Here is a 72,089-nt window from a genome sequence, read left to right as displayed (position 1 = left end):
TGTCGGAGTGAATCACCTATTAAATCAATCTAAATCGTGACCAAATTTGCCCAGACGAACAAAACTTCTCGTGTTGAAAACCAACCGAAGCGGTGGCCTTGTGGTAGAGCATCCGCCTTGCATTGGGGAGGCGGACGAATTGGAGAAAAAACAGCGCCGAACCATACACACCACAAGAAAGAACGAAGACGAGACACAAGCGCTTTGGTGGCTGCGCCGGCGCACGAATTGGAGAAAAAACAGCGCCGAATCATACACACCACAAGAAAGAACGAAGACGAGACACAAGCGCTTTGGTGGCTGCGCCGGCGCACGAATTGGAGAAAAAACAGCGCCGAACCATACACACCACAAGAAAGAACGAAGACGAGACACAAGCGCTTTGGTGGCTGCGCCGGCGCACGAATTGGAGAAAAAACAGCGCCGAACCATACACACCACAAGAAAGAACGAAGACGAGACACAAGCGCTTTGGTGGCTGCGCCAGCGCACGAATTGGAGAAAAAACGTGCCGAACCATACACACCACAAGAAATAACGACGACGAGACACAAGCGCTTTGGTGGCTGCGCCGGCGCACGAATTGGAGAAAAAAACAGCGCTGAACCATACACACCACAAGAAAGAACGAAGACGAGACACAAGCGCTTTGGTGGCTGCGCCGGCGCACGAATTGGAGAAAAAACAGCGCCGAACCATACACACCACAAGAAAGAACGAAGACGAAACACAAGCGCTTTGGTGGCTGCGCCGGCGCACGAAATGGAGAAAAAACAGCGCCGAACCATACACACCACAAGAAAGAACGAAGACGAGACACAAGCGCTTTGGTGGCTGCGCCGGCGCACGAATTGGATAAAAAACAGCGCCGAACCATACACACCACAAGAAATAACGAAGGCTAGACGGAAGCGCTTGTGTCTCGTTTTCGTTCTTACTTGTGGTGTGCATGGTTTGGCGATGTTTTGTCTCCAACTCAAGTATGCATGAAACCAGCCCAAAAAGAGGTAATAATTCCGGCACGCGAATAGTGTTTTTTTTTTTACGAAATCAATGGCAACAAAATAACCAACACATTCGTATACGATCCTCAGCTACTCATAATGGGAGTCATTATGCGTTTATTGCTGAAATATATATGTATCGCTGGGGTCCGTGCGCCAAGAAGACAACTACGTCAGTAAATGCCTCTTCTTGTTTTTCTAAGCCGGCTCGGTTCCTTCATCAGGGGTGACCGGGGGCAGTAGCTAGAGTCTTTAAGTATGGAGTGGAGGAGGAGTTCAAAGGAACGAAAGCTGTGATGCGAAGGGCGTGGGGGAGGGGGAGGAAGGGGGGTTTAGGCTATGAGTCACGCTGTGGCACTGTGCGGAGGCAATCAATGGCCACTTCTTTTTTAGTTGCTGAGCGAAGTCCCTGGGCATATACTTTGGGCAGGTTTCCTTTTGTGCGGGTGATGTTGTTCGGTATGGTTTGGATGTGCCAGGATTCGAAAAGGAGCCTTTTGTGGTAATTTGTTTCAGTTCCGAGGATACATTCGTGATATCTGGTTTCTAATGCTGGAAGGTACAAGAGTGTGGCATGCAGGCGAAGCGAAAGGATAAGAACAGCACATGCCAAATCAGTGAAGCTTATCATGCTGTAGTGAGTTTAGGAAGCGTTGCCTCCGCTATAATAGTGGTTCGATTGAGCATTTATACGTCGTCTATAGTTACTATATATTTATCGGAAGTGGCCACCATAAGCAAATAGGCATCAGTGGTGAGTATTTACACAAACACAGCTGTTTTTATGCAATGTGCTGCGATGTCCAAGCAGGCGATGGTATAAAAGGAGGATATGAGCTGCTATTCTACTGATGCTGTCACCGACGGCTTTCTGTTACTAAACAATTATATGGATTACTATGTACGTTAGAGTAATAAGTAAAACACAGTTCCATGGGGCAAATCTCGCTGCCTTGGCATTTGTTCGAATGGCAAAACTACGTTACCAACTTGAAGTCTGCAGTATTGAAATACCTACCTGCGGTATCGCCACTACGGGGAGCGTTGTGATGTGTGAGTTTAAGATATTACCGCCTCCTCTGAGCTGGACGCTGTATAGAGCTCCTCTCTTAAGGTGTGGGTTTTTAGCAAATTCAGGTTTTGGGCAAGTTTTCCGAGTGATACCGTGAGACGCACCCCTTCGGTCTTAATGGTTTTCTGCTATGCTAATGCCAGCCTATGATGATATCAAAGTCTCAATACAGGTAAATATTACTTTTCTCACCTTCACAAAGCAAGAAGAATTCCGCAGTGTTCAGATGTGAATTACATTAAATTAACCCACTTCCCTAAAGCGCAGGGACTTATACTTCAGTCAATACAAAAAAAAGTGGGCTTCAGCAATGAAAGACACGGCAAAACTATATGGACACTGTGTCAAGGAAGTGCAAACATGACGTTACTAGCCGCACGAAAGCGGTTAGTTTGCCAGCACACTGCCATCATTACCTTTTCCTTGCCAACTCTTCAAATCCACATATTTTCGCTGAAAGACGTTCATCCAGGTCTGCACTGAAACTGTGTTAGTATTTGTGGGTTGGTGTGTTGGTGCATGAGTGACCTCTACAGAAGCCTTGTACAGGTCTTAGAGAAAGCGTGACTGCATGAAAGCATCATGTTACACGCTAAAAAAATTACTAGACGACTATCAAAGGTATTGCAAACTTTAGTGCTACATCGCTTATGTTCTCCTATTCATGACCATTTCTGTGACTAAATCAGTTGTCAGTTAGCGCTGTGTCTGTCTTCTTGTTGTTTCTACGTCCTGATCGGCTCTTGCATTGTTCATAATCACGCAAACGAAGTCCTAAGACGTTGTTGCTATGAATAGCTACAAGTTTCGAACGATGCCCTACGCGCACTATATTCGGGAAACTGCACAGAGTAACGGGAGCACCGCCACCCCTGTGTGCCTACGCGAATAATAAAACGAACAGTGAGTAAAGAAGTAAAGAAAATCTCTGTCACAATGAAAACCTTCCTTTACAGTTGTAGTAGTAAGTTTTTATTCAAAAATAATAACAAAAGGAAGGTAAAAGATTTTTGCTAACCCCGGCATCTGCCATCACTGCGGCGGCGGCACCTGAGCTGGGGTAGCGGAAATAAAGGATAGCAGGCAGTTTGAAGAAGTAAAATAAAAGAGGTGAGGGGACAGTAAGAAAGGGTACGGGGAGTGGTGATATATAGACTGTTTACATAAGATAACAATACAATTGTCCAAGATGCGCGCATATGCAGTCAAGAAAGAATTACAGTTGTCTGCAGGAAGAGGAAAGCCTAAAACTGATGACTGCAGCAAAACGTTTCAAACAAACCTAGTAACTTAATAAAAGGACGGAAATAGTCGTTGACCCGGAAATTCGGGACAGGATACACGAGAGAAGATGGGGGTACCAAGCTAGAAGAAAGCGCACAAAACTAAAAAGCACTTAACGAGAGAGCGAAATTGAGAGCGTCTAGACTGGGAGCACGGCGAAACTGCCTCTGAAATGTGAACCTAATACTTCGAACGATATCACTCAAGATGAAAACAACAGCAATCGACGCAGTCTGTAAAGAACCCGAGAAAAGCATTAGTGCCCTTCCTCTGCCGTCTGACGTCATCGAACATTATTGTCGACAGCTCTATATTCTCCCCCATGATCCGCCCGTCCACTCGAAGCTTTATTAACAAAGACATGGCGTTGTAAAGTCGGGAGGGATGAGGAATGGTGGAGACCAAGAAATATGAGGCTGCGCGGAAGCAGAGCAGCTACTGCTTCAAGAATACCGCTTCCACTCTCGACTTTCGAGCTCTCGGCGAGCGTGCGCTGTTGGTGGATTTTGAGCGCTCACTCCGGGTTCCGTAAAAGCACAATGGGATCCGTGTGGATTAGATATATGACCTGACAGCCGAATACTCGCTCCTGTTTCACCAGAAGCAATGCACAATATGCTGAGCGACTCGTTATTACGTTCTAAGGAAGCCTCCTAACTAATATTTCTGTAATGACACTTCGTCTTTGTGTCTATTAAGCTCAAAAAATCTTCAGTCTTCTAATGTAAAGAATGAAAGGCGGAATATTAGCCTCTATTTTAACTAACGTAAATCTCTAAGCGCACTTGGTTTGAATGCTGCAAACAGTGATCAGAAAACTGTGAACTGAACAGAACATTTCGAGGTGAAAATGCCTACAATACAAGGAAAACTGTGGACACTACAAGCATTAGACACAGGGGCATCGTTGTATCCAGGACGTATTTGAACCCGTTGCACTTTTGTTCACATGATATAGAATGCAACCAGATAATACTCGAGAGCCATATGGAGCGCAGTAATAACGTTACTGGACTAAAATAGCGAAATCCATTTCCGTCCATCTGCCTTTCTGAGAAAGAATTGATGTTCTTAAAGGCAGCTGGGCATACCTTTTGAGAGGTGACTTAACTCAGGGTATTTGTGTTCTAGCAGACATTTTTCCCCCTCTCTCTTGTTCTTTGGGGTTCATGGTGCTTTGGTTTTTGGCGTTTTTCGTTGACTGCCTTCAAAAAACTTTTTAGTCTTTTTAATTTTTGGCCCCTGTTAAAACGTGAGAAATGTTGAACGCCCTCTTTACATGTTTTAGCCGCACACAGCAGTTTTTATTGTTTTTAATGGTTTTATTCTTTCACTATCGTTTCCACGAGTTTTAAACTTTTATAAACCCATTTTTTCGCCATACTTTCGCATCCTGTTTAATCCTTCATCTGTTTTTTCTTAGTTCGCGTGAAGGCCCTCTACACCGTGCAGTTTTTTATCGGTTTTTTCTGTTATATCGCCTCTTCCCTTCCGTCCTTCTCGGCCTCAGATGTCTAAATTCATCATTTGACGTGACTATTCACTGTTTCCATGTGACCGCGCATACCTGATTGTACCCCGTTGCTGCCACCTTATATATGTTGGTGCTCCGAAATAAGCATTCAGTTGATAGTCAGCGCCCGTCCCTGTGCTTCCATGTTTGACTTCTGTCCTGTTCTTAGCGCTGTTCCTACACCATGCAATACCAACTAGCCCGTCAACTCGCTCTCCTAAAATGAAAATTGGTTTGTAAGCAGCCGCATTAAGAGAGCAGAGACGAGATAAAGTTGGAACGTAGCAATATTTTTGAACCTCCTTAACGTCATAGCATAGTTCTAAATACTGCTAAGTTACTTTATTTTGAAATGCCGTTGTGCACATGTGATGAATTGATATGAACCTATCCTTTTTAACAATGCAAACAGAGCGCAGAACCTTTGCTCCTGGACGCCTTTGATGCTGCGCTCGAAAAGGAACTGATTGGAGTGAAGAATTGGTGGAATGGCCGATTGAACCAAAACGCTTGTTCCAAGAACATCCGACCGCGGCGGCTGCGTTTTTATGGAGGAAAAACGCTAAGGCGCCCGTGTGCTGTGCGATGTCAGTGCACGTTAAAGATCCCCAAATGGTCGAAATTATTCCGGAGCCCTCCACTACGGCACCTCTTCTTCCTTTCTTCTTTCACTCCGTCCTTTATCCCTTACCTTACGGCGCGGTTCAGGTGTCCAACGATATATGAGACAGATACTGCGCCATTTCCTTTCCCCTAAAAAAAACAATTATATATAAGAACATCCATTGTCCGCCGGATTAGGCAGAGTTCCAGACCAGATTGGCTCGACATCATCTATTGGGGCTCACAGTGCCTAGCCTCATTGTGCACAGTGCCGAGTATATTGTTTCGACAAAGTGCGCAGTATAAAAGAATATAAAATCTAGTGCATACACAAGCACAGAAAGGTATCAGATTTGCAAATCTTCTTGACAATAACTGTTTCTGTAGATATAGCTTTATCCAAGCTAGTTTATTAGTAATATGATTTGAGATAAGCACGTAAGGAGCATGTTAATTTAAGTGAAGGAATAACAAAATTACAGTCGTGCTTTGAGAAGCAGATGACCAGAATCAGTACAACAGCGAACATTCAAGAACGCGGTATAGTAATTCGTTGTGGCTGCACGGCTCAGTGGCATCCAATAGGCATGCTGCTCTAATGCGGCCACCCACCGTGCCCGAGCACACGTGGGCTGTACCACCTATGCACCAATCCGCGCGTGCCCTAGCTGGATCTCGCAATCTGACCTACGAGAGAAAGATAACTTGCATACAAATACAGATACCTCGCAGGCTGACGTGCAAGGTATCGAGCATACCTACCTTGGAGAAGCCAACCTTATAGAACTTCTCACTGTCTCTCCGGGATGACTAATAGTATTTGTTCGCGCGACGGTGTCTTAAGATGGGAAAGAGCACCAGAAAATGACATTGGAATTATCTCAGGATGATAGAGATAAATTATTGCTTAGCCCCTTTGTTGTGTAATAAATTCAGGTATAAACTGCGTGCCCGAAGGAAAAAAGTTCAAAATAGTGCGCTGTGTTTATGCGTTCAATTCCAGGCTCGTGTCAACTGATCACTTAAAAGAAACGGTTGGTATAAAACCAACTTCCTTTAAAAAGCTGAGCGTACTTGACAGTAGACGTAATTATTCAGGTGCAGTGAACAGTGAAATAAGTCCGCTTATACGACAGAATTTCTTATTCTGTTCCTAGAATCATATTTACAGCCATGAGAATCGCAACTCCTTGAACAGAAAAGATAGTCGTGTCCTTATTTTTAGCTTGGGTTGCCGAGAACATGCTTTCAGCAATCGCCGACATAAAAGAATCAGCGCATTTGGATTCATCAGAGTAAAGCTTCTCACAATAGAATTTTTCTTGAAGAGTCAGAAAGCGCTCTTGAAAGCTGGCAGGGAGCTGTTTCGTTTAGAAATGGCCAGAAGCAATTTATCGCATAAAATATATTTAGTTAACGCACAGGTTCCACTTTTTCTGAGTTCTCCACTTCACTCAGTGCTATTAGCAGAAGGAGGGAGGGGAAAGGGGTTTCCTTTTATTACAATCACGCACAAATTAATGGCTATTGTTTCAAAAGATGTGGATCCTTTCGAAGGCAATTCCACATGGTTCCACATTCATCTTACTACGGAAGTTGAGTGTACAGATCTATCTGAACCGCGAAATATTTTCGCTTTCCAGTTTTTCTGATGTATGTGTCACTGTGAAATATAATTGCAGTTAACCTCCGTCAGAGCGAAGCCGTGCGGCGGCCAATGATTACTGTACCGCTTTCTGGAATCTTCGCTGTTGTACTGCTCCTGCCTTCTCAGAGAACGACTGTAATTTTAATTATACCTTCATTTTAAATGAAATACACCTTTCTTGATTGTCTCAAAGCATTGTACTAATAAACTAGCTTGGAGAAAGCTTCATTCACGGAAACAATCGTTGTCACATAGACTTCATTAACTTAATGGAACTTTGCAAGTCTGATACCGGTCCGTGTTTCTGTGTGCTTGTGATTTTATAATTTGGGATACTACGCTCTTTGACAAAGCAATATACTCGGCGCTCTGCGGACAATCAGCCAAGACACCGTGAGCCCCCACCCAGGAAATGAGGTCGAACCAATCTAGTCTGGAACACGACCTAATCCGCCGGACAATAGACGTTCTCAGAAGGGACGCTTTTGTCCGGTTTAATAAATGACGATAACATATCCTCTTTATATTGCACTGGCGGTACTACAAGTGCCCAGCTGAACTGTATTCTTATCTGAGTCAAATAAAGTGTCCCTCGTCGGGGTGAATGTCCCGAAAGAAATATTCCACTGTCTCCATTCTTGCTCAGACCGCATGGCAATTTGTATCGAGGAAATGAATACAAGCAGGACGGCTGGCGTATGTTGTCTTCTGTTGTTAAGCAGTCGTGCATAACTTTTTTTTTAATGAATGAACCTTTTTCAGTGGTTGGAAAGAAGAAGAGGTCAGTAATAACGTCAGCTTGAATCATCTAAAGCCATTCTTCTCTGCTGGAGTCGTGACATATGAAATCTCGAGGCCATATTCTGCAGAAAAACAACCTTCGACGAGAGGACATACCATTTCTCTCGATCGGCGCACCTCTGACTCGAAGGTAGGAATTTACAGCAGGGCTTGAAATAAGGAAGTGACTCTTAGGCTGTCTCATCCACGTGATGTGCTACAGTGTTTTAACACCCTGCCCTACACAGAGCGTTTTCGTTCCCAGGGCTCACGGAGAAAGCGCCACCATTACATTCGGGCACTTTTAATTAAATTTTTTAAATGAATCGTAATTAACGGCGCCGGATTAAGGTACATCCTACTAATGCATAAGTCGTGGCACCTACGCGATCACCGAGCATTCAGGCCCTGTGAGGGGAAAAGGCCCCCAGCAGGTTCGAGCGTCCTCCGAGGTGGGGCCCCGGAGGATCCAGAAAAGTCGTCCCAGACCGTGCACGTCCGTAGATGTAACAAAAATGGTTCACTTAATATGGGAGAGCAGTCACTGATGAGTATGGAGCTGTGCGGCCGAGGGTCGAGGAGTGGCTCCGGTGTGAGGTTCCGCGGCCCGTCGCCGGAAAGGCGCCGGGGCCAGGTACCTCCGCAGGGTTGTTCTTCCTGCGGCCGGAAGCCGGGCGCGGAGCACCAGCACCGGTGGCGCTGACGACGCACCAGAAAGGCGACGGCCGCCCAGGTCTGGGCACCCGGGCACGGCCAGGAAGGCACCCTTTCACGGCAGGGGGTCCCAGCCACGGGACGGCAGGCACGATCCCACAGCAAGGCCGGCAGGATCTCCGGGCAGGCAGCACCTGCCTGTTCCCGGCACGGCGCCCGCACTCCGAGGCAGCGAGCGACAGGCAGGAGACACGAGACAGCAGGCTCCTGGTTGAGCAGAACTGGGCGAGGACGGCTTCCCCAGGCCTGGTCACCCGGGTTCAGGAAGCCGTTCAGCCGTGACCTCGCCTGCTCCGTTGCTCAAGCTCGTCTCCTAGTGCCGTTCGCGCCTCGCCCCGCGTCTCACTTCCTTTTCTTCACCTTGCTTCTCCCGCCTGAGCGAGCGTCAGGCCGCCGCTAGAGCTGAGGGCGCTGGTGGCGCATCACAGGCCCATGGTCGGCAAAGTTGCTTTATTGTTTGACCGTCGGTGCGCCCCTTAAAAAGCAAGATAAGGGGGTGCTATTAACTATGGTGGCTTCGAGCTGAGCAGCATTACTATCGCAACGACGCTAGCTTGTCGGGATGTACGTTAGGGAACTTTAGTTTATCGGACAGGGTTGCCAGCAGCGCCTCTGTTGTCGTGTGCGAGCTCAAATTTCGTTCAGACCTCTACACTCCACGTAGTCTATACAGTCGCACTGGACCCAACACTGGTAACTATTTGACTTTTGCGTAGAACAACAAGCAATGTCGCCGAAATGGCTTGCATGAAGCCTACGGATGAATAGCAATCCTTAAATTCTGCAGAATGGAGAGAGCTGTGAGTGTCATTGGAAGGTTTTTTTTTTGTGAGAGATAGACGAGCGTACATATAGTACATCTTTTCACTCCTGCGTGGGCACCTGCGTAACGAGAAGATAAAACACCCTTGAACAGCTAAAGACACAAAGTATGTAAAAGGAATAATTTTTCGGGCGGCCATCTAAGCGTGTGGTGAGTGGTACAGCGACTCAGTAGGTACAAAAAGTGAAATAATGTTGAGCCAATACTGTTCCACCAGACAACCTGTGTTTTTCCTGCGTACTACCGGGAAGGATGAAATGAGTACGGAGGAGTGCTGGAGAACACGCAGAGAACGTGTCTGGGTCGTGGCTTCTTTGAGGAACAGCCGACCCTAGGGACAGAACAGTAGAACGCTGCTGTTGGAAAGAAACGACCGCCGCATAGGGAGGAAGGACTCAGCTATGTCCCGGCAATTTTCAGAAATTTCCCCATTTTCCAACCTCCGGGTTGTTTCAAACAAAGGAAAGGCGACTGGCATATATTCCTTCTAACAAATTAGCAAAAATGCAACGCGCATTGAGTTGGATGCTTCTGCGTAGAATTACTGGTTTTAGGTTCTGTTAACAGCTTAGGTAGTAGAAAGATCGTATTAGCGTGTACTTGCACGCTGAATCAGCTGCTGTGTGATGACGTCCCGCTCGTGTATATGTACTGCAAAATTTAAATTCTCGAATATCTAAAAATAAATTTTAGAATCGTGTAGCTCTGTAACAGAGAGATTCGTGACAATCTTTTGAACAGCACGCAAATTATGCGGCGTGATAAAAACTAGCACTGTAAAGTGTGTTCGGTGTGGGGTAATTACTTCGTGAAAACAGGTAAAAAGAATTTGGCTTGAAAGGCCAAACGGGTAACTCAAGCGCGATTTATCACGTAATTACTCTCGGCTGTAGTTGCTCTAAGACAAGTGTGTTAGCAAAGTTCTGTTTGTTTTTGTACCATGGAAACAAAATTTTAATATAGCAAACTGTCAGTTCAAGGAATTTCAGGCTGATACTGCGTGCATAAAACTGAACCCTGCGTCGTGCAAGCACTTTATTTCGAACCTTGAAATTAAAAATGGCTGTGGTTTAGCTCTGGTTAAACGTATAGTTACGCGATAGCAACATCTTGCCGAGTGGAACTCGCTCAGTCGAATTGCAAAGTGTCTTTGGCCGCCCCGTTTTGCTGGGCGTTCCTTCTTCATCTTCGCCCCTAGATGTGGATTCACTCTCTCCCCCCTCTGCACTCCCCCACCCCATCTCGGTTTCGCCGGCGAGCTGCGCCACCGGCAGCTGCTCCGCGCCACGTGACCAACCACGTGACCAGCCACGGCGCCGCCACGCAGCTCAAGGGGTGCCACGCTGAAGGCTCGAAGTGCTAGCGTAATGTAGCTATCGCTACAAAAACACAAACTTACATCTATACTGGTGCAAATGTTTTCTAGTTAGATGCTTTCCGCGTTTCCTGTCGATGGCGAAAAGAACAATTTTAAGGTCACAGCGATAGCTACTGCTTAGTAGGAGATGTGACTTTGTTGCACTCCTTGCACGTAGGTGTCTGGCACTTCGGAATTTGTATGACAGGCCTCTTGCTGGCCTACATGTGTGAGTGACTTTCTTGCAATGCGAGTGCGTGTTGTTATGGTATCCGTGCGTGTATTTTCGAGCTTCCGTTGGAATGAGTGTATGCGCACCGGAAATGAAAGAGCGGTGTATTTAAAAGGGGTACAGACACAAAATTTCGTACGCGAATAAAAGATATGATTTGTTTCATAGGCACAAGGGGATGTCTTCTATTAGGCTTCAGTGCGGGCTTTCAGTGGAACATAATTTAATAAGATTTTGAATGTCAAGGGCCACTTGAGATCGGCACAGAACGAGACCGAATCTGCGGGTAGAAAACCGCTCTTAATTATTTATTAACGTTACGCACTTGAGTTTCGAGCTAATTTTCATGATTACTAAGTCCGTAGGCCTGCGTGAAGGTAAAAAAGCGGACACCATGAAACGGCGTCTGTATACCCAGGATCCGAAACGTAAACTTTCAAGGTGCGATTCGTTTCCCTCCAGTCAGTTGGTTTGGAACGAAAAAATCATTTCCGAAGTAGCTTGAAATTTCAAGAAAAGAAATTATATCTAACATCATATCTCATATATCACCTGCAAAAAGTAGCACATTTAAAATCTGCAGCGTTATTTCTTAATGCGTGCTCTTTCGGTCTGATACGAATTGAGCGAGCTCGGAAAAAAACACTAACCGACAAAACTCTTCGATATAAGCTATTAAGTTGTCTTAAGGTTAAAAACGTCTATCATAGCGGGTGTTCAGTTTTGGTACATTAAACCCCTCCACATCCTGGCACATAAGCATATGGGTACGAGCAGACCTGTGTCAACTGTACGCAACATGCCCGCAGTGCAAGCTGCGCACATGCGCAAGGAGCGTGGTGAAATTCATCGATTGTCTACACACGTCCATCCAATGTCCGGTCGCTCTTGTGCTGCATTAGCATAGTGCTACCCCGTATGCTTTGAGTTCCGCAATACACTAAGATCCGAATACCCTTTTTTGGCGTCTTGGGCTACGTTTTGATAAATAAAATTATATTGCGTTAAGTTTGTTACTCAAATATATAATTTCTCAGCGGCCCGCATCACACAGAAAAGTGAAAAAAATTGTGAAGGATAATGAGCAAGAATAACATCGTGACTGTGATAATATTAAACGAAAATGCAACATTCCAAGATTGAAGCGGTTCTTTTTTTATGTGGACTGTCGTACACGCATTCTTCCTTGAACTACACTCGCGACCTTGAGAAAATCCCCAATTAGCCTTGACAAACATCGAGGCAGCTTTATCCCTCGGTGCCTTGAGGCTAACAATCATGAGTAGCATCGCTCGGCACCGCCGTGATGTCGACCTAACGTGCACGTGAAGACCATCATCAGGCAACTTCAAATAATGATGCCTTAATAAGATTACTCAATCTTTCTATCGAACAGTACATGATAGTCTCGCCTTATTTTACCATCTTCTAATTAAACTGATGCTTTCCTGTTCATTTTTTTTAAATGGCTGGGCACTGCATTCAGTCAGAGAAAGGGCTCTTCGTGCGTATTAGCTACAGCCCTGCACAGAAACCCTAATCGGATCCCACGAGATGCAGGATTGTACCAGGGGGCTTTCTGTTCTATACCAAACTCGTTATCAGAGTTGAGAAAAAAGAACCTTGCTAACTTAATGAGGTGGGGACCACTGTAATGCAATGTCATGCGAAGAAAGCAATAGGTCTTTCAAAAATAAGCAGTGGGTCCAATGGAAAATAGTCCACACGTTAAAAAAAAAGGAACGACAGGCGCGTTGACCGCACGTCCCTGTCTCGAAAAAGTACCAGCGAAAGAAATAAACAGATTATCAAAACAGGGGTATACGTTCAAGTTGAAGTTTGCTGGGGAGGTGTTCCGATTTATCTCAATAAGAAAGCGGGCGTTGAACAACGGGCATGTTGAAGGACTTGAATTGTGTGTTTTCTTTTTATTCCCCTTTTCTAACCTAAAGGGTATCAAGCAGCCTGAAAAAGTAGAGGGAGTTTCGAGGCACGGCTCGAGCAGGCTTGCTCCTTACTTCAAATCAGTTCTGAAAAGGGAACGGCTAGGAACAAGCTCAGCGATACACGTTACCAGAAAACTCTTCGAACCGCTTCAAAAGATTACTGGCATTTTTGTTGTCTGCTTGTAACGAGTACAAACAAAGCACGACGACATTGAAATTACAGCACGTAAAACTATCACTGTGCGTGAATACTAGACATGATCATAAGACGCATTCATCTGTACGCCTCGCAGTCATGTCTTATTAATGTATTTTTATTATTGACGACGCACGACCTATATAACTTTTTCATTCTGTGTGAAGCGCGTGTTTGGGAGTATTCGGGCCTGTCACGTTCAGTAGCGAAAATAACGTATCGTCAGTAACGTAAAACACTTTGACTCGAATAAAAAAAGGTTCTATGAGTGTAGGCTGCATATTTTCTGCTTCAGTATTAATTACTGGTAGGTAAGCCACGAAGTATAAAGAGAGCCAGAAAAAAATTGAAATACTCAGATGGGGTGATGGAATGAACTGCGTAACCAGAACACCCTTTCAAGGTGATGCTTTCAATATGGTGCTGTTATCTTTTGACGCTTCGCATTGCTTTAAAGTTGCACGAATCAATTTCTCTTCACTTTAGTTGGCTATTTTTTGCTCGTTAATAATTTTCTGCTGTACTTCTGCTGTATTTCGACTTGCGTTTCGCTTTGGCGGGCTCTGTGCTAATAAATGCGTATGCGGTTGCATGTGTTTCCTTATGCACATTTCGCCCACTTTGATCAGCCGATGGCACGCCCTCGCTGACTTGATCCACTGATGCGCGCTCACTTAAACGCCACTTTTCATCTCTCCCCACTCCCTCCTCACTTGGGGCCCTCGCTGGGCTTGCCTTTTCGTCTCCGCTGACGCAGATTTTTCCTTGCCTCTCGTCAAGAGGCGATTCTCACGCCGAGGTCACTGCAGGCCCAGGAAACTTCATTCGCCGGCTGCGCAGAGAGACACGCTGGAATTCTCGCGTAATTGCACTAATACTTCTTAATTATGCTGTAAAATGCTTCATTAAGCTCAGACTAAGACCTATATGTATCTATGCGCCGGCGGGCTATGGTTTTAGGAAGCTGAGAAAAAATTGGCGGTGGTTTAGCTCTGGTTAAGCCTCGAGTGACTAGATAGCTACAGCTGGCCGAGTGGAACTTGCTTGGTTCAGTTGCAAAGTCAGTCTTTCGCCGCTCCGTTTCGCTGAAAGTTCCTTCTTCATCTTCGTCCCACTTGACACGGCGCATGCGTACAGCTGTGGCAGCTCGGTTTCGCCGGCGCGCCGCCAGCAGCTGCTCCGCATCACGTGACCAACCACGTGACAGCGTTGCGGCGCAGCCACGGCGTGGCGGCGCAGCCACAGGGTTGTGGCGCCGCCACGCTTAAGGCTCGAAATGCTACCGTAATATGGCTACGCTACAAAACTGCAAGCCAGCGCTCTATAGTTGAGATATGGCGGGTTCCGCCTTTCAGCAGTTACGGCTTGAATTGACCTTGTCCCACCTAGGCCAGCTACCCTCAAAACGGGCTTCACTATTGCAGTATCGAGGTTTACAGGCACTTCAGCGCCAAGTAGGTGTCTCCTGCCACTGTCTCACTTTCGAAGCCCGTCGAAATCGCCGGGAGTGGTCCCATGGTGTCTTTATACATGATACATGCAGGAATTTTCTATGTAGCTCAATGGTTTCTTTCACTGCTATCTCCTTGCCTCATTCCATGCTTATTTCGCCTGCACCCCTCAGTTTAAAACTAAGCAACCTGTTTGTCTGTACAAATTATTTTAAATGGAAGCATGTTTCCTTGGAAAAGAGGTTAGTATTAGTAGAAGCCTACTGGCACAAGTAACAAAGGGAGAAACGTGGATGCCGGTAACACAAACATCCGTTTAGTAAATCGTCTCACCAGAGCGATGCCAATCAAGCGCTGAAAGAGGATGAGAAAGGGATTGACAAAAGACGCATTGAAAAGCGAAGGGGTAGGATGAGATACTTAGTGTTCGAAATTAGTGCAAAAACAATGGCACATGGGGCATAATGTATATGACCGGATCAAATGCTGCTAGAAAGGCACAGGGGTTGTGAGCATATTTGTCTGGACTTTACGAAGGATGTGTGAAGGAGGTGGGCTATAGTAAGGAGATAGCGTTGTAAGGTGGGCGAACGACAGTTTAAACTGGTTATAATTGCTGTGCATGGTTTGTTTGTAACGATCTACATTAACGCAACCACATCACACAATTCATGATACTACGTGCTTCCGTTTGTCCCCACCAGGAGAGAAACGAAGCAAGGTTTTAAATGCGGCCACGTTTCTCCTCTTCCTTCCTGCAATAGTATTAATTAATATTAAATAATATTATCGATTAAGTTATTGTGGAAGAGGTCGCGGTAAAGTTTTTACACCAGTCTTAACGCGGTTAAAGATACATACTGCACACTGATGCTTCTGCGCCTTATGCATATATGTTTAACCAATTATATGCACTTTACATTTGTGTAATACAAAAACATAAATAACCATTTCCTAGGCTCGCGCCGACACGTAAATGGCGCTCTAAACCAAATACTGATTTTCCTGCTGTCTGATACTACAGTCTGCATTTCGTAGCCAGCCAAGAAAGCGGAAGTCGAATTAGGTCGTCTGACATGTGCCCAGAAATATAAAGGAACGTTGAAGAACACATGATTGTTCTACTGTCGGCTTTGGGTGCTGCACTAACAGCTCTGGAGCGTACCTTCTGCTGTAAAAAAAAAAACAGCTGCTACATCACCACGCCTGTGCTCTATTGTGGCGGCCCTCAGAGCGATCAGTGGAACGACCCGCTCTCAGCACCAATGGCCACCACAGTGGTTTTCACCGAAACCTCGCCGGTGACGAGCATCCTTCCGCCTTCACTTCGTATACGTGCGGTCAGTGAAGGGTAGGCAATGACCAGGGACGCTGAAGGCAACAGAAGAATGGAGGCTGCAGGAAAGGGTGTGAAGTCTAGCGTTGCTTACTCGCCCTTGGAAAAGGAAGTAGTGTCGCCAAGCATAGCATATGAAAGAACAAAATTGGACCCACGTCTCCGAAAGACGCAAGCAGCCCTGGTAAAAGAGGGGCGTGGAACTGGAGCGGATGGCGACTGGAGGTGGCCACGGAATGGAATCAGGGGAGATTCTCTGGGTGCATGTGGAAACATGGCCCCATCTCCCCATTCGGAAAAGCGATAGTCCGCTGCGAATAACGCCGATAACACAGCCCGGCCAAGGCTGGATGACTTTGCGCGGTGACAGTTGGCGTGCAGAATGACGCTGCCATGTGCGCCTTAGGTTGCCGATGATCTTCCTTTCCGGCTGCCTTTTCGGATTCCTTTCTCTCTGTATTTTTTCTTCTTATATGGTTTGAGAAGAGTGAAGAGGACACGGTTGCTCGGGCGTACTTTTCCTTCGGGCATTTTCCTTTCGGCTCGAGTTACTCCAGCTCTCTCGGTTGCAGCTTCGAAGACGGAAGCAATCCCTCTGAGGTGTGTGCTCTAGAACCTTTTATAATTGCACGCTCGCCATTTCAACTACTTTAGAAAATAAATAAGAAACCGCAATGCTTTTCCGCATTGAGTACACACTGACGTGTCAGATGAGAAATTAGATCTTTGCGCGTGATACCGAATTAATTTTTAATTATGACGAGGAAAATAATTTTGGTTATGTCCGGGCACATCGACATAAAAGGCAAATCAATGGCCGTGAACAGAAGAAAGTAAACTGCGCAGGAACAGTGAGAATGATCGCGGACCTCAATACCTGCCGCTTTACAGGGAATGAAAAAAAAAAGAGCGTGCACAATGAGTACCCGAATTTTAAAAAGTTTCTGATTGGCAATGCTTAACGTAGTGCACTGTCTACTTTCTGCTTTCCACGTTAAACTCTCTTTGCGCAAAGTCTTGGACTTCAGGCCTTTCTACCGAAAATCTATCAACTGGTTTTTGGTGCATTTAGCAGGCCCCAATGCTACCCCGAAAGCAAGATAGCGGCTGAAACTTTCCTCTGAAGGCTACCGGAAAAGAAATTAACAAAAGAAAAGGAACATTAACCATTAAAAGTACTAAAAGCCATGCACATGTAATTCTTGTTAACTCGCGAATAATGTCTTTAAACAGCGAAAGCGCAGATTTATGTATTTTTCATTCATTAAAGCAATAATGAAGCTTGCTCCATAGAGTTTTACGTCGTAGTGCAAGACGCTGAAAAAGCTCTTTAATTTTCTTTTTCTCCGCCGCATCGCTGATTCGGAGAAACAGCGCTGTTTTCCTCCTCAGCAATTCTTTCTTTTGACATCCGTCAGGTCATTGTGCTCGAAAGGCCTGCTACTATAAATCTCTCGGCAGCGTCTCTCTTCATATGCCAGCTATGCTATAGCAAGAGCAAAACTTTCTTGCCAAATCTTTCTTGCCAAAGGCAGCTTCAGGTCGTTAGCAACGAAGCGCAAACACTATTAGCAAGAGCACTCGGCGTTCGACCCAAAGCCAATCAGGAGCAGGCGCCATTAGCGATGCGTCTCACTTGGCCGAGAAAGAAGAGGTGGACATTCACGGTTGCTGAGCCCTCGGAAGAAAAGAGAAGGCGAGTAGCTGAAGAAAACTAAAATGGAAGAAGAATATATAAGGTACTGGGTAGTTGATGAAAATATCTAGGCGCAGCGGGGACTGGAGCCTGGCGCCAAGGCATTAATGGGTCTGTCTGCCTCAGTTTGTCAATGGGTCACTTGAAAAACGAGATCGCCCATTGGGATTAGCTGTGACAATCACCCAGTGTATCGCCGCGTTGGCTTTGTTTCAACGCCTCCGGCGAAAGTGCATCTGCTGCTCAAGAATCGCCAGCAATTTTTACCGTTTTTCGCAGGTTTTTGTCATTTTCTCTACCTGCGATTTTCTGTAATGCCCTACGATTTTTTGGGCTTTTTTCAGATTCCACGTCCGGTTCTGCCACGAGAAATACCATTGGGACTGTGATCATATCCTGCCGCCGATCACTGGTAAGAGCAGGGTCAGCCTGGTACTTTCGGCCACGGCAAAATGAACTGTGCCTGGAGAATTGGGGCCACGAGAAGTGCGAAAAAGTTCTTCGCACAGTGCTTTAAGCGGTCAATCAGAGGAGATGTACCGGGAGAATCACAGTCAGGATGTTCTCCCGGCTTCTGGTAGTATAGAAACTGCCATAATTAACAGGGCCGATCTGCCCACCGCAGTACTCTCCATAAGTCTGGAGTGGGTTGAGCGGCAAACTACTACAACCGATGTGCAAAAGCAGATAAATTCGGGCCCCTCACCGGCAACAGGGGTCAGCCCTAATAAGCCATTGACTGGAAGGAATGTGGCGTACACAGCAGGAGCAACATTATCATTTCGAGAAGGCAAGGTAGTGAAGCGTAAATAATAATAATAATAATAATTGGTTTTTGGTGGAAAGGAAATGGCGCAGTATCTGTCTCATATATCGTTGGACACCTGAACCGTAAACAACGGACGAATTACGATGTTACATAGATAAGACAAATATAGGGTATGATTAAATTAACACACGGGTAATGCCGGTGTATCACTGAAAAAGGATGCATAAATGTGCAGAATGTTACGCCATTAATTGAATCAATACATAAATACAGCACGAGATACAAAGATCGAGCTTCGCGGACAAAGTGTAAACCATGCCATTTTGCTGAGAAAAGCCCAAATTAAGAATAGATTTACAGTCTAACCCGTTATACTTAGTGGCACGGGCAGGGACATTTTCTTTTTCGTTCTTTTTATCGTCCCACAATAATTTTTGTCCAGGGAAGAGGCGACATGCACACACTGCAGTTAAGTGGAGACGCGTGTCATCAAATATAACTTTTTATTATTATAGATATCATGATGAGATTAGGTGTATGTATGTATTTCTTCTTGTTTCGAAATATATAGTTTGTGTCATTACACCCAGATAAGAATAAATCAAGCTTAATTACGTAGTTTCTTTCGGGTAATTAGAACACTTTCCTTAAATGTTTTTGGTTTCGACTGAAATGGAACTTTAGTGAAGGGCCTGTCACGCAGAGCTATACTAATTACAATGATGGTCATCTGCATCGTTATGTAAAAGTGTTCACTTATGTCAAAGCACCATACCTATGAAATATAATTAGGGGAAATTCTATATATTCGACTACGACATAAATAAATAGCATAGCTCAATATTTCCGTTCCTTCTCTATTCAACAGTTTAATGTTAATTGAAATTGCACCATAAAAATTTAGCAAAAACTTCCTTAAGGCTAGGCATGTTGCAAAAAAAAAAGCAAAATTGAGAAAATCGCATTCGAAGTGTGCTCGCCATGCATTCGGAGGCTGTCGTAGAGGCCTTAGAAAACGGCAGAATGAGTATGTTCCAAGCGCATTTCACAAGGAAAGCGAAACCAATATGTACGCAAGAGCGCCAGCTTTCGAACAGGACCAAGATGGCGGCTATCGGGGGCGCCGTTGAGGTGCGTGACGGGTGCAAAGTTCGTCCACATTTTGCTCCGAACTCCGCGTTTTAGCCGTTCGTAGGCTTGAAATATATCCATTTTATAGTACTTGGAGGTAGAATGATGCCTTGAAACTTCGTAGGTAGGGAGTTTAGAGTATATTGAATACTCATATGCCGTTTTTGAAAAATTAAACTTTTCGAATTTTTTTCGGCCAGGAGCCACTAACCACTGCCAAGAGAGCCAGCTTGAACCTCATTCACGGGCGAGAAGCGGTGACGAAGAAGCGCGGCACAGCCGCTTGGTGTTCGACGCCTTCTCAAAAATGGCCCCGGCGGAAAGCTCGGCTAAAAATCCTACGGTGTCCATCTGCGTACGTATGCACTTACCGCTTTATTTCAGTGTTTCTGTTTGTTTACTTCTCTCTTCCCCAGCATTCTTTTTATTTTCGTGCATTGAAAAAATTCATCGCCAAAACTCTCTCCTCTCCCCAAATCTTAGCCGTCTCCCCTGTGTGGGCATGTGCCCCTGTATGAGAATAACAACAACTACTACACTCTAAACAAAAGGAGAAAAAGGGAGTAAAACTGTCCTCTAGCGCACACCTCTTTATGAAAGGGTGTGCGCTGGAGGACAGTTTACTTCCTTTTTACTCCCATATAGGTGTATTTGTGTTTAGAGTGTAGCCTTTCCGGCAAATCACGGCGACGAGGCTACCAGAGGATAGTAGTCTCGTTTAGACGACGCACATGGCAACTTCACGACCAAGACGGTGATTCTTCGAGAAAGGCGTAATTGGCTGGGTGATGTAATTGATGGGAGTCGTACGCTGGATACCTTGATAACGGCCTTGCTAGTTGGTAGAAAATATTATGCTTGTAGGTATCCAAAGCTAGAAGAAGGAGTCCAGAAGAAGCGACTGTTGGGCGAGTTGGTGCATTACACGAGGATACAAGGCACAAGAGGGGACAGGACGAACGAATAACGAACGCGGACAAGGCCCTTACTATACTTCGTCTCACAAGATGTTTGCAGCACTACGGAAGGTAGAGCTCTCTCGTCCAATCAGGGCTGCAGAAACGCAGAAAATAGTCCCTCGAATATTTGAGGAGTGTATGACTATTAATCAAAACAATAAGCATTGTAACTAAAAACATGATTTGGACAGGTATATTTAAATGGTAGGGAGTGTTTCAATCACTGGTGAAATTACCAGACAAAGCCCGTACGGACACAGCTCTGCGGAGGCCTGCTGCGAGGTAGTGATGCGTCGCCACTTTCCAACATGGCGTCGGACGAGTCTGTTGTGTCTCCTGTGCGCTCTACACCGACAGTGCGCTGTTTCCCCAAGCAGGCGAAGCAGGTGGCTTTAAATGTTCTTGAAGCGCTTCGCGTCGAGTGCGGGGGCAGTTGGAGTACAAATGCGCTCATCAAGAGGACGGCAAAACTCACGCAGGTGAGCGAGCGAACGCTTTACAAGTGGACAACGGAGACGTTGAACGCGGGCCGAGTGTTGTCACCGAAGAAGCGTGCTGGCGGAAGAGGCCGCGAGCGGACGAAGAAGCTGGACGATTTTGACCTGAGCGTGTTGCGAAGGGTGGTACACACCTTTTTCCAGAGAGGGGAAATTCCAACTATCGCGAAGGTGGTTGCGCATTTCGAAGAGGACGAAACGCTACCGACCGTGTCCGCAGCGACAATGCAGAGGATGTTGAAGAAACTTGGCTTCCGATATAAGAAGCGCTCTCGGAATGCGATGTTAATCGAAGCGACGCACATTGTGCAGTGTCGCCGCCGGTACCTGCGCCGGATAGCGGAGCTGCGACGCCAGGGTAGGCCTATTTTCTTCACCGACGAAACGTGGGTTAACGCCGGCCACACGCGAAGTCGAGTGTGGACTGACTGCACCATCCAATCTGCACACCAAGCGCATCGATCCGGACTGTCGACTGGTCTACAAAACCCCAGTGGCAAAGGTGGCAGGCTTATTGTGACGCATTGCGGTAGTGAGCAAGGTTTTGTCGAAGGCGCAGCGGAAGTTTTCCGAGCGAAGAAAAACTCGGGCGATTACCACGAGGAAATGAACGGGGAACACTACGAAAACTGGTTCTCCAGGAGACTTCTCCCACTATACTACCACCCGGCAGCGTTATAGTGATGGACAACGCGCCATATCATTCTGTGAAGCAGGATAAAGTGCCGCGGATGAGTAGCCTCAAAAAGGACATACAGGCTTGGCTGTCCGGAAAAGGTGTCGCGTGGAGCAGCGGCATGGTGAAGGCCGAGCTCATGCAGCTTGTCAGCAATGTGAACACAGGTGGGGAGCAATACCGTGTCGACTGCATTGCTAAAGCTGCTGGCCATCTCGTTGTGCGCCTGCCACCGTACCACTGCCAACTGAACCCGATAGAGCTTGTCTGGAGCGACGTCAAGGGTTTCGTGGCCAGCCAAAACAAGACGTTTAAGCTCCAAGACGTCGAGCCTCTGGTTTGGCAAGGCATCACGCAAGTGACTGTTGAGAAATGGAAGAATTACGTGCAGCATATTCTCAGTGAGGAAGATGGGATGAGAAAACTGGACCACATCATCGACGATGCTGTTGACCAGGGACCGGCCATTGTTGTCAACCTGGAGGACGACACAACCAGCAGGGCTGAATTCAGTTGTTATGAGGACGATGAGATGATCGAACGCGTTTAACGTGCGTTGCCTCTCGCGCAGTACATGGGCTTGTTTTGCATTTCGCCACCATCGACACTCGGCTGCCTCGGCACGCTGGAGTAAATAAATTTATATGCACATGACACGATTACTGAAATTTACTGCGACGCGACAACAGAGGAACTGATGAGAACAGTACCCTGGTTGTCTCACATATATCGGTGGACACCCGAACCGCGCAGTAAAGGAAGAGATAAAGGAGGGAGGGAAAGAAAGACAATATCTCGGTGGACACCCGAACCGCATCGTAAAGGAAGAGATAAAGGAGGGAAAGAAGCGAGAGAAAACTGAAAATTGAAAGTTGGATTTTGAGGAAAGGCGCGGCGCTGCGCGGTGGAACACCTGTGGCTCGGTGCTACTATAAATAGAGGTAGAAAGAAGCCACAGGCGCGTAGGAACACACTAATGTAGTGCGCGCCATCCTGATTGGACGAGAGAGCTGTACCTTTCGTAGTGCTGCAAACATCTTGTGAGACGGAGTATAGGCTTGTCTTCGTAGTGCTGGTCTTTGCTGTGGCATTCGGTGTCGGCGGTAAAAGTATGACTAGCCGACGGCACGCATCAGCCTTCTGGGCGGCTTATGATAGAGTACTCAGAAGCTCAGAGTGGTAGGGCAAAAATGGTGTCGAGGGTACAGGGTGGTTTAACGCAGTATAAGGGTAAGGATGGAGAAAAACCAATAAACGGTAGATGGGCAGCATTTTACGCATAGGCGACATATGGGTGAACGTACTGGTTTCATTTGGGACGATCGGAGGCAACATATATTGCCAGCATATTGCCAAGGGTGCGGTTGAACCGTTATGTGAGGGCATTTCCACGAGGTTGGCATGCTGTAATAGCACAAGGAATAGATCCGCAAGGTGCGAGAAGCTCTTGAACGACTTCTGACAGAAGGGCATCCATGGTTCCGGACACTCAGGTGCTACGGACGTGCGCCGTGACAGAGGACAAAGTAGGGCAAAATAAAAAAAGCGACAACATGCTGCTGCTGTAGGTGACACGACTGTGTCACATATCGGGTCAGATGGTTGACCACGATGATTATCCATTACGATCAGATGATGTCAATGCTTTCTTTAGTGAAGTAGCATGTCGTCAAAGCAGCGTCAACGGAAAGTACTGAATGACGCATATATAAAGCGGCGCATAACAATAATGCAACCAAGAAAGCAGGCTTTGTTATTCCTGCGGAGACATTCTAAATGCATAAGCCTTTCTGCTAAAAACAAAACAAAACAAGAAAGAGGCATAAAAAGGTGATGGGAGAAAGAAAAGGAAAAATGCAGCAAGGAGTTAGAAACTTAGTACGCGGAAAAGTTAGACGCCTTTTCATGCTGGTCTACATGCCAAACGTGACCACTGCACTGATCCAATAGTGTAACGTAACCATGAGAGATCGTGTTCACCATAAACCACCTTTTATGGCCTACGGAAGCTTCGATACTCCTATTAAATAACTGCCTGCTTCATCCTGCTGAGCCAGCTTATGGAAGCATTCATCAAAGCAATGTTGCTCCGTGTGGGTATTTTAAAAATGCTCCTTGTTTACCTTGCCCGGTCATTAGCCATCTGACGCGAGAAACGCGTACTAATAATGCCCCATAAGTCACCAAAATTTAACTGATTTTCTTATCAAGCGCGCACTCTTTAAAAATAACCCCAAATATGTGCGAAGGCTGTTATAAAAACAAAAACCGATCAAACGTGAAAAGCGCCAAGAAGTCAGAATGACGGCGCAGTGCTGAAGAAGCGCGTTCAGACGATGGTCAGGGCTCATTGAACCATAACAAAAGCGGAGTTTTCTCGACGTACTATATCTGTACGAGAGTTAAAATCATTCCTTATGAGCAGGCTGGCAAACAGGGTTTTGTTCGCATCTGGCTATTTCTTTTCCGATGCAATCCGCGCTGAGCGTCTGCTGCGCGAGCTAAAGTATTTCCCTAAAGTTGTATCCTCCTGCACGGTTTTGCAGGAGGATACAACTACAAGGTGCAGTACACGAAAAACACTCCAGCTAGCGCACACGCTAGCCATCGAGAAAGTTCTTTACTATATGTTATATCTGACTCTGATCCCCCGCGATAAAGGAAACTCTCCTTGGCACTACGCCCCATATACAAGGCAAAAACTATAAGTACAAAACACGCACACAGCTTGATCGGCGCCACCAGCAAGGGCACGCCTTTTCTCGCCTGCTTCTCCTTCCGGCATCTCATCTTTGGGAAAAGCGTGGCCATGGTGATGCTGGCACCGGTCAAACTATATACCGTTGAAACCTTGTGTGCCTTGACGAAACTGTTAGAAAACACTTATGCAGACAAGCTACTTCTTGCTACTTTTAACCAAAACACAAAACATGCCGCGTTTGTGCCATGTTGTTTGCGACCTGGTTATGTTTATTCCATGCGCGACGTTCGTGCAGCTTTCGTGTCCGTGAGTATTTCGCTGTCAATTTGAAAGCGTCAAGGAATATGCGGTGGTAGCATGTTGCTCACACACTTTATGTAACTATCTCCTCTTCAAAAGAAGTTGCTTGGAAGACATCGACTTAGGTTTAATCAATAAACCTTATTTTGTCATCTCTCTGCGCTTCATTTAGCATTGGCACTCAGAAGTTAGTGCACATCGAGGCGACCTAACCCTCTCTGTCCTGCGGGATGTACTCTGCCTTCATCGAGGGCTGTTTCAATTCTAGATATGTCCCCTCTTCCGCGAAAAACTTCATCGCATTTCCGCCCATATAGTGTCCCGCAAAGAGGACCGGCATCTCGAACAAGACAAAGGGACCAGCGTGGGGACGCTCCGCCTTCTTCCCTTGCTTGCTTTAAGCGGAAGTGTGGAGCGCCGAGATGATTACACCAGGGTTTGAGCCAAGCCCGGGGACCGACAACGCAGCTCATCGTAGAAGTAGAGGATGAGAAGCTCATATATAGACCTCGTCTCCTTTATATTGTTGTCTTCTTCCTTTTGAGAACAAAGACGCGCGTCATCTGAGTTTTGCGCTGTCAACTGCCTGCGAAAAAGGCAGTGAGGCGTATTGGCGACCCGCCAAAACTTTTCAAGGTGACAGGCGGGAAAAGAGTTTTGGTATATTTTTCTTTCTTTCTTAATAATTTATTTATGAGGTTCCATATACCACAGAATAGACTTGCTTCGAACGTAAATGTAGCCTGAATTTGCAGAGCAGGACTTCTTGTTTGGAATGCTGCCCCGCCTATATTCGCTGACACCAATATTCGCTCGTTTAACGGCCATTTAGCTATTACCACGACGGTTTCCATCATATCATCAGCCGTCGGGCAATGTTCTTGCTGCCTCATTTCAACATTCCTGCAGAATTCATTTCTGTTCCCGTACCTATAGAACTGAACTTCAATATAATAATATCGTTATGCACGGTGTCTGACCCCTGCCTTGTCACCCTTAGTTTGACAAGCTTACGCGTTTGTCGAGTACTTATATTTAATTGGCATCGCAGACTTTCCGGACTGTTCCACTTGTGGCATACCCGTGAATGGAGCGTATATTAGGGGTGTTTCCAGTGCAAGCGCACCAAATACTAGCGTTAGTAGTTTCCTTGAAGCGTTTGGACAGAAGCCACTCTCGGAGGACTTACTGCTAGGCGCTTGGCTGCAGACTTGGATAGCAGTCCAAGCAATGCGGGCGTTTTCATGCTTTTTGAGCGACACGGGACTCGACTCGCGGTTGTGATGCCTCCAGTGTGTGTGTAAATATTATCATCTGTGTTCACGTCACATTGCCACCCATTGCGACCCTCTTTCCCTCTTCTTTTTCTCCAGTGCAGAGTAGCAGAAAAGATAATTATCTTTCCGGCCGGCCTCTTTGTTATCTCTCTTATCTTATCTGTCCTTCGAAGTCGAGGAAATATTCTTAGGGCAACTTAATTTTCTAACAACAGCGCATCAGTGTGCAGAACCTTTTTCTGCGTTTCTTACGTGTGTAATTAACTTTGCAAGGCAATGTGACGGGTAGGTAAATGCAATGTTGTTTATGTTGTTAAGACAAGGAAGATATTTTTCCTACATGTTTTTTTGCTCACTTCCCTTGCTTTTCTTTAGATGACTATATGCACCTAATGTTACTTGCGTATTTTTCTCTTTCAAATGATGCGTTAGACATTAGAATACATGGATCACCACGTAGTATTCACCTACGGCCGCTAAATAATTTATAATTGAATTTCTCCTCTCATGCTATTTTGGCTTTCGTTTGATTAACCGAACAAGGGCTTGACGTGTAGTTTACTTTTAGGTCACGGGCGGCACGAAAAGCCTACAACATAAACTCGGATACGTAGTTTTAATTGACTACAACGCGTAAACCAGCTTGCTTCAAGGACTGCAATGAGAACAAACAACATATTGGTAGTTACGTTGGCACTTTTCTCGAGTCTTACAGGACCTGGTTTGGTCAACTACATGTCACAACAATCGTTCCGTGGGTGAAACTCAAACCGAAACGGGGACGAGAATTTCATTTTAAAAATTATTTATTGGTCGTCGGCGAATATAACGCGGTGATCGATGTATGTTTAGCTTCAATGCTGCTTTAAATTTTATTTATATACAGGAGTACCTCGACTGATGGTAGCCACTCGTGTGCAGGTTTTGTTCAACTTCTGCAGTTTGACAAGCCGCGCCAAACTGCTCCTAAATGTGCGCATTCATATTCCACTGACGCATAAGCATGCGAGTCCAGTGTGTACACGGAAGTTTAAAAGGAATAGGGCGTTGATGATAATTACGATTCTCATTATGCTCGTGGTTAGACGCGCACACGCAACGTCATCTTTTGAGAATTATTTCTGGGGTTCTCTTTTCTCCGCCAGGCGTTCCACTGATGGCTCGAAGATCGCTTTCGCCACGGGCCCGGCAGCACGTTCCTCGTGCGTTCCACTCGTGCCCAGCTGCCTGAGTTCCGTGAGCTACGGTAGCTACAAACCGACCTCCAAAAGGTAAGGACTGCCCATTAACAGCCCTATTGCCCGTTTAGGGCATCCTTTCATGCAGCACTTGAGCGCATCCTAACACCGGATGATGCGCTCCGAAGAATTGTCTCGTCGGACAGCCTCAAACCTCATACTGGTAGGCGGTCACGTGCTTACGCGGGTAGGGTCACTCAGCGGTCCGGGAGTTTTTTTCTCAACAATATGGCGATTGCCAGTGCGTAGCACCTTTCTGACTTCTACTGGCATCTTGTTCGACAATAATGGCAGCAATGATATGCTAGAGCGGCGCTTTCTCATCCCTTGAAGTTAATGCTCAAGAGAGGCGCGTCAATTCGCTTGAGCCGCTGCTACGCGTGAGATTCAGTTCTTTCTATCTGGCGCACTAAACCGAAGACGCCTTTCAACGGCTGGAGCTCTTCCTCGAGTAGACGGGCTAAACGCCTTTTCTGATTGTGGTGGCTCAGCATAAAGATCGTACGCGCTTTGTAACGATAGCTACATTACGGTATCATTTCGAGCCTTCAGCTTGGCGGTTCCGCCACCTTGTGGCTGCGCCGCCACGCTGTCACGTGGTTGGTTACGTGGTGCGGAGCAGCTGCCGGCGGCGCTGCGCCGTGACTGATCACGTGGTTCGTCACATGGTTGGTCACGTGACCAAGTTCCACTCGGCCAGCTGTAGTTATCGCGTCACTCCAGGTTTAACTAGAGCTAAACCACCGCCAATTTTTTTCCACTTACGCCAAGGGGGGACCTTTCTGGCATCTCTCGATAAGCTGTGGAAGATGAGGAGCTCTTATCATATAAGTGAATTCTTGTCGTTATGGTGTGCTGTCGTCCCCAAAAGATGGCTATATACGCCCCACCGTTCTTGTTGTAAAGTGTTCAATTGCGATCAGAAGTAACGGAAACGTGGTGGTTTCATAAAGATGTGTGCAGGTAGCACCGTCTGCAGTTTAACGATTATGCTTTGCGTGAGTGAACGTTTCACTGCTGCATTAGTGCTGCCGTATAGCAGTAGCCTTGCATTTAGACCTCGATACTCTCTGTTCTGTTTGTGACTCGAGCGATATGAGCGCGATATTCAACGCGCTACCTTATTCAACTCCAAGTAACGACAGCCTCTTTTGACATAATCTGCTTCCACATTTGTCACGACTAGATAGCTGAAGTGGTAAAGGTGGCACGCGCATTCTGCAACTAGCTAATTAACGAAGCAAGCTAATGAGACAGCACGTGGCGAGGCATACGACCAGTCGAGCTGAATTCTTGTGGCTAAGAACTGTCGAAGGTCAACGTTTTTCTGTATGCTATAGCAGAGCTATTTTACTCCTCCAAACGGGCTACCATTACATACAACGCATCTGTTATTTCGTAGAAAGGTTCTTGGGCACCCTGCAGCCGCCATCGAGACGCTATAGAAGCTACCTTCTGCCTGACCAAGCATCGGTGGCGCCTAGGCAGCTTCGCGGTGTGTTCAAAATACAACGCACCATCTTTAGTAACCGCTAAACAGATAATAAATACTCAGCGTTGTCACGACCCACCCTTATAAGTTTCACGGGAGATATTACGTGTCTCGTCTAGTCTCGGTAAATAAGCCCACATTCTATTAAACTGCAAAAGGTTTGGTTGCCGACATAGTAGGTGCGTCATCGAGGAATGGTTCAGCACCGTAAACAAGGACGGAAAAAAAGAAAGAGCAGAAGAAAAGAAGTGCCACCTACCCCCCCCCCCCTTATATTTCTCTATTTAATTATAATTTTAAAATAGCTTGACTTATGGCTTACGCGTCTGGACTGCTATACTAAGTCATATTTTAAAGTTTTTGCCAGCTAGCCTCAGCGCACTACAGTTCAAACCTTGCTTGATGTTATTGAACTGTGCATCGGACATGTATCTCTCTTGGATCCTCTTGTCTGTTTACAATGACGTAGAGCCATGAACTTCCTTCGGGGGGCAGCCGCTTCCTGTGAGCAGCTCATAAGAAAGCTGGTGCCTCGCCCGCTTAATGTTCTCGGCATCCAGGGCGGGAACTATGCCCGCGACGACTTGCATCGGCTGGAATCTAACTCCAGGACGGCCAAGGTGCGGAAGAAACAGGCTCCCACGTCGCTTTCGTCCGTAGCTCCGTGCAGTCACGTCCAGCTCCCGGATGTGCACGCAAGATTATTTCCCTGCTCCCTACACAGCACAGATGACGTCACGCCACAGGTATGTCACACGCGCACCGACGTTATCCCGCTGACTGACTGCTGGGACGCGTACAGTATAAAACTCGTCAAACCCGTCATGAATTCATTGTGAGACATCTAAGAAACTTATTCGACCCGGACAAGCACTGTTAGGACGGAATGTTATGCGAGTGTAGGTACCTAATTTTCTGGCATTTTGTGTAATGCTGTGCCTTGCAACGATGATACTATGGAACAGAATATATGGAAAGCAGCGCGTACGAAATAGCCAATGACTGCATTATAAATGTAAGCATGAAAATTAATATTTTTCATAACCTCCACACTTCGTGCCGTCAGGTAATGGATCAAGCACGGCCTGTCGGCTGCTTTGATGCACAATTACTGCTATGTTTGCGAGAGCGTTCAGGATGCAGCGTGCGGTGCATCGGTTCACTTAGTATTTGTGCTGTGTCGAACGGTATGACCAACCTTATCTGGAATATCGGCCTCTGTATGTCTGAACGAATGATAGGGCTATCTGCACCGCTCCTAACTCAAAACCGCACATTTCTTTTCCCACCGCTTTCACGTAACCACATGATCAGGACATCGGCTAGGCGGTGCTTAAACTGAACCTAAATGCCCCTTACCGCGTCGACCCATGTGTATATCTTTCTCATCAGCGACAGAACTTACAAAAAGTTACAAAAGGTGCCACACGTCTCAACTTGTCCTATGGCGAAAAAATGACAGCAGTTGTTGTGAAGCCCTTGAAAAGTTCCGTTCATCAGAGCTCTGAAATAAATGGCTTGTGTCATAAAAATTTACTACAAAAAAAGAAGCGCCAGGCATTCAAGCATCGTATGCAGTTTACGTCGACTAAGCGCATAATACTAGAATTTCACACGTCGCCCTCATCTGCTTTTTTGGACCGTTTCATTTCGGTAGCCGCCGCTACGTGTTCTGGATTCATTGACGACTTACAGGCCAAAACAATAAGAAAAGCAGTGTTTTTAGTATGTAGCTCTCGCGTAAACTATCCAATATTGAGAGGAGAACCTGTACTTTTATCTTGCAACTGGTTTGCATTAGAAGATAAAAATGTTTTAGGCTATTGTAAATTGCGAGGTTTAACTTCCTGAAGCGACACGTGGGATGTGAGGGACGCTGTGTAGAGGAGTACGGATTAGGTTAGTCTGCCTGGGGTTCATTAACGAGCGCTTACAACGCACAGCAAACGGTCTATTTGCTTTTAGCCTCCACCGAAATGCGAGCCCGATGGCTGGCATTCAATTTCGCAACCTTGGGATCTGCCGCCCAAATCCAAAGGCACTGAATGCCGCGACAAGTGTTATATCAGTGAGAACAAAGTTTTCCCGTTAATACTGCCCTCATATGTGATACTTTGCCTCATTTAGACACTAGGAGGAGCAGGTGAGTCCAGATAACGATCTTTGTGGCTTTTACACGGTACCTACGAGCAAGGACCAATGCGATGAGTAATGGACGATTAAAACTTTGGCAGCTGCAATTAACTTAAAAACTGAGCCTTAGCGCTTATGTATGCAGTACTCTCAGTTCAAGTACGCGTTTACTATTGCAGCCTGACCAAGCAGCCGCGGTTGTTCAGCTGGACTGCTTGCTAGGAAGTGGAACATTCCCACCAAAATGGCTTCAGGAGATCAACGACCAGGGACAGCATTCCATTCGTTTCACCCAGCCGGCGGCTTGCGCTGCAAGCGCGGCATCCACTAATAGCCGCAAGGACCCCATGGATCCAAGTGGCTGTGTAGACAGCGGTGAGCTATTGTCGAGTAGCGGAGTGGTAAATATAATTCTCTGTTTTTTTTCCGGTACTCGTGGAGCAGGTCAACATCGTGGGATGGACACCTACTCGTGAAGAAGGGGCAATTTTTTAAAATATTGCACATCATATAAGACATTCGAGTTCTGACAACCAGCTTACCCTTCACTCTAAGACACGTTCTAAGACCGCCAAGATGGGGTTACACCTCCCAGCTTTGTCTCTCTCTCCCACATTGCTGTGCTGCCCAAATAATTTGCTTTCCAGGTGGGCTTGAAACACGGGACATACGAACCAGGGGGCGATGGCTCTCGATATTGTGCCACGTGTACCCATACGGTTCAGGGAGGGGTGGGAGTGCACCCTCGCGCAATTTCGTTCTATGAACGATACAGCAATCCAACTTCCGGTTTTGCCACCCAGCTCGCCTCACAGCTTTTCAAACGGCAATTTCGACTCAAAAGCGTCTCAGAATCTAACCTAAAGAGTAACGCACACCTAGGACATATGGTAAATTATTTACGCGCTGTTAATACAAGGTGCAACAAAAAAGGCGACAAACACTTATTTTGCTCAAGAGTATCGCGAGTGATACTCGCGATAATCAAAGCCATATTAATCAAATAAAATCGACTAATCAAAGCCCATATTCCCACAATTACCGTAACCGAACGGCCGTCTTTCCCCTGGTTCAAAAACACGTTAAAGCGGCTCAACAATAAAAATAAACGACTCTATCGCATCGCCAAACAAAGTAGCACTTCACGCCCATGGGAAAAGTACCGCAGCGCTGATAAAACGTTTCAGTCTCTAGCTGCAAAAATCAAGCGATCCTTCTTTTCTACCTCACTTCCTTATATGCTGCGTACTAACCCCCGTCAATTCTGGAAGCTTATAAATCCATGCCCGAAGAAATCTATAACAATACTTCACCAAAACGACATTCCTATTCCTGATACTGAAGTTGCAACCACTCTAAACTCTGCGTTTTGTTCAGTTTTCTCCAAAGAACCCGCAGGCAATCTACCTTGTTTTCCTAACCTTCAACATCCTGACATGCCAGACATCACTTTTGAACCTCGCGGCATTTGCAAATTAATCGAATCACTGAAGCTAACCTCATCGGCTGGAATTGACGACATCCATGCCAAAGTACTGAAAAAGACCAAAGGAATTACCGGTGTCATCCTGTCGTACATTTTTGAACAGTCGCTTTCGTCCGGAGTGGTGCCGCTGGATTCGAAGAGGAAGGAAGGAAGGCCTCAGGCATTGCTGGCACATACCCACTACGGGGGAGTGGCCAAGACACAGGCGGTTAATTGCTGGATACAGGAAAGTTTTGACAGGAAAAGGAATGGTAATAGGATGTAGCCCGATAGATTAGAAGACGGAAGGACAGAGTTCTTGTTAACTTGGAGATCGAACACGGGACAATGGCTTAATGTGCATAATAGTATACAATGCCTGTAATATTTCAATGTCGTACTGACTGAGAGCGGGAAGAAGAAATTAGAATGGGAGGCGCTGCGTTGCTTGAAGAAAATTTTGCACAGCTGCGCGCACACTCCTAAAAATGATCGTCATCATCATGTCTTGACTACTGGCCAATTTTCATTATTAGCGCGTTTTTTCTAAGTTGATGGATCATATAATGTTTAGCCAAATCATGAATTTTCTTATTTGTAACGACTTTTTTCATTCCAGTCAGTATGGATTCCTTAAGATTTTATCTTGCGATACACAACTTGCACTTTTCATCAACGACATCAGCACCCACCTAGACTTCAACATACCTGTAGATTCACTGTTTTTAGACTTCGAGAAAGCTTTTTAAAAGGTTCCCCATAATCGACTTTTCTTGAACCTTTCACACCTAAATCTTCATGTCCTAGTATATACAGACACGCGCTTCGCAAAGTTCTAAGAACATTAAATGTGAGCGATGTTCCCCCTGCGGACCAACGACTACCCAAGCAGATTACCGCGACGTCTCCGGCTTCCATCCATTGAGCGCCATGCAGTAATCCAGCCGCCGTGGTGGCGGCGCTCGGCTGCTGGCCCGAAAGACGCGGGTTCGATCCCGGCCGCGGCGGCCGAATTTCGATGGAGGCGTAATTCTAGAGGCCCGTGTATTGTGCGATGTCAGTGTACGTTAAAGAACCCCAGGTGGTCGAAATTTCCGGAGACCTTCACTACGGCGTCCTTCATAGCCTAAGTCGCTTTGGGACGTTAAACTCCCATAAACCAAACCAAAACATGCAGTCTTCTTTCCCACAGGTCACCTGGCTACAGTTGAGAGCTCAGATAATTTCAGATTGTCTCCTGTCCTTATTCTATGTCATGAATTATTTTCCCTTTTTGATTGTCCGAAGTAGTCATTGATTTCTTGCCATTGGCAGCAATACAATATACAACCATGCATCATGTAGTGTAAACACTTATTTTGCTGCATTTCTAGCCACTTCAAGCACTTGTTGCAATATGGATGTTTCGTACATGTTCCTTTCGTTGTAAATCGTTAAAAAGTTACTGATTATGCAGCAGACAAAAGGTCCTAACGGCATGATAGAACGGCGTGTAGAGCACGCTTTCAGATTTCGATATCGAAACTGAGGATCCTCTCTCAGTATTATGGGGAAGTCAACTCAGACTTCTTAAGCATTTTCTGCACTCTGAGACATTCAAAAACATGTTTTCTGTCATTAACAAAATAAAAGTTGTAGCTCAAAGCCCGAAAAAAGGATGAAACAGCGCATGATCGGGAGCCGCGTATCACAGTCTCCCAGCCATTGAAACCGAAATTGGGGGTCATCTTTTAGCGCCGCCTAGCGGCCAGTCAGCGCACATAGTGGCGATCTCGGGGCCTATTGAAATCGAGGAGACGCTTTAGGCATGTCCTTCAGGAGGCATGTGTTTGGCTGCCCTCTCCAGCCGGTCCTGAGCGTAGACGCCGGTAGGCGAGACGCTGATGCGACGCCGAAGAAGCGCTGCCTGCCTTGTGGTTGCAGCTTAGAGGTCAGTATGCTGTACGTGCATTATTGTGTCCGCGCTCGACGTTCCGTATCTGAAGTAATGGCGAATAAGGGTTGCAAGTGCGAACGTTTCGGCGTGCGTCGTCTGTTCGCGCAGAGGTTTAGGACGCTTCATTGACTCGCTAAAAAGTTCTCCCGTTGTAACTCGGCCGCTGCATTGATCTGTAATGTATATTAGGGAACATATTTCCGAGAGGTTTCGCGCTAGCAGGCGCTGAATATACGGACTACCAGCAACTGAGTGGCTGCGATGGCAAAGAACTTGCATCATACAAATGCTCGGAGGACTTCAGGTACTTTTTCTACACCAGCCGCGGTGGTCTAGTGGTTAGAGCACTCGGCTACTGAGTCGGAGGACCCGCGGGTTCAATCCGGGACGCAGCGGCCGCGTTTCGATGGCGGCGGAGCGCGAAAGGGGTGCCCGTACGTGTACTGTGCGATAGAACCCGTCTAAACTAATCCGAAGCCCTTGACTTCGGCGTCCCTCATTGCCCATGTATCGCCTCTAGACGTGACACCATACAATTTGCAATATTTTATGATTTTCTAGTCTACAAAGCTTTCGTGTGCAATGCATCGGAGCTGTAAGGGTTTCTTGCTACGCGATAGCACCGGAGCTGTCGTTGCCTGCAAACAAGGTTGGCGGCGTTTTAGTTGCGCTATAATTGGCACATGCGGCAAGTTGAGCTCCTCCCAAAAATTTGTACTTAACAATGTTTCACAACCTCGGCAAAGGTGCACAATCTGTTTTACTGTCTGTTATGTTCTTGTCAGCTCAACTGATTTTGTCGAATATTCAATTGCTATGGCTTATGGAATAATTACTGCACTAGCTCGCATGCATGGCAACTGTCTCAAGCAATTGAATTTCAGTTCATCTGTAATGCAAAAATGCAACTGCATGACAAATTTGTTGCATTTTCAGCCCTACTGTATTCTTTCTGCCAGTACGAATTACACCGATCATGCGCGCCTCGACCTTGTGGCTAAAAACCTCTACTAATGTGTATCAGGGGCATGGATATAGGCAAATGACATAGCAGCTATTCCAGTACTGAGAGAGGTGCACCCATTTACTGAGGCTTTGGTACGTGCGGGACATTGCATGCCATTTACATATAACTTAATCGCAGCTCTGAATGTTAAGAATTCCTGTGCTTGATTTCCCAGTGCTGGTTGCTGCTTTATGTACATGAAAAAGAAGTACTAAAATAAATGCATTGTTTTATGGCATCTTTTGAATGGCTTTATGGCTTCCCATCAAGGCAGAAGTCAGCCTGTAGCCATTTTGCTGCCGTGTACTTAGTGCTCGGAGCTGTTGATGCATATGTACAGAAGTGTGGAAATATAAAACTTGTGTATTGTATGCGAAGTGTTCAAGGTAAGGTAGGTAAGTAATATCTTCTATCTGAAGACGAGAACGGAAGTGAAAACCGAACTGTTAGCGCACCTAATTCACATCTCTCTTAACTACGCTAATCGACCATAATTTTTTTTTTCTTACCCACTGCAGACCTCAAGATGATGCACGAACTGGGTGACGTGGACCACTTCTGTGGTCTAGAAGACCACATTCTACATCCGGGAGTTTTGCCCCTGGCTGCAACGTCTTCTGCGGGAGATTGCGTTATTGGTGCCGTTTTCGCGGCCTGGGTTGCCTTCGACTCTTCCCCGCCGTCCGTCTCTGCTGCCCATAAGATCCTCGCCGATGCTCACGCAGTGGTGACTGGGCACAAAAGTGACTACGTCGTGAACTTGGTCAACTGGTTCCTTTTGGTAGATGCTCTGGCTCTCAACCATGGTCTGGTGCAGACGTTACTGGAAGGTTGGGAAAGGCTTGGTGTCTCCAGCCAGCCGCTGTTGAAGAGACTCATCGGAAGTGCCCCTGCCACTGGAATAGACAACTTGTTCATAGCCCCAGAGGCCTCGCGTGCGTTGGTCTCCAGTTGTCCTCAAGTAAGCACCTAACCTTTCTGGCATGCTTGGGCGCTGTGCCGGACACTGATGTCGCGGACCAGCCAAAATGTGAACGAAAATGAAATCAGGTTTTGTCAGGATTGAGTTTTGGTTGCTGCTGAGATGGTGGGGCTAGCTGCAGTTCCCTGGTAAGTGACGAGAATACAGAGATATGGGATTAAAGTTCATAGTTCTTCAGCACAACGGCACGTTTTTAGCCAAGGAAAAGAAGACAGAAGACAGAAAAGAAGAAGGACGAAAAAGGACGAACACAGCGCTGACTTACAATTGTTTATTCAGTCAGACACACAGCTTAAATACTCTCAGACCAGCGCAGGCGCACACAGTAAAAGAACCAAAAAAGGAAAAATAGGAAAACAATCTCATCATATCTTTATCGCAGAAACTTTGACAGGAACGCCTTTTCTGTATTATACAGAATGACTGAGGTATCGCTGACACACTCTGACCAAGCTTTTTTAATATAGTATGCCTCTATCGTTTCATGGGTTGTTTTTAATTTGCTTCTGCTTAGAATCCTCACTGCCGAAAACATCGGTGTGCAATCTTTGCAAGTTGCGCAGTGCTCAACAAGGTTAACACCTTCCCTATTCCTTAAATCTCTTTCGTGCTCCCTGAGACGGTCGTTGACGCAGCGCCCCGTTTGCCCTATGTAGGACTTGCCACACGTCAAGGGAATTTCGTACACAACGCCTGTGGCGCATTCCGCAAAGCGGTTCCCGTGCCTCTTTTTACACCCAGGTTTCTTGTCATCACCTGTGATGCGTCAGGCCAACTGGCCTAGCTTCCGAGGGGCTGAAAAGACTAACGGCACATTGTGCCGGTTTGCCACCTTTTTGAGGCCATGGGATAGTTTGTGCACGTAGGGCATCACTTCAGGTTTTACTTTAGCCTGCGGGGGTGTTATTGCCTCCTTCCGAGTTCCGGGCTTCAACTTCTTCAATAACGCTTCTGCAACAGCGACAACTAGCGAGTCAGGGAAGCCGGCGGCCTCAAGCCTAGCCAATTGGTTCTCAAAACTATCTTGCATATCATGCACACAGGATTTTAGGAGTGCAGACCCTAAGCAGAGTTTTGCGATTCCTCTCTTCACAATCTTTGAATGGGATGAACTATAAGGCAAAAGTTCTTTTGTGCTCTGGGCAAGTAAGACCAGCACACGTGCTTATTCATAAACCTTAATCTCACATCCAAGAACTGCAGGCTGTTTTCAACCGGGAGCTCATACGTGAAAGTGAGCCCCCTTCCATGCTTTTTGAAGTCATGCAGTACACTCATAAGTGTATCCTCATTGGGAATGGCACAATGCTTGTCTAAAACAATTAAAAAGTCATCCACATAACGAAACACTTTTCGAACACAGTCAATCTTAGATTGCCTAAAATGATAGTTCAAATGGCGATCAATGCATGCTAAAAAAATATCACACAAAACTGGGGCGACGCATGACCCAATGCATATCCCCTTCTTTTGCAGATAAAACTCCTTGTCAAAGGCGATAAACGTACTACACAAATAAAATTCTAAAAGCGCTAAAAAGTTATCTACAGTCATCCCCGATACATTTTGAAATTGAACTGTTCCGTTATCGTCAATACATTCCTTGACAGCAGCAAACAGTTCTTGATGCGGAACAGAATAGAAAAGGTCGTCAACATCAACCGAAAAGGCATATCTTACATCTTGGTTCTCCTTTAGGAAATTAATTACATCCATAGAACTCCTCGCCAAAAATGAATCATTTATCTTGAGGCCATTCAACACTTTTTGAAGGAATCTGCTGACATTATTTTGCCATGTTCCCCTTTCACTTACAATTGTACGAAGCGGGGCATCAGGTTTATGGGTCTTCATACTAAAAAACACCTGTAACCCGTCACTTTCACTACTTGTGATGGCTTTAGCAAGCAGTAATAGCTCTAAACGCTTGCAAAATTCCGCAAATTTGCCTTTAATCTGGGTGTCACATTTTTTCACTGCTACGAAATTTTTATTCACTGCTTGCAAAGCTTTTTCATTAAACATGGCTCTGGGCATGGCAACAAAACCTGTGATTTTATCCGCCTGTAAAAGACAAAGCTCATTATCTGTTAAAAAATTCACGATACGAGCCAAAGATTGTTTAGCCTTGTCTTGTCTCTTAAGTTTTACGTTCTTTGACAGACAGTCTATGCCATCGAAAAGGCAACGTCCCTGATTTTCCTGAGCTGCCTTCTCGGCTATGCGACGGTTCAGGCCCACAAGCTCATGAGGGGGTACACAAGGTTCCAGACCGAATTTCGGACCTTTGTCAAGCAAGTTCGAGATATTGGCTTGGGCAGAAGCCCCGCCCATCACTACAAGTCCTCCCTTACTGTGCTCTTGTTTCTTAGGCTTCCTCGCGCTAGCAACAATCCATTTCAAGTTCTTGTTCCACCAAACTTCTGTCAGTCTTGCAGCTTCACTTCTGAGGTGATGAAACCGTCTTGAAGCAATCCATTCCAGGTAGCGCGCAAAACATGCAGCGCGCAGCCAGTCGGCGTATAACCTTACTTGACACCACAGTTCAGACCTTAAGAGTTTGCAAACGCGTTTCACATGCCCCCACGACGGCGGAACAGCACCAAACAAGGCACTCACTTCTGCGGGCGTCACTCTCTTCTTTAAGCAGAATGCCAGGAGCCTAGCACGGTACGCCGCTCTTGCAATGCCGGTCTGGAGCACATTCACATCCTGAAGACCAGGAACACAGAGGAAAGGCGAGCCCGATGTACAAGAAATGTACTTCAGTAGAGTTAGTTCTTGGGCTAGTTGGTATTGTTGATTGAAGTTCATAGTTCTTCAGCGCAACGGCACGTTTTTAGCCAAGGAAAAGAAGACAGAAGACAAAAAAGAAGGACGAACAAGGACGAACACAGCGCTGACTTACAACTGTTTATTCAGAGTCACACACAGAGTGTAAATATTTTCAGACCAGTGCAGGCGCACACCGTAAAAGAACCAAAAAAGGAAAAATAGGAAAACAATCTCATCATATTTTTATCGCAGAAACTTTGACAGGAACGCCTTCTCTGTATTATACAGAATGACTGAGGTATCGCTGACACACTCTGACCCAGCTTTTTTAATATAGTATGCCTCTATCGTTTCACGGGTTGTTTTTAATTTGCTTCTGCTTAGAATCCTCACTGCCGAAAACATCGGTGTGCAATCTTTGCAAGTTGCGCAGTGCTCAACAAGGTTAGCACCTTCCCTATTTCTTAAATCGCTGTGTGTGTGACTGAATAAACAGTTTTAAGTCAGCGCTGTGTTCGTCCTTGTTTGTCCTTCTTTTCTGTCTTCTGTCTTCTTTTCCGTGGCTAAAAACGTGCCATTGCGCTGAAGAACTATGAACTTCAATCAACAATACCAACTAGCCCAAGAACTAACTCTACTGAAGTACATTTCTTGTACATCGGGCTCGCCTTTCCTCTGTGTTCCTGGTCTTCAGGATGTGAATGTGCTCCAGACCGGCATTGCAAGAGCGGCGTACCGTGCTAGGCTCCTGGCATTCTGCTTAAAGAGGAGAGTGATGCCCGCAGAAGTGAGTGCCTTGTTTGGTGCTGTTCCGCCGTCGTGGGGGCATGTGAAACGCATTTGCAAACTCTTAAGGTCTGAACTGTGGCGTCAAGTAAGGTTATGCACCGACTGGCTGCGCGCTGCATGTTTTGCGCGCTACCCGGAATGGATTGCTTCAAGATGGTTTCATCACCTCAAAAGTGAAGCTGCAAGACTGACAGAAGTTTGGTGGAACAAGAACTTGAAATGGATTGTTGCTAGCACGAGGAAGCCTAAGAAACAAGAGCGCAGTAAGGGAGGACTTGTAGTGATGGGCGGGGCTTCTGTCCCAGCCAATATCTCGAACTTGCTTGACAAAGGTCCGAAATTCGGTCTGGAACCTTGTGTACCCCCTCATGAGCTTGTGGGCCTGAACCGTCGCATAGCCGAGAAGGCAGCTCAGGAAAATCAGGGACGTTGCCTTTTAGATGGCATAGACTGTCTGTCAAAGAACGTAAAACTTAAGAGACAAGACAAGGCTAAACAATCTTTGGCTCGTATCGTGAATTTTTTTACGGATAATGAGCTTTGTCTTTTACAGGCGGATAAAATCACAGGTTTTGTTGCCATGCCCAGAGCCATGTTTAATGAAAAAGCTTTGCTAGCAGTGAATAAAAATTTCGTAGCAGTGAAAAAACGTGACACCCAGATTAAAGGCAAATTTGTGGAATTTTGTAAGCGTTTAGAGCTATTACCGCTTGCTAAAGCCATCACAAGTAGTGAAAGTGGCGGGTTACAGGTGTTTTTTAGTGTGAAGACCCATAAACCTGATGCCCCGCTTCATACAATTGTAAGTGAAAGGGGAACATGGCAAAATAATGTCAGCAGATTCCTTCAAAATGTGTTGAATGGCCTCAAGATAAATGATCCATTTTTGGCGAGGAGTTCTATGGATGTAATTAATTTCCTAAAGGAGAACCAAGATGTAAGATATGCCTTTTCGGTTGATGTTGACGACCTTTTCTATTCTGTTCCGCATCAAGAACTGTTTGCTGCTGTCAAGGAATGTATTGACGATAACGGAACCGTTCAATTTCAGAATGTGTCGGGGATGACTGTAGATAACTTTTTAGCGCTTTTAGAATTTTGTGTAGTACGTTTATAACCTTTGACAAGGAGTTTTATCTGCAAAAGAAGGGGATATGCATTGGGTCATGCGTCACCCCGGTTTTATGTGATTTTTTAGCATGCATTGATCGCCATTTGAACTATCATTTTAAGCAATCTAAGATTGACTGTGTTTGAAAAGTGTTTCGTTATGTGGATGACTTTTTAATTGTTTTAGACAAGCATTGTGCCATTCCCAATGAGGATACACTTATGAGTGTACTGCATGACTTCAAAAAGCATGGAAGGGGGCTCACTTTTATGTATGAGCTCCCGGTTGAAAGCAGCCTGCAGTTCTTGGATGTGAGATTAAGGTTTATGAATAAGCACGTGTGCTGGTCTTACTTGCCCAGAGCACAAAAAGAACTTTTGCCTTATAGTTCATCGCATTCAAAGATTGTGAAGAGAGGGATCGCAAAACTCTGCTTAGGGTCTGCACTCCTAAAATCTTGTGTGCATGATATGCAAGATAGTTTTGAGAACCAATTGGCTAGGCTTGAGTCCGCCGGCTTCCCTGACTCGGTAGTTGTCGCTGTTGCAGAAGCGTTATTGAAGAAGTTGAAGCCCGGAACTCGGAAGGAGGCAATAACACCCCCGCAGGCTAATGTAAAACCTGAAGTGATGCCCTACGTGCACAAACTATCCCATGGCCTCAAAAAGGTGGCAAACGGGCACAATGTGCCATTAGTCTTTTCAGCCCCTCGGAAGCTACGCCAGTTGGCCCGACGCATCACAGGTGATGACAAGAAACCTGGGTGTAAAAAGAGGCACGGGAACCGCTTGCGGAATGCACCACAGGCGTTGTGTACGAAATTCCCTTGACGTGTGGCAAGTCCTACATAGGGCAAACGGGGCGCTGCATCAACGACCGTCTCAGGGAGCACGAAAGAGATTTAAGGAATAGGGAAGGTGTTAACCTTGTTGAGCACTGCGCAACTTGCAAAGATTGCACACCGATGTTTTCGGCAGTGAGGATTCTAAGCAGAAGCAAATTAAAAAGAACCCATGAAACGATAGAGGCATACTATATTAAAAAAGCTTGGTCAGAGTGTGTCAGCAATACCTCAGTCATTCTGTATAATACAGAAAAGGCGTTCCTGTCAAAGTTTCTGCGATAAAGATATGATAAGATTGTTTTCCTATTTTTCCTTTTTTGGTTCTTTTACGGTGTGCGCCTGCGCTGGTCTGAGAGTATTTAAGCTGTGTGTCTGACTCTGAATAAACAGTTGTAAGTCAGCGCTGTGTTCGTCCTTGTTCGTGCTTCTTTTCTGTCTTCTTTTCCTCGGCTAAAAACGTGCCGTTGTGCTGAAGAACTATGAACTTCAATCAACAATACCAACTAGCCCAAGAACTAACTCTACTGAAGAGATATGGGAGGACGCGAAGAACGAGGGCGTTGCTGCAGGGCGTTTACATAGCAGTTTCCTCGTTACATACTTTTGCAGTGTATTGATTAGCTAGCTTGGTGTACTTCTTAACGTGATATACTAGTTGAAGAACTCCATGTGTGCAGTCTCCATGTCTTGGCAGCCACTATCGGCTGCTGTGTGCGGGCACATTCCAAAACGAAAATGTATTAGCCACTGGACTACTTGTTCACACTTGCGCCATCTCCTAGCTAGCGCTGCTGTCGTGATCGCTGCTGTGGTCCCACAGCACATCGTTGTAACATCATCGTGGAGCAAAATACCGCAATTAGCAAACAGCCGCATCACATCACGTGGAACTGCTGAAAATTTTGCCTCGCTGCAGCTGCCACACCTGTATCACCCGTTCTGAATGTCGAACATGCTGCCCGGCGCACAGTTCGTTTCTTCGGCAGATGGAATGACAGCCATCTTGAATGCAGCCGTGAACGAGCGCGGACACTTACCGGACCCAGAGCACGAATGACGAAGCACTACATTAAATTCTTGTGAAACGCGGCTGGCAGCAGTCAAATGCGTCGCAGTCAAAGAGAAACTACGCGCAAGTGGCGTCAGCTCTTCCGTCGGCTACCCCACTCTCCGGAGCCACTGCGGTTCCGAGTGGTAATGCCGCCTTGATTGGAACAGCGGCCCTTCCATCAACTATCGACACTCCCTTGAGCGTTGAGCGCGCGGTTGCAAGTAAACAAAAAAAAAACTTGGACGATACGTATTATGAGTAGAACGGGAATGCGTTATCGGGCTGGTGCTGGTTTTCTACTTATCGACAGCCACCATCGGCCGCTTCGGGCAGGGTGGGGAGGCCGGTTCTTTGCGTTGACATAGTAGCTGCTCAAGGCCAGCACCAACAGCGATGCGATGGAGCCACGCAGCTCGTTTGTCTTGCCTTTATTTATGGTGCAATGCTTTGGTTTTGATTTTTAGTCAACCACTTCACTTAAGCCACTTCAGATTTTCAAATTTTTAAAAATTGCTCAACTTACAGTCATGTAAATACGGTAGTTTAGTGTAAGCCAGAGCGGTGGTTCAGTGGTCATGGTGCTCTGCTGCTGACTCGGAAGGTACGGGTTTGATCCTGGCCACAACAGTTTCATTTCGATCGAGGTGAAATGCTAGAGGCTAATGTACTGTGCGATGTCAGTGTACGTTATACAACCCCATGTGGTCAGAATTACCAGGAACTCTCCTCTACAGTGTCCCTCATAGCCTTAGTCTCTTTGGGACCTTAGCCCATAAATGAAACCAATCCAAATTCTTGTTGCTGCTGTGTTGCTGCTTGTTTATTTTTAGCGGGACCCTCATTAAATTAATACTAAACCAAATTAGTGTCCTGATTCTGGGACTCTCGCCTGTGTACTGGCATTAATGTGTTCATCCCTCATGTACTCAATAAATTCTTATTTGACATTTGATTTGATTTGCTACTCTTGCATGCATGTCACTTCTCATATATGCTGCCTCCTGCCTTTTCAGACTTTTCAGACCAAAGCTTGAAGAGCTGGAGGAAGAGCTGAGAAGGCTCAAGGAGTTCCACACCAAAAACAAGCTCATTTTGATGAAAGTGGAGCTTCGGGAAGCTCTCTGGGCTCGGTTCTTTGAGTTTGATAAGCGCACCGCTGACCCATCCCACCTCAACAAACCGTGGTGGCCACCTTCTTCTTGCAATGAGGGAGAGAAAGAGGCTTGAGACGGAGCTTCCTTGCGTGAGTTTTGCTTGTGGACCACCTCCTCCTCCTCTTTTATACCTCAGTTTAGGTTTTACCAAATTTATGTTGGCAAACAAAATAAAGGACTGTATGGTTGGTTAAAACTGCACTAGAAAAAGACTTCCACTATCTCAAATTGAAGGGACAAGGCAGGCCCGAACTTCAAGGCATAGTTTGTGAAAGGGGGCCATGTGCGTTCATACTCATTGTTAAGAATATCTGTTGCAACAAGGACAAAACATGCTGGAGTGAACAGTACACTGCTAAATATGGAATGCGTGCTGTGTTTCGTGTAAATTTTAGTCTCTGCCTTAAAAGGTGTGCCTTCATTAATTTGACCACTCATAGACTAATATGCTTCATGCATCTCAAATAGTTTCACTTCAACAGCTCGATTGTAGCATTTCTCATATGGTATGCTATGTTGTCACAATTTGGCCACTCTTTCTCCTTTTTGCTTGATTTGGCATGTAATGGGAAATTGCATGCTTTATTTAGCTGATTGGTTGCAAATATATGCTGTTATCACTGGACGTGAGTGGAGATATGTGGTGTGTTTTTTCAAGCAGCTGCGAGAATGTTTTTATCAATGGAGCCGCTGAGCTGCTCAACAATTACATGGTCAGTTTGGCGGGAGAAGTCGCTTCAATTTTTGCAGAGTTCACATATGCACAAATGACGAAAACTACATTTGTATGAAAAAGCGTTGTGTGGCGTCGCCCAAGCAAGCTCTTCCCTCCTCCTTCCAGCGATTGCACTGACGATAGCGCTGTGTTCCCAAGGCTGTACGCAAAGCCCCTCATGGATTTTGCAGAGTTTTCATGGCATTCGCTTCAAAATATTTTGTTTTTTTCATCAGATTTCAGACATTCTATTGGTGAACACCTACCGGATCGCCAGAATCCTATAGCTGTAGGCTTTATTGTGGCAATAATTTTACCGTTATGTATGGTTTGTTTTTGCATGGCGGCAATGGAAGAATTGATAAGTCTGAAGAATTTGTTCGTTACTAGCGATATATATTTATACCAGTTATCGTTTGTCATGAGCTTGAGTAAATGCACTGTTGTTGCTGATGACACTGTCGCTTTCTCGTTTCTTAGACCACTCGAGCAGAAAACAAGTGCGTAGTAGCGAGCCTCTCTTTTCTTTTCACTTGCACTACTTCCGTACCTTTCAGTGTTGCACCTTATATATGAAACGAAGTACAGTTAAAACTCGATTTAACGAAGTTGAGGGGAGCCGTGAATTATTTCGTTAAATCGAGAACTTCGTTAAATTGAGTGAGGCATTTCTTGGGCACATAATTCAGTACATTCGATTACAGTAAAACCTCGTTAAAACATACCCGCTTAAACAGTACTTTCGTTTTAAAAGTAGTAAAGTCAAGTCCCCGACTGAGCACCCATTGAACATAATGCATTTTGCATCCGCATAAACCTTACCAGCTTATCGCGGTCGTATCGGTTAGCACGTACCATTTCCACTTTTCGTCGCACTCGCGCGTTACGTATTCACGCCGGTAGCACCGACCCAAAGGACGGTTCGGCTAGCGGCGCAACAATCTTCCCTAAATACCGCCGATAAGACGGCAAGCCACAAAGCTAATGACAAATTGGCGCCAAAGTTGGTAATCATACAACTAGCGCAATCTTTGGGGGTCCGTATGGTCATCGTCATGACCCCCCGCGCTACTTTCGAGTGGGTGGCGCCAACACCACGACCGGTGCCGCTAGCGTGTATGAAAAGAGACAACAAAAATTCTTACTCGACAAGAAAGGCCCGAGGGGACTACAAATTTTATTTTCCGCCAAAGAAGTCGGTGATCTTTGCCTTTGTGCGCTTTGTGAGCAACGGCCGCACCGATTTCTTGTAGGTCTGAAGTGCGTCCAGCGCGTCTTCCGTCCCCTCGTGTGCGCCGGCAAAATGTCGCAGCAGATCGAGAGCATACATCACCTGACCTGGTGTCGGCACGGGAGCTTCGGCACCTGCAGGGTCGTCGGCAGCGTCTTCAGCCGCCACTCCCTCCACGCTTCCTACAAGCCGCAACATATCGGCATCAGTCAAAACTTCCGTTGTGACTGCGTTTGCGTGGGCGTTCACGTAGTCTGAGAAACTTATGCCTGTGGGCACTTCATCCACTGAGCGAAGGTGTTCCCAGGCATCTTCATCCTCGTGCACGGCGCTCGCGCAGTCCGGACCAGCTTCGGCAGTTTCAGGGCCTAGTGTCCCGAAACCGGCAGTCCTGAAGCAGTTGACAATTATCGACGGCTAGACTGATGGAGGCCTAACAAGCTGAGCTTGACAAAGACGTGCGTTCAAAGGCACGGGGAAATCCGCACAAGAGCGAACACAGAGCACAACACACAAACACAAAAAAAAACACGCGAACTGCAACAGCGCCATCTATGAAATGTGGCACGAAACTTTTTTACTGCGGGCGCCATCTTGTGAGCTTGACTCAAAATTAAAACTCGTTTTGCGCCGCGCAGTTTGAAAAAAGCGACGGGATGAAGATGCTCCGCGGTGTTACCGCTGACTCGCTATCAATAAATTTTGGGGTGCTGTCTACAAAATAGACCAAAAATTAACACTTTTTCACCTTTATTTCTCGAAAAAAGGTTCGTTAAATCGGGACAGATCACGGAATCGGTTTCGTTATTTCGGGTTAGTCAAAGCATTGAACCCTATGGGCGTCTGAGGGGGAATTAGGATACCTTCGCTAAATCGAGATTTTCGTTAAATCGGGTTTCGTTAAATCGAGTTTTGACTATATAGTCCCCATACGAACCAGCCCACTTCCATCGAAAAATTCATGCCCGAGGTCGGGCATCTCCGAAGTCGCCGCTTGTGGAGGATCGCGCATGCTTGATCAGTTGCTGAGCTTGTTTCTCGGCTGTTGCATTCAGTGCTGTTATTAGTGTCTTGGGTTTCTTGAGTTTTTTTTTCTTTTTGTTCCAGCTTGAAGAAGAGATCAAGACGTATATCAGCAGGCACACTGGTCGGCAGGAACAGTTCCTAAGTGAATCGGCAATAGACTTCCTGGAGCACCTCTGCTCACCGCATGATGCCTACAATCTCGAGAAGGACAGAGAACGGCAGGAGAGGGTGAGAACCTTTTGAAAGAGTAAAGGGTGCCATGTATTCTAGTACAGATTAACACTCGGTGCCCGCCAAACAAAAAATTCATTCGCTTTCGCTTTGCATCGCAGGCAAGGAATTCTAGTTCTGTGTAGCCAATGTTCGCCCTCACATTCACAATGATGTTAGCAGAGGTCTTCGGGGCACTGCCTCAGGTGACCCATGCGCACGTGCCATATGTCGCAACAGGTAGTGTTGCAGTCAATGTTCGACCTGTGATTAGTGTTTTAAAAGCAGCATTTACTCCTATAGGTTGTCTGCACTGCGTTTACTTTGGTTTGGCTCGGTCAGTGTTGCAACTTCGTAGTGGCAGCCAGTCGGATTTGTTAATCTGTCACTCCAGGAAGCTAAAAGAATATCTTTGCAAAAGTGATCGTGACATGCACAGTCCTTGGCCAGTGAAGAAAGCATCTAGTCTTTGACATAACCAGTACAGTAAATTCTTTTTGAGAAAAACATATTATCCAGGAAAAAGTGTGATGCAAATTTCCTGATTCTGAAAAGTAACGATTGAATGGGTTGTGAAGACATTTATTGTCAATTTGATTTCATAAGAATGTCGATTGGCATTTTTTGGCTTAAGGTATTAACAGCTCCTTCTATTAGTGGTCGCAGAATTTGGTCTGAATTTACGTTATCCTTAAAACAAGTAGGCCGCCGCGGTGGTTCAGTGGTTACGTCGCTCAGCTGCTGAGCCAAAAGACGCGGGTTCGATCCCGGCCGCGGCGGTCGAATTTCGATGGAGGCGAAATTCTAGAGGCCCGTGTACTGTGCGATGTCAGTGCACGTTGAAGAATCCCAGGTGGTCGAAATTTCCGGAGTCCATCACTAGGGCGTCCCTCATAGCCCGAGTTGCTTTGGGACGTTAAGCCCCCATAAACCAATCATATATGCTGCCTCCTGCCTTTTCAGACCAGAGGCTTGAAGAACCGGAGGAAGAACTCGGAAGGCTCAAGGAGTTCCACGCCAAAAACAAGCCCATTTTGATGCAAGTCGAGCGGCGGGAAGCCCTGTGGGCTCGCTTCCTCGAGTTTGAGAAGCGCGCCGCTGACCAATCCCTCCTCAACCACCGTGGTGGGTGCCTTCTTGAAATGAGGGCGCGAAAGAGGCTCGAGACGGAGCTTCCTCGTGTGAGTTTTGCTCGTGGACGACCTCCTCCTCTTTTATCTCTCTGTTTAGGCTTTCCAAAATTTATGTTGGCAAACAAAATAAAGGACTGTATGGTTGGTTAAAGCTGCACTAGAAAAATACTTCCACTATCTCAAATTAAAGGGACATGGCAGGCTTAAACTTCAAGGCATAGTTTGTGAAAGGGGGCATGTGCATTCATACTCGTTGTTAAGAATATCTGTTGCAACAAGGACAAAACATGCTGGAGTGAACAGTACACTGCTAAATGTGCTATGCGTGCTGTGTTTAGTGTAAATTTTAGTCTCTGCCTTCAAAGGTGTGCCTTCATTAATTTGACCACTCATAGACTAATATGCTTCATGCATCTCAAATAGTTTCACTTCAACAGCTCGATTGTAGCATTTCTCATATGGTATGCTATATTGTCACAATTTGGCCACTCTTTCTCCTTCTTGCTTGATTTGGCATGTAATGGGAAATTGCATGCTTCATTTAGCTGATTGGTTGCAAATATATGCTGTTATCACTGGACGTGAGTGGAGATATGTGGTGTGTTTTTTCAAGCAGCTGCGAGAATGTTTTTATCAATGGAGCCCCTGAGCTGCTCAACAATTACATGGTCAGTTTGGCGGGAGAAGTCGCTCCAATTTTTGCAAAGTTCACATATGCACAAATGATGAAAACTACATTTGTATGAAAAAGCGTTGTGTGGCGGCGCCCAAGCAAGCTCTTCCCTCCTCCTTCCAGCGATTGCACTGACGATAGCGCTGTGTTCCCAAGGCTGTACGCAAAGCCCCTCATGGATTTTGCAGAGTTTTCATGGCATTCGCTTCAAAATATTTTGTTTTTTTCATCAGATTTCAGACATTCTATTGATGAACACCTACCGGATCGCCAGAATCCTATAGCTGTAGGCTTTATTGTGGCAATAATTTTACCGTTATGTATGGTTTGTTTTTGCATGGCGGCAATGGAAGAATTGATAAGTCTGAAGAATTTGTTCGTTACTAGCGATATATCTTTATACCAGTTATCGTTTGTCATGAGCTTGAGTAAATGCACTGTTGTTGCTGATGACACTGTCGCTTTCTCGTTTCTTAGACCACTCGAGCAGAAAACAAGTGCGTAGTAGCGAGCCTCTCTTTTCTTTTCACTTGCACTACTTCCGTACCTTTCAGTGTTACACCTTATATATGAAACGAAGTACAGTTAAAACTCGATTTAACGAAGTTGAGGGGAGCCGTGAATTATTTCGTTAAATCGAGAACTTCGTTAAATTGAGTGAGGCATTTCTTGGGCACATAATTCAGTACATTCGATTACAGTAAAACCTCGTTAAAACGTACCCGCTTAAACAGTACTTTCGTTTTAAAAGTAGTAAAGTCAAGTCCCCGACTGAGCACCCATTGAACATAATGCATTTTGCATCCGCATAAACCTTACCAGCTTATCGCGGTCGTATCGGTTAGCACGTACCATTTCCACTTTTCGTCGCACTCGCGCGTTACGTATTCACGCCGGTAGCACCGACCCAAAGGACGGTTCGGCTAGCGGCGCAACAATCTTCCCTAAATACCGCCGATAAGACGGCAAGCCACAAAGCTAATGACAAATTGGTGCCAAAGTTGGTAATCATACAACTAGCGCAATCTTTGGGGGTCCGTATGGTCATCGTCATGACCCCCCGCGCTACTTTCGAGTGGGTGGCGCCAACACCACGACCGGCGCCGCTAGCGTGTATGAAAAGAGACAACAAAAATTCTTACTCGACAAGAAAGGCCCGAAGGGACTACAAATTTTATTTTCCGCCAAAGAAGTCGGTGATCTTTGCCTTCGTGCGCTTTGTGAGCAACGGCCGCACCGATTTCTCGTAGGTCTGAAGTGCGTCCAGCGCGTCTTCCGTCCCCTCGTGTGCGCCGGCAAAATGTCGCAGCAGATCGAGAGCATCCATCACCTGACCTGGTGTCGGCACGGGAGCTTCGGCACCTGCAGGGTCGTCGGCAGCGTCTTCAGCCGCCACTCCCTCCACGCTTCCTACAAGCCGCAACATATCGGCATCAGTCAAAAGTTCCGTTGTGACTGCGTTTGCGTCGGCGTTCACGTAGTCTGAGAAACTTATGCCTGTGGGCACTTCATCCACTGAGCGAAGGTGTTCCCAGGCATCTTCATCCTCGTGCACGGCGCTCGCGCAGTCCGGACCAGCTTCGGCAGTTTCAGGGCCTAGTGTCCCGAAACCGGCAGTCCTGAAGCAGTTGACAATTATTGACGGCTGGACTGATGGAGGCCTAACAAGCTGAGCTTGACAAAGACGTGCGTTCAAAGGCACGGGGAAATCCGCACAAGAGCGAACACAGAGCACAACACACAAACACACACAAAAAAAAACACGCGAATTGCAACAGCGCCATCTATGAAATGTGGCACGAAACTTTTTTACTGCAGGCGCCATCTTGTGAGCTCGACTCAAAATTAAAACTCGTTTTGCGCCGCGCAGTTTGAAAAAAGCGACGGGATGAAGATGCTCCGCGGTGTTACCGCTGACTCGCTATCAATAAATTTTGGGGTGCTGTCTACAAAATAGACCAAAAATAGACCAAAAATTAACACTTTTTTACCTTTATTTCTCGAAAAAAGGTTCGTTAAATCGGGACAGATCACGGAATCGGTTTCGTTATTTTGGGTTAGTCAAAGCATTGAACCCTATGGGCGTCTGAGGGGGAATTAGGATACCTTCGTTAAATCTCGATTTTCGTTAAATCGGGTTTCGTTAAATCGAGTTTTGACTGTATAGTCCCCATACGAACCAGCCCACTTCCATCGAAAAATTCTTGCCCGAGGTCGGGCATCTTCGAAGTCGCCGCTTGTGGAGGATCGCGCATGCTTGATCAGTTGCTGAGCTTGTTTCTCGGCTGTTGCATTCAGTGCTGTTATTAGTGTCTTGGGTTTCTTGAGTTTTTTTTTCTTTTTGTTCCAGCTTGAAGAAGAGATCAAGACGTATATCAGCAGGCACACTGGTCGGCAGGAACAGTTCCTAAGTGAATCGGCAATAGACTTCCTGGAGCACCTCTGCTCACCGCATGATGCCTACAATCTCGAGAAGGACAGAGAACGGCAGGAGAGGGTGAGAACCTTTTGAAAGAGTAAAGGGTGCCATGTATTCTAGTACAGATTAACACTCGGTGCCCGCCAAACAAAAAATTCATTCGCTTTCGCTTTGCATCGCAGGCAAGGAATTCTAGTTCTGTGTAGCCAATGTTCGCCCTCACATTCACAATGATGTTAGCAGAGGTCTTCGGGGCACTGCCTCAGGTGACCCATGCGCACGTGCCATATGTCGCAACAGGTAGTGTTGCAGTCAATGTTCGACCTGTGATTAGTGTTTTAAAAGCAGCATTTACTCCTATAGGTTGTCTGCACTGCGTTTACTTTGGTTTGGCTCGGTCAGTGTTGCAACTTCGTAGTGGCAGCCAGTCGGATTTGTTAATCTGTCACTCCAGGAAGCTAAAAGAATATCTTTGCAAAAGTGATCGTGACATGCACAGTCCTTGGCCAGTGAAGAAAGCATCTAGTCTTTGACATAACCAGTACAGTAAATTCTTTTTGAGAAAAACATATTATCCAGGAAAAAGTGTGATGCAAATTTCCTGATTCTGAAAAGTAACGATTGAATGGGTTGTGAAGACATTTATTGTCAATTTGATTTCATAAGAATGTCGATTGGCATTTTTTGGCTTAAGGTATTAACAGCTCCTTCTATTAGTGGTCGCAGAATTTGGTCTGAATTTACGTTGTCCTTAAAACAAGTAGGCCGCCGCGGTGGTTCAGTGGTTACGTCGCTCAGCTGCTGAGCCAAAAGACGCGGGTTCGATCCCGGCCGCGGCGGTCGAATTTCGATGGAGGCGAAATTCTAGAGGCCCGTGTACTGTGCGATGTCAGTGCACGTTGAAGAATCCCAGGTGGTCGAAATTTCCGGAGTCCATCACTAGGGCGTCCCTCATAGCCCGAGTTGCTTTGGGACGTTAAGCCCCCATAAACCAATCATATATGCTGCCTCCTGCCTTTTCAGACCAGAGGCTTGAAGAACCGGAGGAAGAACTCGGAAGGCTCAAGGAGTTCCACGCCAAAAACAAGCCCATTTTGATGCAAGTCGAGCGGCGGGAAGCCCTGTGGGCTCGCTTCCTCGAGTTTGAGAAGCGCGCCGCTGACCAATCCCTCCTCAACCACCGTGGTGGGTGCCTTCTTGAAATGAGGGCGCGAAAGAGGCTCGAGACGGAGCTTCCTCGTGTGAGTTTTGCTCGTGGACGACCTCCTCCTCTTTTATCTCTCTGTTTAGGCTTTCCCGAATTTATGTTGGCAAACAAAATAAAGGACAGTATGGTTGGTTAAAGCTGCACTAGAAAAAGACTTCCACTATCTCAAATTAAAGGGACAGGGCAGGCTTAAACTTCAAGGCATAGTTTCTGAAAGGGGGCATGTGCATTCATACTCGTTGTTAAGAATATCTGTTGCAACAAGGACAAAACATGCTGGAGTGAACAGTACACTGCTAAATGTGCTATGCGTGCTGTGTTTAGTGTAAATTTTAGTCTCTGCCTTCAAAGGTGTGCCTTCATTAATTTGACCACTCATAGACTAATATGCTTCATGCATCTCAAATAGTTTCACTTCAACAGCTCGATTGCAGCATTTCTCATATGGTATGCTATATTGTCACAATTTGGCCACTCTTTCTCCTTTTTGCTTGATTTGGCATGTAATGGGAAATTGCATGCTTCATTTAGCTGATTGGTTGCAAATATATGCTGTTATCACTGGACGTGAGTGGAGATATGTGGTGCGTTTTTTCAAGCAGCTGCGAGAATGTTTTTATCAATGGAGCCGCTGAGCTGCTCAACAATTACATGGTCAGTTTGGCGGGAGAAGTCGCTCCAATTTTTGCAGAGTTCACATATGCACAAATGACGAAAACTACATTTGTGTGAAAAAGCGTTGTGTGGCGGCGCCCAAGCAAGCTCTTCCCTCCTCCTTCCAGCGATTGCACTGACGATAGCGCTGTGTTCCCAAGGCTGTACGCAAAGCCCCTCATGGATTTTGCAGAGTTTTCATGGCATTCGCTTCAAAATATTTTGTTTTTTTCATCAGATTTCAGACATTCTATTGGTGAACACCTACCGGATCGCCAGAATCCTATAGCTGTAGGCTTTATTGTGGCAATAATTTTACCGTTATGTATGGTTTGTTTTTGCATGGCGGCAATGGAAGAATTGATAAGTCTGAAGAATTTGTTGTTACTAGCGATATATCTTTATACCAGTTATCGTTTGTCATGAGCTTGAGTAAATGCACTGTTGTTGCTGATGACACTGTCGCTTTCTCGTTTCTTAGACCACTCGAGCAGAAAACAAGTGCGTAGTAGCGAGCCTCTCTTTTCTTTTCACTTGCACTACTTCCGTACCTTTCAGTGTTGCACCTTATATATGAAACGAAGTACAGTTAAAACTCGATTTAACGAAGTTGAGGGGAGTCGTGAATTATTTCGTTAAATCGAGAACTTCGTTAAATTGAGTGAGGCATTTCTTGGGCACATAATTCAGTACATTCGATTACAGTAAAACCTCGTTAAAACGTACCCGCTTAAACAGTACTTTCGTTTTAAAAGTAGTAAAGTCAAGTCCCCGACTGAGCACCCATTGAACATAATGCATTTTGCATCCGCATAAACCTTACCAGCTTATCGCGGTCGTATCGGTTAGCACGTACCATTTCCACTTTTCGTCGCACTCGCGTGTTACGTATTCACGCCGGTAGCACCGACCCAAAGGACGGTTCGGCTAGCGGCGCAACAATCTTCCCTAAATACCGCCGATAAGACGGCAAGCCACAAAGCTAATGACAAATTGGCGCCAAAGTTGGTAATCATACAACTAGCGCAATCTTTGGGGGTCCGTATGGTCATCGTCATGACCCCCCGCGCTACTTTCGAGTGGGTGGCGCCAACACCACGACCGGCGCCGCTAGCGTGTATGAAAAGAGACAACAAAAATTCTTACTCGACAAGAAAGGCCCGAGGGGACTACAAATTTTATTTTCCGCCAAAGAAGTCGGTGATCTTTGCCTTCGTGCGCTTTGTGAGCAACGGCCGCATTGATTTCTCGTAGGTCTGAAGTGCGTCCAGCGCGTCTTCCGTCCCCTCGTGTGCGCCGGCAAAATGTCGCAGCAGATCGAGAGCATCCATCACCTGACCTGGTGTCGGCACGGGAGCTTCGGCACCTGCAGGGTCGTCGGCAGCGTCTTCAGCCGCCACTCCCTCCACGCTTCCTACAAGCCGCAACATATCGGCATCAGTCAAAAGTTCCGTTGTGACTGCGTTTGCGTCGGCGTTCACGTAGTCTGAGAAACTTATGCCTGTGGGCACTTCATCCACTGAGCGAAGGTGTTCCCAGGCATCTTCATCCTCGTGCACGGCGCTCGCGCAGTCCGGACCAGCTTCGGCAGTTTCAGGGCCTAGTGTCCCGAAACCGGCAGTCCTGAAGCAGTTGACAATTATCGACGGCTAGACTGATGGAGGCCTAACAAGCTGAGCTTGACAAAGACGTGCGTTCAAAGGCACGGGGAAATCCGCACAAGAGCGAACACAGAGCACAACACACAAACACACACAAAAAAAAACACGCGAATTGCAACAGCGCCATCTATGAAATGTGGCACGAAACTTTTTTACTGCAGGCGCCATCTTGTGAGCTCGACTCAAAATTAAAACTCGTTTTGCGCCGCGCAGTTTGAAAAAAGCTACGGGATGAAGGTGCTCCGCGGTGTTACCGCTGACTCGCTATCAATAAATTTTGGGGTGCTGTCTACAAAATAGACCAAAAATTAACACTTTTTTACCTTTATTTCTCGAAAAAAGGTTCGTTAAATCGGGACAGATCACGGAATCGGTTTCGTTATTTCGGGTTAGTCAAAGCATTGAACCCTATGGGCATCTGAGGGGGAATTAGGATACCTTCGTTAAATCTAGATTTTCGTTAAATCGGGTTTCGTTAAATCGAGTTTTGACTGTATAGTCCCCATACGAACCAGCCCACTTCCATCGAAAAATTCTTGCCCGAGGTCGGGCATCTTCGAAGTCGCCGCTTGTGGAGGATCGCGCATGCTTGATCAGTTGTTGAGCTTGTTTCTCGGCTGTGGCATTCAGTGCTGTTATTAGTGTCTTGGGTTTCTTGAGTTTTTTTTCTTTTTGTTCCAGCTTGAAGAAGAGATCAAGACGTATATCAGCAGGCACACTGGTCGGCAGGAACAGTTCCTAAGTGAATCGGCAATAGACTTCCTGGAGCACCTCTGCTCACCGCATGATGCCTACAATCTCGAGAAGGACAGAGAACGGCAGGAGAGGGTGAGAACCTTTTGAAAGAGTAAAGGGTGCCATGTATTCTAGTACAGATTAACACTCGGTGCCCGCCAAACAAAAAATTCTTTCGCTTTCGCTTTGCATCGCAGGCTAGGAATTCTAGATCTGTGTAGCCACTGTACGCCCTCACATTCACAGCGATGTTAGCATAGGTCTTCGGGGCACTGCCTCAGGTGACCCATGCGCACGTGCCATATGTCGCAACAGGTAGTGTTGCAGTCAATGTTCGACCTGTGATTAGTGTTTTAAAAGCAGCATTTACTCCTATAGGGTGTCCGCACTGCTTTTACTTTGGTTTGGCTCGAACAGTGTTGCAACTTCGTAGTGGCAGCCAGTCGGATTTGTTAATCTGTCACTCCAGGAAGCTAAAAGAATATCTTGGCAAAAGTGGTCGTGACATGCACAGTCCTTGGCCAGTGAAGAAAGCATCTAGTCTTTGACATAACCAGTACAGTAAATTCTTGTTGAGAAAAACATATTATCCAGGAAAAAGTGTGATGCAAATTTCCTGATTCTGAAAAGTAACGATTGAATGGGGTGTGAAGACTTTTTTTGTCAATTTGATTTCATAAGAATGTCGATTGGCATTTTTTGGCTTAAGGTATTAACAGCTCCTTCTATTAGTGGTCGCAGAATTTGGTCTGAATTTACGTTATACTTAAAACAAGTAGGCCGCCGCGGTGGTTCAGTGGTTACGTCGCTCAGCTGCTGAGCCAAAAGACGCGGGTTCGATCCCGGCCGCGGCGGTCGAATTTCGATGGAGGCCAAATTCTAGAGGCCCGTGTACTGTGCGATGTCAGTGCACGTTGAAGAATCCCAGGTGGTCGAAATTTCCGGAGTCCATCACTAGGGCGTCCCTCATAGCCCGAGTTGCTTTGGGACGTTAAGCCCCCATAAACCAATCATATATGCTGCCTCCTGCCTTTTCAGACCAGAGGCTTGAAGAACCGGAGGAAGAACTCGGAAGGCTCAAGGAGTTCCACGCCAAAAACAAGCCCATTTTGATGCAAGTCGAGCGGCGGGAAGCCCTGTGGGCTCGCTTCCTCGAGTTTGAGAAGCGCGCCGCTGACCAATCCCTCCTCAACCACCGTGGTGGGTGCCTTCTTGAAATGAGGGCGCGAAAGAGGCTCGAGACGGAGCTTCCTCGTGTGAGTTTTGCTCGTAGACGACCTCCTCCTCTTTTATCTCTCTGTTTAGGCTTTCCAAAATTTATGTTGGCAAACAAAATAAAGGACTGTATGGTTGGTTAAAGCTGCACTAGAAAAATACTTCCACTATCTCAAATTAAAGGGACATGGCAGGCTTAAACTTCAAGGCATAGTTTGTGAAAGGGGGCATGTGCATTCATACTCGTTGTTAAGAATATCTGTTGCAACAAGGACAAAACATGCTGGAGTGAACAGTACACTGCTAAATGTGCTATGCGTGCTGTGTTTAGTGTAAATTTTAGTCTCTGCCTTCAAAGGTGTGCCTTCATTAATTTGACCACTCATAGACTAATATGCTTCATGCATCTCAAATAGTTTCACTTCAACAGCTCGATTGTAGCATTTCTCATATGGTATGCTATATTGTCACAATTTGGCCACTCTTTCTCCTTCTTGCTTGATTTGGCATGTAATGGGAAATTGCATGCTTCATTTAGCTGATTGGTTGCAAATATATGCTGTTATCACTGGACGTGAGTGGAGATATGTGGTGTGTTTTTTCAAGCAGCTGCGAGAATGTTTTTATCAATGGAGCCCCTGAGCTGCTCAACAATTACATGGTCAGTTTGGCGGGAGAAGTCGCTCCAATTTTTGCAAAGTTCACATATGCACAAATGATGAAAACTACATTTGTATGAAAAAGCGTTTTGTGGCGGCGCCCAAGCAAGCTCTTCCCTCCTCCTTCCAGCGATTGCACTGACGATAGCGCTGTGTTCCCAAGGCTGTACGCAAAGCCCCTCATGGATTTTGCAGAGTTTTCATGGCATTCGCTTCAAAATATTTTGTTTTTTTCATCAGATTTCAGACATTCTATTGGTGAACACCTACCGGATCGCCAGAATCCTATAGCTGTAGGCTTTATTGTGGCAATAATTTTACCGTTATGTATGGTTTGTTTTTGCATGGCGGCAATGGAAGAATTGATAAGTCTGAAGAATTTGTTCGTTACTAGCGATATATCTTTATACCAGTTATCGTTTGTCATGAGCTTGAGTAAATGCACTGTTGTTGCTGATGACACTGTCGCTTTCTCGTTTCTTAGACCACTCGAGCAGAAAACAAGTGCGTAGTAGCGAGCCTCTCTTTTCTTTTCACTTGCACTACTTCCGTACCTTTCAGTGTTACACCTTATATATGAAACGAAGTACAGTTAAAACTCGATTTAACGAAGTTGAGGGGAGCCGTGAATTATTTCGTTAAATCGAGAACTTCGTTAAATTGAGTGAGGCATTTCTTGGGCACATAATTCAGTACATTCGATTACAGTAAAACCTCGTTAAAACGTACCCGCTTAAACAGTACTTTCGTTTTAAAAGTAGTAAAGTCAAGTCCCCGACTGAGCACCCATTGAACATAATGCATTTTGCATCCGCATAAACCTTACCAGCTTATCGCGGTCGTATCGGTTAGCACGTACCATTTCCACTTTTCGTCGCACTCGCGCGTTACGTATTCACGCCGGTAGCACCGACCCAAAGGACGGTTCGGCTAGCGGCGCAACAATCTTCCCTAAATACCGCCGATAAGACGGCAAGCCACAAAGCTAATGACAAATTGGCGCCAAAGTTGGTAATCATACAACTAGCGCAATCTTTGGGGGTCCGTATGGTCATCGTCATGACCCCCCGCGCTACTTTCGAGTGGGTGGCGCCAACACCACGACCGGCGCCGCTAGCGTGTATGAAAAGAGACAACAAAAATTCTTACTCGACAAGAAAGGCCCGAGGGGACTACAAATTTTATTTTCCGCCAAAGAAGTCGGTGATCTTTGCCTTCGTGCGCTTTGTGAGCAACGGCCGCATTGATTTCTCGTAGGTCTGAAGTGCGTCCAGCGCGTCTTCCGTCCCCTCGTGTGCGCCGGCAAAATGTCGCAGCAGATCGAGAGCATCCATCACCTGACCTGGTGTCGGCACGGGAGCTTCGGCACCTGCAGGGTCGTCGGCAGCGTCTTCAGCCGCCACTCCCTCCACGCTTCCTACAAGCCGCAACATATCGGCATCAGTCAAAAGTTCCGTTGTGACTGCGTTTGCGTCGGCGTTCACGTAGTCTGAGAAACTTATGCCTGTGGGCACTTCATCCACTGAGCGAAGGTGTTCCCAGGCATCTTCATCCTCGTGCACGGCGCTCGCGCAGTCCGGACCAGCTTCGGCAGTTTCAGGGCCTAGTGTCCCGAAACCGGCAGTCCTGAAGCAGTTGACAATTATCGACGGCTAGACTGATGGAGGCCTAACAAGCTGAGCTTGACAAAGACGTGCGTTCAAAGGCACGGGGAAATCCGCACAAGAGCGAACACAGAGCACAACACACAAACACACAAAAAAAAAACACGCGAATTGCAACAGCGCCATCTATGAAATGTGGCAAGAAACTTTTTTACTGCAGGCGCCATCTTGTGAGCTCGACTCAAAATTAAAACTCGTTTTGCGCCGCGCAGTTTTAAAAAAGCGACGGGATGAAGATGCTCCGCGGTGTTACCGCTGACTCGCTATCAATAAATTTTGGGGTGCTGTCTACAAAATAGACCAAAAATTAACACTTTTTCACCTTTATTTCTCGAAAAAAGGTTCGTTAAATCGGGACAGATCACGGAATCGGTTTCGTTATTTCGGGTTAGTCAAAGCATTGAACCCTATGGGCGTCTGAGGGGGAATTAGGATACCTTCGTTAAATCGAGATTTTCGTTAAATCGGGTTTCGTTAAATCGAGTTTTGACTGTATAGTCCCCATACGAACCAGCCCACTTCCATCGAAAAATTCTTGCCCGAGGTCGGGCATCTTCGAAGTCGCCGCTTGTGGAGGATCGCGCATGCTTGATCAGTTGTTGAGCTTGTTTCTCGGCTGTTGCATTCAGTGCTGTTATTAGTGTCTTGGGTTTCTTGAGTTTTTTTTTTCTTTTTGTTCCAGCTTGAAGAAGAGATCAAGACGTATATCAGCAGGCACACTGGTCGGCAGGAACAGTTCCTAAGTGAATCGGCAATAGACTTCCTGGAGCACCTCTGCTCACCGCATGATGCCTACAATCTCGAGAAGGACAGAGAATGGCAGGAGAGGGTGAGAACCTTTTGAAAGAGTAAAGGGTGCCATGTATTCTAGTACAGATTAACACTCGGTGCCCGCCAAACAAAAAATTCTTTCGCTTTCGCTTTGCATCGCAGGCTAGGAATTCTAGATCTGTGTAGCCACTGTACGCCCTCACATTCACAGCGATGTTAGCATAGGTCTTCGGGGCACTGCCTCAGGTGACCCATGCGCACGTGCCATATGTCGCAACAGGTAGTGTTGCAGTCAATGTTCGACCTGTGATTAGTGTTTTAAAAGCAGCATTTACTCTTATAGGGTGTCTGCACTGCTTTTACTTTGGTTTGGCTCGAACAGTGTTGCAACTTCGTAGTGGCAGCCAGTCGGATTTGTTAATCTGTCACTCCAGGAAGCTAAAAGAATATCTTGGCAAAAGTGGTCGTGACATGCACAGTCCTTGGCCAGTGAAGAAAGCATCTAGTCTTTGACATAACCAGTACAGTAAATTCTTGTTGAGAAAAACATATTATCCAGGAAAAAGTGTGATGCAAATTTCCTGATTCTGAAAAGTAACGATTGAATGGGGTGCGAAGACTTTTTTTGTCAATTTGATTTCATAAGAATGTCGATTGGCATTTTTTGGCTTAAGTTATTAACAGCTCCTTCTATTAGTGGTCGCAGAATTTGGTCTGAATTTACGTTGTCCTTAGAACAAGTAGGCCGCCGTGGTGGTTCAGTGGTTACGTCGCTCAGCTGCTGACCCAAAAGACGCGGGTTCGATCCCGGCCGCAGCGGTCGAATTTCGATGGAGGCCAAATTCTAGAGGCCCGTGTACTGTGCGATGTCAGTGCACGTTGAAGAATCCCAGGTGGTCGAAATTTCCGGAGTCCATCACTAGGGCGTCCCTCATAACCCGAGTTGCTTTGGGACGTTAAACCCCCATAAACCAATCATATATGCTGCCTCCTGCCTTTTCAGACCAGAGGCTTGAAGAACCGGAGGAAGAACTCGGAAGGCTCAAGGAGTTCCACGCCAAAAACAAGCCCATTTTGATGCAAGTCGAGCGGCGGGAAGCTCTGTGGGCTCGCTTCCTAGAGTTTGAGAAGTGCGCCGCTGACCACTCCCGCCTCAACCACCGTGGTGGGTGCCTTCTTGAAATGAGGGCGCGAAAGAGGCTCGAGACGGAGCTTCCTCGTGTGAGTTTTGCTCGGGGACGACCTCCTCCTCTTTTATCTCTCTGTTTAGGCTTTCCCGAATTTATGTTGGCAAACAAAATAAAGGACAGTATGGTTGGTTAAAGCTGCACTAGAAAAAGACTTCCACTATCTCAAATTAAAGGGACAGGGCAGGCTTAAACTTCAAGGCATAGTTTCTGAAAGGGGGCATGTGCATTCATACTCGTTGTTAAGAATATCTGTTGCAACAAGGACAAAACATGCTGGAGTGAACAGTACACTGCTAAATGTGCTATGCGTGCTGTGTTTAGTGTAAATTTTAGTCTCGGCCTTCAAAGGTGTGCCTTCATTAATTTGACCACTCATAGACTAATATGCTTCATGCATCTCAAATAGTTTCACTTCAACAGCTCGATTGCAGCATTTCTCATATGGTATGCTATATTGTCACAATTTGGCCACTCTTTCTCCTTTTTGCTTGATTTGGCATGTAATGGGAAATTGCATGCTTCATTTAGCTGATTGGTTGCAAATATATGCTGTTATCACTGGACGTGAGTGGAGATATGTGGTGCGTTTTTTCAAGCAGCTGCGAGAATGTTTTTATCAATGGAGCCCCTGAGCTGCTCAACAATTACATGGTCAGTTTGGCGGGAGAAGTCGCTCCAATTTTTGCAGAGTTCACATATGCACAAATGACGAAAACTACATTTGTGTGAAAAAGCGTTGTGTGGCGGCGCCCAAGCAAGCTCTTCCCTCCTCCTTCCAGCGATTGCACTGACGATAGCGCTGTGTTCCCAAGGCTGTACGCAAAGCCCCTCATGGATTTTGCAGAGTTTTCATGGCATTCGCTTCAAAATATTTTGTTTTTTTCATCAGATTTCAGACATTCTATTGGTGAACACCTATCGGATCGCCAGAATCGTATAGCTGTAGGCTTTATTGCGGCAATAATTTTATCGTTATGTATGGTTTGTTTTTGCATGGCGGCAATGGAAGAATTGATAAGTCTGAAGAATTTGTTCGTTACTAGCGATATATCTTTATACCAGTTATCGTTTGTCATGAGCTTGAGTAAATGCACTGTTGTTGCTGATGACACTGTCGCTTTCTCGTTTCTTAGACCACTCGAGCAGAAAACAAGTGCGTAGTAGCGAACCTCTCTTTTCTTTTCACTTGCACTACTTCCGTACCTTTCAGTGTTGCACCTTATATATGAAACGAAGTATAGTCCCCATACGAACCAGCCCACTTCCATCGAAAAATTCTTGCCCGAGGTCGGGCATCTTCGAAGTCGCCGCTTGTGGAGGATCGCGCATGCTTGATCAGTTGTTGAGCTTGTTTCTCGGCTGTTGCATTCAGTGCTGTTATAAGTGTCTTGGGTTTCTTGAGTTTTTTTTTCTTTTTGTTCCAGCTTGAAGAAGAGATCAAGACGTATATCAGCAGGCACACTGGTCGGCAGGAACAGTTCCTAAGTGAATCGGCAATAGACTTCCTGGAGCACCTCTGCTCACCGCATGATGCCTACAATCTCGAGAAGGACAGAGAACGGCAGGAGAGGGTGAGAACCTTTTGAAAGAGTAAAGGGTGCCATGTATTCTAGTACAGATTAACACTCGGTGCCCGCCAAACAAAAAATTCTTTCGCTTTCGCTTTGCATCGCAGGCTAGGAATTCTAGATCTGTGTAGCCACTGTACGCCCTCACATTCACAGCGATGTTAGCATAGGTCTTCGGGGCACTGCCTCAGGTGACCCATGCGCACGTGCCATATGTCGCAACAGGTAGTGTTGCAGTCAATGTTCGACCTGTGATTAGTGTTTTAAAAGCAGCATTTACTCTTATAGGGTGTCTGCACTGCTTTTACTTTGGTTTGGCTCGAACAGTGTTGCAACTTCGTAGTGGCAGCCAGTCGGATTTGTTAATCTGTCACTCCAGGAAGCTAAAAGAATATCTTGGCAAAAGTGGTCGTGACATGCACAGTCCTTGGCCAGTGAAGAAAGCATCTAGTCTTTGACATAACCAGTACAGTAAATTCTTGTTGAGAAAAACATATTATCCAGGAAAAAGTGTGATGCAAATTTCCTGATTCTGAAAAGTAACGATTGAATGGGGTGTGAAGACTTTTTTTGTCAATTTGATTTCATAAGAATGTCGATTGGCATTTTTTGGCTTAAGTTATTAACAGCTCCTTCTATTAGTGGTCGCAGAATTTGGTCTGAATTTACGTTGTCCTTAGAACAAGTAGGCCGCCGTGGTGGTTCAGTGGTTACGTCGCTGAGCTGCTGACCCAAAAGACGCGGGTTCGATCCCGGCCGCAGCGGTCAAATTTCGATGGAGGCCAAATTCTAGAGGCCCGTGTACTGTGCGATGTCAGTGCACGTTGAAGAATCCCAGGTGGTCGAAATTTCCGGAGTCCATCACTAGGGCGTCCCTCATAGCCCGAGTTGCTTTGGGACGTTAAACCCCCATAAACCAATCATATATGCTGCCTCCTGCCTTTTCAGACCAGAGGCTTGAAGAACCGGAGGAAGAACTCGGAAGGCTCAAGGAGTTCCACGCCAAAAACAAGCCCATTTTGATGCAAGTCGAGCGGCGGGAAGCTCTGTGGGCTCGCTTCCTCGAGTTTGAGAAGTGCGCCGCTGACCACTCCCGCCTCAACCACCGTGGTGGGTGCCTTCTTGAAATGAGGGCGCGAAAGAGGCTCGAGACGGAGCTTCCTCGTGTGAGTTTTGCTCGGGGACGACCTCCTCCTCTTTTATCTCTCTGTTTAGGCTTTCCCGAATTTATGTTGGCAAACAAAATAAAGGACAGTATGGTTGGTTAAAGCTGCACTAGAAAAAGACTTCCACTATCTCAAATTAAAGGGACAGGGCAGGCTTAAACTTCAAGGCATAGTTTCTGAAAGGGGGCATGTGCATTCATACTCGTTGTTAAGAATATCTGTTGCAACAAGGACAAAACATGCTGGAGTGAACAGTACACTGCTAAATGTGCTATGCGTGCTGTGTTTAGTGTAAATTTTAGTCTCGGCCTTCAAAGGTGTGCCTTCATTAATTTGACCACTCATAGACTAATATGCTTCATGCATCTCAAATAGTTTCACTTCAACAGCTCGATTGCAGCATTTCTCATATGGTATGCTATATTGTCACAATTTGGCCACTCTTTCTCCTTTTTGCTTGATTTGGCATGTAATGGGAAATTGCATGCTTCATTTAGCTGATTGGTTGCAAATATATGCTGTTATCACTGGACGTGAGTGGAGATATGTGGTGCGTTTTTTCAAGCAGCTGCGAGAATGTTTTTATCAATGGAGCCCCTGAGCTGCTCAACAATTACATGGTCAGTTTGGCGGGAGAAGTCGCTCCAATTTTTGCAGAGTTCACATATGCACAAATGACGAAAACTACATTTGTGTGAAAAAGCGTTGTGTGGCGGCGCCCAAGCAAGCTCTTCCCTCCTCCTTCCAGCGATTGCACTGACGATAGCGCTGTGTTCCCAAGGCTGTACGCAAAGCCCCTCATGGATTTTGCAGAGTTTTCATGGCATTCGCTTCAAAATATTTTGTTTTTTTCATCAGATTTCAGACATTCTATTGGTGAACACCTACCGGATCGCCAGAATCCTATAGCTGTAGGCTTTATTGTGGCAATAATTTTACCGTTATGTATGGTTTGTTTTTGCATGGCGGCAATGGAAGAATTGATAAGTCTGAAGAATTTGTTGTTACTAGCGATATATCTTTATACCAGTTATCGTTTGTCATGAGCTTGAGTAAATGCACTGTTGTTGCTGATGACACTGTCGCTTTCTCGTTTCTTAGACCACTCGAGCAGAAAACAAGTGCGTAGTAGCGAGCCTCTCTTTTCTTTTCACTTGCATACTTCCGTACCTTTCAGTGTTGCACCTTATATATGAAACGAAGTACAGTTAAAACTCGATTTAACGAAGTTGAGGGGAGCCGTGAATTATTTCGTTAAATCGAGAACTTCGTTAAATTGAGTGAGGCATTTCTTGGGCACATAATTCAGTACATTCGATTACAGTAAAACCTCGTTAAAACGTACCCGCTTAAACAGTACTTTCGTTTTAAAAGTAGTAAAGTCAAGTCCCCGACTGAGCACCCATTGAACATAATGCATTTTGCATCCGCATAAACCTTACCAGCTTATCGCGGTCTTATCGGTTAGCACGTACCATTTCCACTTTTCGTCGCACTCGCGTGTTACGTATTCACGCCGGTAGCACCGACCCAAAGGACGGTTCGGCTAGCGGCGCAACAATCTTCCCTAAATACCGCCGATGGGACGGCAAGCCACAAAGCTAATGACAAATTGGCGCCAAAGTTGGTAATCATACAACTAGCGCAATCTTTGGGGGTCCGTATGGTCATCGTCATGACCCCCCGCTCTACTTTCGAGTGGGTGGCGCCAACACCACGACCGGCGCCGCTAGCGTGTATGAAAAGAGACAACAAAAATTCTTACTCGACAAGAAAAGCTTGAGGGGACTACAAATTTTATTTTCCGCCAAAGAAGTCGGTGATCTTTGCCTTCGTGCGCTTTGTGAGCAACGGCCGCACCGATTTCTCGTAGGTCTGAAGTGCGTCCAGCGCGTCTTCCGTCCCCTCGTGTGCGCCGGCAAAATGTCGCAGCAGATCGAGAGCATCCATCACCTGACCTGGTGTCGGCACGGGAGCTTCGGCACCTGCAGGGTCGTCGGCAGCGTCTTCAGCCGCCACTCCCTCCACGCTTCCTACGAGCCGCAACATATCGGCATCAGTCAAAACTTCCGTTGTGACTGCGTTTGCGTCGGCGTTCACGTAGTCTGAGAAACTTATGCCTGTGGGCACTTCATCCACTGAGCGAAGGTGTTCCCAGGCATCTTCATCCTCGTGCACGGCGCTCGCGCAGTCCGGACCAGCTTCGGCAGTTTCAGGGCCTAGTGTCCCGAAACCGGCAGTCCTGAAGCAGTTGACAATTATCGACGGCTAGACTGATGGAGGCCTAACAAGCTGAGCTTGACAAAGACGTGCGTTCAAAGGCACGGGGAAATCCGCACAAGAGCGAACACAGAGCACAACACACAAACACACAAAAAAAAAAACACGCGAATTGCAACAGCGCCATCTATGAAATGTGGCAAGAAACTTTTTTACTGCAGGCGCCATCTTGTGAGCTCGACTCAAAATTAAAACTCGTTTTGCGCCGCGCAGTTTGAAAAAAGCGACGGGATGAAGATGCTCCGCGGTGTTACCGCTGACTCGCTATCAATAAATTTTGGGGTGCTGTCTACAAAATAGACCAAAAATTAACACTTTTTCACCTTTATTTCTCGAAAAAAGGTTCGTTAAATCGGGACAGATCACGGAATCGGTTTCGTTATTTCGGGTTAGTCAAAGCATTGAACCCTATGGGCGTCTGAGGGGGAATTAGGATACCTTCGTTAAATCGAGATTTTCGTTAAATCGGGTTTCGTTAAATCGAGTTTTGACTGTATAGTCCCCATACGAACCAGCCCACTTCCATCGAAAAATTCTTGCCCGAGGTCGGGCATCTTCGAAGTCGCCGCTTGTGGAGGATCGCGCATGCTTGATCAGTTGTTGAGCTTGTTTCTCGGCTGTTGCATTCAGTGCTGTTATTAGTGTCTTGGGTTTCTTGAGTTTTTTTTTTTCTTTTTGTTCCAGCTTGAAGAAGAGATCAAGACGTATATCAGCAGGCACACTGGTCGGCAGGAACAGTTCCTAAGTGAATCGGCAATAGACTTCCTGGAGCACCTCTGCTCACCGCATGATGCCTACAATCTCGAGAAGGACAGAGAACGGCAGGAGAGGGTGAGAACCTTTTGAAAGAGTAAAGGGTGCCATGTATTCTAGTACAGATTAACACTCGGTGCCCGCCAAACAAAAAATTCTTTCGCTTTCGCTTTGCATCGCAGGCTAGGAATTCTAGATCTGTGTAGCCACTGTACGCCCTCACATTCACAGCGATGTTAGCATAGGTCTTCGGGGCACTGCCTCAGGTGACCCATGCGCACGTGCCATATGTCGCAACAGGTAGTGTTGCAGTCAATGTTCGACCTGTGATTAGTGTTTTAAAAGCAGCATTTACTCTTATAGGGTGTCTGCACTGCTTTTACTTTGGTTTGGCTCGAACAGTGTTGCAACTTCGTAGTGGCAGCCAGTCGGATTTGTTAATCTGTCACTCCAGGAAGCTAAAAGAATATCTTGGCAAAAGTGGTCGTGACATGCACAGTCCTTGGCCAGTGAAGAAAGCATCTAGTCTTTGACATAACCAGTACAGTAAATTCTTGTTGAGAAAAACATATTATCCAGGAAAAAGTGTGATGCAAATTTCCTGATTCTGAAAAGTAACGATTGAATGGGGTGTGAAGACTTTTTTTGTCAATTTGATTTCATAAGAATGTCGATTGGCATTTTTTGGCTTAAGTTATTAACAGCTCCTTCTATTAGTGGTCGCAGAATTTGTTCTGAATTTACGTTGTCCTTAGAACAAGTAGGCCGCCGTGGTGGTTCAGTGGTTACGTCGCTCAGCTGCTGACCCAAAAGACGCGGGTTCGATCCCGGCCGCAGCGGTCGAATTTCGATGGAGGCCAAATTCTAGAGGCCCGTGTACTGTGCGATGTCAGTGCACGTTGAAGAATCCCAGGTGGTCGAAATTTCCGGAGTCCATCACTAGGGCGTCCCTCATAGCCCGAGTTGCTTTGGGACGTTAAACCCCCATAAACCAATCATATATGCTGCCTCCTGCCTTTTCAGACCAGAGGCTTGAAGAACCGGAGGAAGAACTCGGAAGGCTCAAGGAGTTCCACGCCAAAAACAAGCCCATTTTGATGCAAGTCGAGCGGCGGGAAGCTCTGTGGGCTCGCTTCCTCGAGTTTGAGAAGTGCGCCGCTGACCACTCCCGCCTCAACCACCGTGGTGGGTACCTTCTTGAAATGAGGGCGCGAAAGAGGCTCGAGACGGAGCTTCCTCGTGTGAGTTTTGCTCGGGGACGACCTCCTCCTCTTTTATCTCTCTGTTTAGGCTTTCCCGAATTTATGTTGGCAAACAAAATAAAGGACAGTATGGTTGGTTAAAGCTGCACTAGAAAAAGACTTCCACTATCTCAAATTAAAGGGACAGGGCAGGCTTAAACTTCAAGGCATAGTTTCTGAAAGGGGGCATGTGCATTCATACTCGTTGTTAAGAATATCTGTTGCAACAAGGACAAAACATGCTGGAGTGAACAGTACACTGCTAAATGTGCTATGCGTGCTGTGTTTAGTGTAAATTTTAGTCTCTGCCTTCAAAGGTGTGCCTTCATTAATTTGACCACTCATAGACTAATATGCTTCATGCATCTCAAATAGTTTCACTTCAACAGCTCGATTGCAGCATTTCTCATATGGTATGCTATATTGTCACAATTTGGCCACTCTTTCTCCTTTTTGCTTGATTTGGCATGTAATGGGAAATTGCATGCTTCATTTAGCTGATTGGTTGCAAATATATGCTGTTATCACTGGACGTGAGTGGAGATATGTGGTGCGTTTTTTCAAGCAGCTGCGAGAATGTTTTTATCAATGGAGCCCCTGAGCTGCTCAACAATTACATGGTCAGTTTGGCGGGAGAAGTCGCTCCAATTTTTGCAGAGTTCACATATGCACAAATGACGAAAACTACATTTGTGTGAAAAAGCGTTGTGTGGCGGCGCCCAAGCAAGCTCTTCCCTCCTCCTTCCAGCGATTGCACTGACGATAGCGCTGTGTTCCCAAGGCTGTACGCAAAGCCCCTCATGGATTTTGCAGAGTTTTCATGGCATTCGCTTCAAAATATTTTGTTTTTTTCATCAGATTTCAGACATTCTATTGGTGAACACCTACCGGATCGCCAGAATCCTATAGCTGTAGGCTTTATTGTGGCAATAATTTTACCGTTATGTATGGTTTGTTTTTGCATGGCGGCAATGGAAGAATTGATAAGTCTGAAGAATTTGTTGTTACTAGCGATATATCTTTATACCAGTTATCGTTTGTCATGAGCTTGAGTAAATGCACTGTTGTTGCTGATGACACTGTCGCTTTCTCGTTTCTTAGACCACTCGAGCAGAAAACAAGTGCGTAGTAGCGAGCCTCTCTTTTCTTTTCACTTGCACTACTTCCGTACCTTTCAGTGTTGCACCTTATATATGAAACGAAGTACAGTTAAAACTCGATTTAACGAAGTTGAGGGGAGCCGTGAATTATTTTGTTAAATCGAGAACTTCGTTAAATTGAGTGAGGCATTTCTTGGGCACATAATTCAGTACATTCGATTACAGTAAAACCTCGTTAAAACGTACCCGCTTAAACAGTACTTTCGTTTTAAAAGTAGTAAAGTCAAGTCCCCGACTGAGCACCCATTGAACATAATGCATTTTGCATCCGCATAAACCTTACCAGCTTATCGCGGTCGTATCGGTTAGCACGTACCATTTCCACTTTTCGTCGCACTCGCGTGTTACGTATTCACGCCGGTAGCACCGACCCAAAGGACGGTTCGGCTAGCGGCGCAACAATCTTCCCTAAATACCGCCGATGGGACGGCAAGCCACAAAGCTAATGACAAATTGGCGCCAAAGTTGGTAATCATACAACTAGCGCAATCTTTGGGGGTCCGTATGGTCATCGTCATGACCCCCCGCGCTACTTTCGAGTGGGTGGCGCCAACACCACGACCGGCGCCGCTAGCGTGTATGAAAAGAGACAACAAAAATTCTTACTCGACAAGAAAGGCCCGAGGGGACTACAAATTTTATTTTCCGCCAAAGAAGTCGGTGATCTTTGCCTTCGTGCGCTTTGTGAGCAACGGCCGCACCGATTTCTCGTAGGTCTGAAGTGCGTCCAGCGCGTCTTCCGTCCCTTCGTGTGCGCCGGCAAAATGTCGCAGCAGATCGAGAGCATCCATCACCTGACCTGGTGTCGGCACGGGAGCTTCGGCACCTGCAGGGTCGTCGGCAGCGTCTTCAGCCGCCACTCCCTCCACGCTTCCTACAAGCCGCAACATATCGGCATCAGTCAAAACTTCCGTTGTGACTGCGTTTGCGTCGGCGTTCACGTAGTCTGAGAAACTTATGCCTGTGGGCACTTCATCCACTGAGCGAAGGTGTTCCCAGGCATCTTCATCCTCGTGCACGGCGCTCGCGCAGTCCGGACCAGCTTCGGCAGTTTCAGGGCCTAGTGTCCCGAAACCGGCAGTCCTGAAGCAGTTGACAATTATCGACGGCTAGACTGATGGAGGCCTAACAAGCTGAGCTTGACAAAGACGTGCGTTCAAAGGCACGGGGAAATCCGCACAAGAGCGAACACAGAGCACAACACACAAACACACACAAAAAAAACACGCGAATTGCAACAGCGCCATCTATGAAATGTGGCACGAAACTTTTTTACTGCAGGCGCCATCTTGTGAGCTCGACTCAAAATTAAAACTCGTTTTGCGCCGCGCAGTTTGAAAAAAGCGACGGGATGAAGATGCTCCGCGGTGTTACCGCTGACTCGCTATCAATAAATTTTGGGGTGCTGTCTACAAAATAGACCAAAAATAGACCAAAAATTAACACTTTTTCACCTTTATTTCTCGAAAAAAGGTTCGTTAAATCGGGACAGATCACGGAATCGGTTTCGTTATTTCGGGTTAGTCAAAGCATTGAACCCTATGGGCGTCTGAGGGGGAATTAGGATACCTTCGTTAAATCGAGATTTTCGTTAAATCGGGTTTCGTTAAATCGAGTTTTGACTGTATAGTCCCCATACGAACCAGCCCACTTCCATCGAAAAATTCTTGCCCGAGGTCGGGCATCTTCGAAGTCGCCGCTTGTGGAGGATCGCGCATGCTTGATCAGTTGTTGAGCTTGTTTCTCGGCTGTTGCATTCAGTGCTGTTATTAGTGTCTTGGGTTTCTTGAGTTTTTTTTTTCTTTTTGTTCCAGCTTGAAGAAGAGATCAAGACGTATATCAGCAGGCACACTGGTCGGCAGGAACAGTTCCTAAGTGAATCGGCAATAGACTTCCTGGAGCACCTCTGCTCACCGCATGATGCCTACAATCTCGAGAAGGACAGAGAACGGCAGGAGAGGGTGAGAACCTTTTGAAAGAGTAAAGGGTGCCATGTATTCTAGTACAGATTAACACTCGGTGCCCGCCAAACAAAAAATTCTTTCGCTTTCGCTTTGCATCGCAGGCTAGGAATTCTAGATCTGTGTAGCCACTGTACGCCCTCACATTCACAGCGATGTTGCATAGGTCTTCGGGGCACTGCCTCAGGTGACCCATGCGCACGTGCCATATGTCGCAACAGGTAGTGTTGCAGTCAATGTTCGACCTGTGATTAGTGTTTTAAAAGCAGCATTTACTCTTATAGGGTGTCTGCACTGCTTTTACTTTGGTTTGGCTCGAACAGTGTTGCAACTTCGTAGTGGCAGCCAGTCGGATTTGTTAATCTGTCACTCCAGGAAGCTAAAAGAATATCTTGGCAAAAGTGGTCGTGACATGCACAGTCCTTGGCCAGTGAAGAAAGCATCTAGTCTTTGACATAACCAGTACAGTAAATTCTTGTTGAGAAAAACATATTATCCAGGAAAAAGTGTGATGCAAATTTCCTGATTCTGAAAAGTAACGATTGAATGGGGTGTGAAGACTTTTTTTGTCAATTTGATTTCATAAGAATGTCGATTGGCATTTTTTGGCTTAAGTTATTAACAGCTCCTTCTATTAGTGGTCGCAGAATTTGGTCTGAATTTACGTTGTCCTTAGAACAAGTAGGCCGCCGTGGTGGTTCAGTGGATACGTCGCTCAGCTGCTGACCCAAAAGACGCGGGTTCGATCCCGGCCGCAGCGGTCAAATTTCGATGGAGGCCAAATTCTAGAGGCCCGTGTACTGTGCGATGTCAGTGCACGTTGAAGAATCCCAGGTGGTCGAAATTTCCGGAGTCC

General features: G+C 46.2%; 1 protein-coding gene and 1 long non-coding RNA gene across 2 annotated transcripts; both read left to right on the top strand.

Moving 5' to 3' along the window:
• Positions 1–17,900: 17,900 nt before the first annotated feature.
• LOC144135875 (uncharacterized) lies at positions 17,901–29,379 on the top strand. The gene is made up of 4 exons (XR_013315559.1): positions 17,901–18,067; positions 19,756–19,910; positions 27,111–27,236; positions 29,165–29,379. It is a non-coding gene; the product is annotated as an uncharacterized LOC144135875 (long non-coding RNA).
• A 4,693-nt stretch (positions 29,380–34,072) lies between these two features.
• LOC144135859 (uncharacterized) lies at positions 34,073–47,146 on the top strand. The gene is made up of 4 exons (XM_077668212.1): positions 34,073–34,223; positions 35,754–36,196; positions 43,801–44,030; positions 46,995–47,146. Exons 2-3 carry the CDS (start codon positions 35,762–35,764, stop codon positions 43,819–43,821), a joined length of 456 nt encoding a protein of 151 aa, XP_077524338.1. The 5' UTR covers positions 34,073–34,223; positions 35,754–35,761; the 3' UTR covers positions 43,822–44,030; positions 46,995–47,146.
• Positions 47,147–72,089: the final 24,943 nt, after the last annotated feature.

The sequence above is a fragment of the Amblyomma americanum genome, chromosome 1 (assembly GCF_052857255.1).
Source record: "Amblyomma americanum isolate KBUSLIRL-KWMA chromosome 1, ASM5285725v1, whole genome shotgun sequence".
Classification (NCBI taxonomy): Eukaryota; Metazoa; Arthropoda; class Arachnida; order Ixodida; family Ixodidae; genus Amblyomma; species Amblyomma americanum.
Note: the sequence above shows the minus strand (reverse complement) of the source record. Positions and strands in the feature narration are given on the sequence as shown.

Coding starts and splice junctions, on each gene's coding strand:
- LOC144135859 (XM_077668212.1), top strand. CDS start 35,762: ATGATGCACGAACTGGGTGACGTGGACCACTTCTGTGGTCTAGAAGAC. Junction 36,197..43,800: donor TGGTCTCCAGTTGTCCTCAA/GTAAGCACCTAA, acceptor CTGCCTTTTCAG/ACTTTTCAGACCAAAGCTTG.